This window comes from Theobroma cacao, chromosome 6 (genome assembly GCF_053813885.1).
Source record: "Theobroma cacao isolate CCN51 chromosome 6, ASM5381388v1, whole genome shotgun sequence".
In the NCBI taxonomy this organism is placed as follows: domain Eukaryota; kingdom Viridiplantae; phylum Streptophyta; class Magnoliopsida; order Malvales; family Malvaceae; genus Theobroma; species Theobroma cacao.
The window spans coordinates 6,466,015-6,538,103 of record NC_142644.1 but is presented as its reverse complement, the minus strand read 5'-3'; the positions used below and the strand labels follow the sequence as shown (position 1 = coordinate 6,538,103).

Below are 72,089 nucleotides of genomic sequence, written 5' to 3'. Positions count from 1 at the left end.
TGGAAGGATCACTTATATTCATCTAGTAACAAACAAACTTTATTTCATGAGAATGCTGTTAAATGTTGTCAAAGGTCCAAGAAGTTTTGAAAAAATAAAGACAATAGAAGGTGTGGTATACCCTACATTTGAGTTAGTGTGTGAGTCATTGGGTCTTCTTAGGGATGATCGTGAATGGATTGATGCAGTTGAACAAGCTTCAAAATGGGCAACAAGTGAATAAATACGAAAACTATTTGTTAGAATCATTATGTATTGTCAAGTTGGAGATTCATTGAAACTATGGGAACAGAGTTGGAAATTACTTAGTGAAGACATTGAATATAAATTAAAGCAAGCTTTTAGGGCTGATCGCTGTGAAATTCCACATAAAGATTTCAAGAACTATACTTTGGTAGCTATTGAGCAAATTTTCAATAGAAATTGCAGTTCACTTTCAGATTTTAACTTACCAACACCAAGAGAAGGTTCAATGTATGTTTTAGATAATAAACTAATTCCTGAAGAGTTTAAGTATGACTTACATGAACTATAGCAAGTGCATTTACAATACTTAGCAAACTCTAATTTGGAGAAATTACATATATATGAAGTTGTTAAACAATCTGTAGAAAATAATGAAGGACAGATGTTGTTTGTGTATGGACATGGTGGAACAGGAAAGATGTACTTATGGTACACAATAATTTCAGGAATTAGATCTTTAGGAAGAATTGTGCTTGGTGTTGCTTCATCTAGAATAGCATCTCTATTATTGCAAGAGGAAAGACAACACATTCTTGATTCAAGATACCACTAAATATTGAGGAGTGTTTAACATGTCAAATAAAGAAAAGTACACAACTTGCTTGCTTGATTGAGAATACCAGACTTATTGTTTGGGATGAAGCTCTTATGGTGCATAGATATTCTTTTAAGGCTTTGGACAAAAGTTTATGAGATTTACCTAATAACTATGATACTAACAGTGCTAACAAACCTTTTGGTGGAAGACAATATTGTTAAAAGGAGATTTTAGAAAAATTTTACCTGTAATAGAAGTTGGAACAAGATTATAAATAGTTAACGGATCAATAAGCCTATCTCTATTATGGAAACATTCGTGCATATATCGATTGAAAACAAACATGAGACTTTTACAGTCTAACCTTGATTAAAGGACTAGGTTAAAAATTTATACTTTTGCTCAAGGATTATTAGATATAGGAGACGAAAAAATTGAGGCCTTTTCCAATAAGGCTAAAGAAGAGCCATCATGGATAAAGTTTCCTGAAGATTTATTATTACCTTTTAGTGAAAATGTAGCAAAGACAATTGTCTTAGCAATGTATGCTAATTTTTAAGATAATTTTTCTGAAGTAGGTTATTTAAGACAAAGGTCAATCATTACTCCATATAATGAAATTGTCAATTTGATTATAGCATTGATGAAATATCAAAAGCTTCCGATCGTTCTTTGGAACATAAACTATTATACCTGGTAGAATTCTTAAACTCACTTAACATTCTTGGTATTCCAAATCATGAACTCAATTAAAGGTAAATAAAGTTGTGATGCTGTTAAGAAACATAAATTAGAATTCTAGTTTATGTAATGGAACTAGGATTTTGATTACCAAATTAAGTAGTATGTCATAGAAGGAAAAATTATGTCAAGAAAATTTTCAAATAGTATATTATTCATTTTGAGAATTGTCATGACAGTCAAACACAGGATATGGCCTTTTGTATTTCACAAGAAACAGTCAAACAAAAAAGTCAGGGACAAACTTTAGATATTGTTAGTTTATATTTACTAAAACTTGTGTTTGCACATGGTCAGTTGTATGTAGCTTTATCAAGAGTAACATCACGACAAGGGTTGAAGATTATTGTTTTGAATGACAACAAACAATAGTCAAATCATACAAAACACATAGTTTACAAAGAAATTTTTAGCAATTTCCAAACAAGTTATTGTGATTTATTCCTTTACTAAAAAAATTATTACTTTCTATTTTCTTATAGTGGTCCCAAAGCAGTGTGTTAGAGGGGGTGAATAGCACTTTGTGAATGGTACTAAACTTGACTTCTAATTGTTGGCTAGTTAAAGATCAATGATGAGAAGTTAAATGCCAGATGAAAAAATGATTTAAAGAAGAATGAAATGAAAAATAAAAAAAGGTAGACAATGCACAAAGATTTATAGTGTTTCGTCTTTTTGATCTACATCCACTACCTTGATCTTCTAATCAATAATTTTCAAACCAAATCACTATAATAAGTGAAATTTCCAAGCTTCCACCAAGCTTTTACAATGGCTTTTCACAGGCTCAGCCACAACTTTTAGCAATGGTTTTTCCCGAGATCAACCAAAACCCAAATCTAACCTTTCTAGACTAAGTTAGAACCTATAATACCAATCAAGCCAACCCAAGCTTGATTAATCCCCTTAAAGTAACTTGCACACTCTAAGTAATCAAGGAGTATAGATATAAAGAAGTACCTATGATCACTAACCTAATCTGAATGGTACAAGATGAAGTATTAAACTCTATTACAAAGATTGGAGTGAAAAATAAAAAGAGTTGAGAAAATTTTGCTATTTTTAAGCTCTTTTTGACCTTGGAAGCATCTAATTTTCTTCTTAGCTGTTGGAGAAGTTTTTTATACTTGAAAAATCAACTCTGATGGATGTTGATAGCTTCAGACCGTTGGAAACAATTTAGAGTCTATTCTAGCTGTTAGTCTGTCTTTAGTTATTCAAATTCAAATTCTCAAACAGTGTGCTTTTAGTTGACTAACTATACATCTTAATTGATTAAGTCTTCTTTGTCTTGTAATTAGATTCTCTAGCAGTGAGCTCTTAGCTGGCTAACAATACTTTTTAGTTGATTAAATCTTCTTTGTTTCGTAATTTGCTTTGCTTTATTAATTGGTTAAGTAAGATTTTAACCGATTAAGAGCTTATTGTCTTTGAAGCAGTCAATTTCACTTATGGACTTTAGTTGACTAACTCCCTTGGTTATCTGACTAAGAGGTTTCTGTTTGTGGCTCATTTGTAACTTCTTATTCTAATGAGTTTTGATGTTTGTTCTAGTGATTAATTTATTATTGACATACATTTTCATCTTGCCCACTCAAGTAGTATAGTTAGACATTAATGAGTGGGAATGTTTTGTTATCATAAAAAACTTATGGAGCCAACATCTTACTCTTTCATATTTCCTTTTGCCTGAACTAACTTCTTTTGTACTGTGTACTCATCATTGATACATTCTATTACTTGATTAAATTGTACTTTATTTCTTAGTATTTCTGCTTTTCTTTTGTTTAAACTAAATTTTTTTGTCCTATACATTTTCTCTGTTTATAATTCCTAAATCTACTTAATATTTGAGATTTCATATTACAATATTTCTACACATTGAAATGAAAAAACTTGCATGAATGAAGTCTTTTATTTTCTACAAACATTTGACATTCAATGAACCTAATTTTGTTCAATGTGCTTGGTCAGCTACAAATGAACCAACAATATCTGACTGATTTGTAACTTTTCAAACCACCAAGTTTCATAAATGTTGGTCCCGTTGGAGTGCTAGATGGGGATGAATAACACTAAAAATTTTGAGCTTAGCCCTTTCCGAGTTATAAAACTTTTGACTGATTGGAGGGTGATAGATGTAAAGTTTATGGTAGCTAAAAGACACCAAGTAAAGAAAGGTAGAGAGAAGTTGACAATGCAAGACTATTTATAGTGGTTCAGTCCCCTTGACCTACATCCACTATCCTGATCTCCGAATCAAGGATTTTCAACCTAACTTTGCTATACCAGTGGAAAAAATAGCTTCCACCAAGCTTTTACAAGGTGAGCTTCTAAACCAAGCTCTAATCCTTTACAATAAGTTTTAGAGTACTTCTCACACTCTAATTTCCTAATAAAGAAAAGAGAAAAAAGTACAACTATGACACCTTACAAATTTGGAAATATTACAACTAAGCTCAAACACTTTTATTGGATTTAGAATGAAGAACATGTGTTTTTAGTGAAGGATATTTTTTTTTTGCTCAAAATGGCTCTTTTCACTTGCAATCTCCTTTCTTTGACCATTAGAGCTTCTTTTTATACTTAAGGAGTCAGATTGTTTTGTTAGAGATAGTTTCTAGCTGTTAGAAACAACTCTGATGTTATTCTAGCCATGATTTTGTCATTTAGTGCTTAAATTCAAAAAGGGAGACAGAGTTCAATTAACTAATTATAAACAGCTCTAACCGATTACAACTTCTTTACCTTGCACTGTCTTGTTATTGTTTTCTTTGCTCTAATTGATTGTAGGAGACTTTAACCGATTAAGAGATCTTTGTCTTTAAATTTCTCTTCTTCAGCAAACTTCCTCTGACTGGTTAGGGTAGGCTTTAACCGATTACAAACTTTCTGTTTTCATTTTTTATCTACACAACAGTCTTCCTTTAATTGGTTAACTCTTCCCTTAACTGATTGAAGCTTTATTTCCTTCAACCATAATCGATTAAAAACAGCTTTAATCGACTAGAAGATCTTCGAATTTTGAACTTCTTCATATTGGCTCCCTTCAATTGTCAATTATCTTTTCAAACTTGATTTTGACGCTTGAGAGTATTGGGTTTTTGTACTCTAACCGATTAACCATACCTTTTAACCAATTAGCATGACTTTTTGTTTAGCTTCAAGCACTTCCTTAATCAGTCAAGCCTAGAGTTAATTGATTAAGGCTCTTCTACCTTGCTTTAACTCAACAATTAGGAATCCCTTAATCGAATATAGCTCTTTATTAATCAGTTACTAAACTTTTATCTTTATTAATCACCTTGCTCTTTCTTTCTCTTAACTGATTAACTTTCCATTAAATTTGGCAAGCTTCTTGTCTTGCCTTTAATTAACAACTTTGTTAGGGGTATTAAATTAAATCCTACACACTTAGATAATAAGATTAGACATTAATGAATGAGAAATGTTTTGTTATAATCAAAAACATATGGAGTCAACAATAAAGGTTAAGGTACTAAAGATGTGGCAATCCACAACACTAAATAATCCTTAAAATTTACTAAGCCTCGACTTTTTAGTTACTGATGAAAAGGTAAATTGTCAAACAACTTTTGTTTCATTATATTACAAATATTTGTATAATTATAAATTAATATTAAATTAACCATAAGTTATTCTATCAAATGATAGAAAAATGTGATGCAAGCAATGATTAGAGGTTTAGATGCATCGCACTTTGCACCAATACTGAAAGAAGGTGGTTTATACTTGATTGACAAGTTTTGAGTCATGAAACCCAAAAATAACTTCAATGTGCTGTCTTGAGAGTTAATGATTGTTCTCTCAAGGATAATAGACAGTAAAGAAATTCATAAAGATAACACTATATATCCTTTCTACCATTTTAACTTGGCAGGTTATAGAGCTATCCATGACAGGATATACTAGAAGAAAGTGTTAACAAGTACTGCTATTAAAATACTCAATGATAAAACTATATTGTATAATATATTGTCTAACTTGGATGCTCATGTTTATGTCTAGTAATGCTGTAGATGTAATTGGAGTTCTTACAATAATAACTCCAGTAACAAATGTCCACGTTAATAGTAAGAACACACTGGTCCAGAAACGTGACATATACATTCAAGACTCAAAGTAAGAAAAGCAAAGAAACAAGTACTTAAACACTTCAACCTATCTTTTGTCTGTATGCATAACTTTTATATTTTACAATAATTTTCAATAGTTATGAGACTCTGAAAGTAGTGCTGTATGGAGACTTAGAATCAACCATAGAACAATAACTTTTTTTTTGCAACAACACAAATGTCATTCTTGCATTTACAGGACTGATGATCAAAACTTATTAGCGTTAGTATAATTCTCATTACTCTTTTACTTAGTTTAAAAATCATTGTACACATAAATTGCATTGATCTTTAACTGGTCATTCATCGTAGGATCCTTATACACCTCATCTTGTTTAACAACAAGAATATACATAGTTCCAGACATTCCAAAAGTCCATTAACTTAAATCAAAGTAATGTACAAATCAACTTTGCTGTGTCTTTTTACAATCAATAACAATTGTCAATACACTATACCAATATTTAATCCTACATTTACTGTTAGATATGAAGAAAAAGCAATACAACGACACTTACAACCACTGAAGATAGAAACACATTCACAGCTAAGTTAGTAGACAAGTCTTTCAAAGGCAACAGTGGCAGATTTATTAGCTATGGATCCAAAACAAAAGTTGGTAAGATTATCTATTTATAGTACTATAACATTAATGACACTCAATATTCACATGATGTTGACAAATGAATAATAAAATAATTAACTATATAAAAATATTTCTATTCTTTTCCATGCTAGAATGTCAAATTTGAGGTCACAGTGACAATTATCATTGTCGAAGTGCCAAATGGATGGTACTATAATGCTTGCAATCAATGTGCAGTAGGTCAACGGTTTTGAGCTGGCAAAATTTAGTGCTTGAAACACAATGAGAAGACACCGATTTTTATGTAAGTAACCTAATACTTATTTGTTACTGAATTTACTAAAAACTACATATTTACAAAAAAAAGAATCTAATAGAACATTTTAAAATATTTTATAGAATGATTTTACAGTTAATGGTCCAAGATAAAATTGGTACCATTGAACTGTTAGCCTTTGGACAACAAGCTGAAAAAATGATTAGAACTACAATTGTAGAACTTGCTGCTATTAGAACATTAGACAAGATGACTTTTCCATCTCCTATGAAGGCACTAATTAACATTAAAAGAACATTAAGAGTAGGATTCATAGCAAAAGCCATTGATCACGGATACACAGTTTTTAAAATCTTTGACTGTAACATGTTAAGCAAGTTGTGGGTTCAAGTACCACAATACAAGAGTCTACAAGTTCTGCAAGTCAAGAATCAACTATCTATCTTACTCCATCATTTGGCATTGGACAATCTCAAATGGAAGTCCCACCATTTCTGACAAGTATACAAGTTTCAAAGGAACTATTTTAAAAAGAGTCACCTGGAAAAAAAAATGAAAATTGAGTAGGTAAATTATGCAAAATGGTAGTATTCTTTATTTAAATTAGTATAAAGAAACTATAAACTAACTTCACATCATAGTTGATGATGTGAAAACAGGAGGTTCAAGCATGTTGCAAAGAAAGCAATAGTTTGTAGACAACTTCACTGCAAAGAAAATAGGTAAATTTTATCATAGCTGGCGTAATTTTTTTATAGCTCCAATGTATTGCAACTGTTATGGTTAAAATATGCAAACAATGCAAGAACAATCAAATTTTGTACACCATAACTGATAGTTGTGTTACGTTAACTGTTGGAACAATATCAATTTAATATTTTGTTGTACAAAAAATGTATGACCACCTATATGGATGTTCTTTTTCTACATTCAACTTTGAGTTTGGCCTATCAGTAAACAGATTCTGAAAATTCTTCTCCATTTTCAATGACTAAAGTTGCAATGTTAAATTTATTAAGCACACAACATTATTAAAAATATACTACATCCAAACATTATAACATTCGTTTTAACATTCAATTTTCATAAACTGAACAGCCCGCAGCAACGCACGAAGTCTTCTACCTAGTTATATATTATAATGACTAATTGATAATTATCTTTGGAAATGATACAATCAAATTTAGCTTTTCTCTATAATATCTCCAATGTTCTAATGGGCTCTCCATTCCTCATCGAAACATTAATATCTTCGTCAAGTGGAGACAACATTTAATTTATTAAATGACGTAAATTTATATATAAAAGTTAATAACATATCAATCAATTTCGCAATGAGCATTCGATATAAAATTTTAATTATAATTAACGATCTTATATGTAAAGGTTTTGCATACAATTAACCTAAAAACACTCTTACATATACGCTCCTTAGTTAAAGAAATATTTTTGTTAATTAGGTATGATGTCATAGTTTTAAATTCTTTAGGTGAGTGTTATAAAATTTTCACATAAACTCAATTAAAACAAAAACTGAAATTGTCTATTTTATAAATTTCAATGCTTAGATAATAATATATGATAATTAAATGAAAATATAGTGTTTAATATAAATTATAATTATTGATTAATAATAAAATTTTATCACAACTTTAATAGAAATACTTATTTAAATAAAATACTAAAAAATTTTAAATTATTTAAATTTTTTATGTATAAATTAATTAATTTATCAACTTTGATTTTTAGGTATAATTGTTATTCAATAATTTTTTTTGTAAAAAATATCACGAACTTCATATAAAAACATTCAACTAAATCTTACTCTCTTTTTAATTTTTTTTTTCTTCGCACTTTCTTTTTTAATGATAACCTTAACAAGTGCTCTAAAAAAAGTAACTATTACTCCACTTTTGAACTTCTATCTCAAACGAACTACTTTTAATATGAATTAAGCTTTTTTATTTAAACAAATATTTGTAGGAATTTGAAAAATGTTATGCAAAGGCTGTGCTGTGGTAGCGCCTTAGTCTTCTCCTTTGAGGATTAGTGATTTTGGGTCATTTAAGTTTACTTTTCTAGTCTCCTAGTAATAATTTATGCCTTTATCTATCAATCATTGTATCTGATTTTCCTCGTGAAGTTGATAGAAAGAAAAAAGTTTTGGAAAGAAAATATATAAGGAGATGGGCCATTGTCACTTTGTAATTATTAATACATATATCCATTATTCAATCAATGAATAGATTTAGTCAATACTAATTTAGTTTTGGGTCCGAATTCATGGTATCCCTTTAATTGTCCCATCCAATCCAAAAAATACCAAGAAGGGGCAGAGTCAAAAGTGGTGCGTGGTGATGACTATTATCTTTCAATTTTTAATTTTTTTGTTATTATATATATATATATATATAATTTTATAGATAAGTATAAATATATATGGTCCTTTAATCATTCCTCATACAAAATTTTAGATTCGTCATCAATCAAGTGTAATAGCGAAAGTGAGTGACAATGCTTATAATGGAAACAAGCTTTCAAATGTGGGCTAAATCTAAGTGATGATCTGATAACGTGCAAACTAGGGTTCGATTCAAATAGGAAAGGTTCATCACTAATCACCACATATAAAAGTTTGGTCATTCTGTTATGACAACTATTATCTCCATAATCTTAAATTTTAGGCATGGTTAGTTGCCAAGTTTTGCTATACCTAGAAACCTGGTGATTGTTTTTCCCGTAGCCCATAAACATTAACTCACTCTTACTGTCAAAAGAAAAAAAAAAGAGCTCTAATTACTAATTAAAGAATTCTCACTCCCCACCCACTTGAGCCCCGCATAGTTATTAGTGGCATGCAATCACGTGTCATGAGCTCAAATGAACTAGTTAGGTTCAAAACTACTGACTTCCGTATATAATTTTAAACATAATATTTAAAGATTTTTTAAAATTATTTTTAAAAAATTTAAATAAGTTTTTATTTTTTTATTATATTCAATAAAACTCTTATATTTTTATTTTAAATCAAATAAATCTTTATAACTAATAGTTGACTAATTACCATTAGTCAAAATGTTACTTGTTATTTTATGTAATGTGACATGGACGTGGTATGCTAATATGTTATAATGGATGATAACATGGCATGTTGATGTGGCATGATGATATGGCCATGTGATATTTATACTCTCCACCTCAACATCATGTGAGCATAAAATAATAAATGACATTTTGACGAGTGACAATTAGCCAACCATTAGTAATAACGACTTATTTGACCCAAAATAAAGATATAAAAATTTAATCAAACGCAATAAAAGAATAAGGGATTATGTAAATTCTTTTGAATAATTTAAGAATTTTAATTTTTTAGTATTATGTCATAATCTTATTTCCAAATTATAAAAGTATAAGATTATTCATCTACAAGATATTACCTCTCCTTTGGCCACTCAATTCTCCATAGGTCATATTATCTACCTAATACTAGAAGAAATTAAATTCATTAGAAGACATTCAGCCACTATCTACCTAATTCTAGCAGAAATTAAATTCATTACAAGACATTGATGAGCTTAATGCGAAACATTGACAACCCACCAAGTAATCAATTCCTAATTCATTCCATTCAAAAGAATGTTACATTGTCAAAGGTTATATCAATGTTTTAAATATCAAAATTGACAAATCAAAACATGAATATACTTATATGACTAAGAAAAATAAATCAAATATCAATATCAATTTAAAAAATTAAATAAACATCACAACGTTCTAGTATGAGAACCCGACTAGTCAATGTAAATAAGGGGTCAACATCAATCTTTTTCGTCTTAATGTTATTGGGCACATAATTAGATCAATCTTTTCTAATGAGATCTTATGTTTAACTTAGGTGCATAAAAAATGATAAGTTCCAATCTATGAAAATAAATTACAATTCGGGAATAATTATGCAGGGAAGATATTAGCATGTTTACGATGCCCGTTCAAAGAATAGTATCAATTAATTATGTATTATCTTATTTTAACCTTAATTAATAATCTTTAATTTCATATTTAATTATGTTTCCCTTACTTACTATTTTTTTTTCAATTTTTCTTTTCTTTTATACCCATAACTAAATTTTAGAGACTTTCATATGTCTTCCCAACACTTTGGCAGGACTTGAATTTTTCCTCAACTCAAGAGGATTCAAGAAAACATGCTTATTTTCTTGAGAAGGCTTTGTTGCAAGATTCATTCAGTATTTTATGGTATGTGCTTTTGATTTTAAACGCTTTTCATTTTTAATTTTTATTGCTATTTTATTAATTTTTATCTACTTATTGTCTTTGAAACATTTATTTATTTCCTTAAATAAATGAGATCAGTTATGTTGGAAACTCTTCTAATTAATTCTCCGAGCACTTTACTGAAATTTAAAAATATTTTCAAACCTCAAGAATTTTCAAGAAGTATATCTTTACAATTTTCTTGAAAAATCTCATCATTGAAACAACCTAATATTGTTAAGTCTTAAAACTGAAGCAAAAGTTTCTAAGTAGTCCATTTCATATTATCATGTGTAGCCTTGTAAATCCTCCCTCGCCTTAATTTGTTGTTGTAACCACCATCATTTGGCTTTGTTCTATACACCCATTTCACCCAATAACATGCTTATGACTTGGTCTATTAGCAAGCTTCAATGTATGGTGTTTCTCAATCATCTCAATCTCATCTTCAAATGCTTGCTTATAACTAGAGGATTTTGCAACTTCCTCAAAGTTGACAAGCTTCAAAACAACAACATTGAACCTTCCATACACATCTAACGATGTTCTTGTGCCTCCCATTGGTGCATCATTAATTCCATCCTCAACTGTCAATGGTTTTGCATTAAAACATCATCTGCCTTGTCTTTCATTTCAACTAGTTCTAATATGGCCCAATTCCAAGCTGCCCCTTCATCAAATCTTATATCTCTGTAATTTACCACCTTGTTTGTGATAGGATTAAAAACCCTATTCCCTTTGACAATGTTGCTATTGTTAAATTTAATATTTGCATTAGAAATCTCTCTCCAAGTGGATTATAAGTGTGTGACACCTTGCAACCATGTGAGGTATTTGCCAGTGACCCAAAACCAACCCAACTTTAGGTAATCACACCAATGACAGCTAACAACGTGACCACAGATATCTGTAATCTTATTGAAGAGAACTTGCACCGAGATCTCCTGCCATTATGAAGTTGGCGGAGAGTGGAAAGTCGAAATACTTTTGGGTGGAAAATGGACTCTTATTAACGAAACGACCCTGCATATTGGTTCCAAGAATGGGAAAACTTAGGCAAAAATTAATGCGAGAATATCACGACACTCTTTGGGCAGGGCATCCGAGTTGGTAGCGGACCGTTGCACAACTAAAACAGGGTTACTATTGGCCTCATATGCAGTAGGATGTGATGGATTATACGAAGATGTGCCTCATTTGCTAGCAAGACAAAGTAGACAAAAAGAGACCAATGAGAATGCTCAAACCTCTACTAATGCCTACCAAACCGTGAGAAAGTATTTCTCTCAACTTCATTGTAAGACTTCCTAAAGTAGGAGATATGATAGTGATTGTGGTAAGGGTGGACCGTTTCTCCAAGTACACAATGTTCATTCTGGTTCAAAAGTTTGGCTCCACAGAAGAAACGGATTGTACAATTTTTAAACATGTGGTAAAATATTGGGGTGTTCCTAAAAGCATTATTAGCGAAAGAGATCCAAGGTTTACAAGCTTTTTCTAGAAAGAGCTTTTCAAGCTATTGGTGTTGGAACTCAACATATCTTCTAGTTATCATCCGCAAACAGATGGTCAGACAAAACACTTCAATGGGTTGTTAGAAGAATACTTGTGACATTTTGTACAAGAGAATCAAAGAATTGGCCTAACTTACGAGACGTGGCTCAACTATGTTTCAATTCACAAAAATGGAACCCTTTTTGAGGTTGTCACCATACAACCTAGACTTCCCCATACCTTGATAAAATCGTATAGTGAGAAGAGTTCTAGGGCATTCAACTTTGCTGAGGAGTGGAGACAAAATACTGAAATCGCCAGAGCCTATTTAGAGAAAGCCTTTAGTCTCATGAAAAAATAGGCAGATAAAGGTCGAAGGGAGCAATACTTTAAGGTTGGAAACCTAGTGTTGGTGAAGTTAGTACCTGAACAACTTCGATTCCTAAGGAAGAGAGATCGAAGACTAGTACGAAAATATGAAGGTCTAGTACCAACTATAGTCAAGGTAAGGAAGACTTCTTACAAGATTGATCCACCCAAGTGGATGAAGGTACACCTCGTGTTTCAAGTCAGCAACTCGAAGCTGTTCCATGTAGATCCAACAAATGCAAACAAGAGTAGAGCCACAAAAGCCTCCATCAGCACCAAGCCACCATCACAGTGTCGAGTAGAGGAGATTCTGCTAGGGTGGACGACGATAATCAGTCGACGATCGACACAAGAGTACCTAGTGAGATGGGAAGGTTTGGGGCCAAATGAGATCACTTGGGAGAAAGAAGTCGATCTTTGTACCTTCTAGCAGAAGATTGAAGAATTCTAAGCCAACCAATCAACAAGGACATCGACAGATTGAGTGGGGGAGGATGTCATGAGCCAACCTTGTATCAGACTATGATAAGGTAGAGTTGTCTAGGAAATAGAGTCTTTTATATTAGTAAAAGAAATATCCCCCTTTCAAACATTGTAATGGCTCATGGTGACATCTCTAGAAATATTTGTTAAGTCTTTAAGGGAAAAGACCCTTTAGGAAAAGAATGTCCTCATTTCAAGCATTGTAATGGCTATTGGTAGAATACTTGTAAAATCTCGTAAACTCTTTATAAGGGGTGAGCAGTCGGTAAATTGTTGGGCTACCTCACTAGTAAAGGTATGTATGTAGTGAACCATTTAGGGCTGACCCTATGGCCCGACAATGGCTTGCCTTGGTCCCTTTGTACTCTTCTCATATTAATAAAACATTTTTCTTTATATGGCTCCAGTGGTTGCATGTATGGCATTTGGTATGCCTTATTATTTTCATGTGCATTGCCTTAATCTAATTTGTGGCTAATGTTGGTGTTTATTCAAATCTAGACGAGTTATTGGCTGGCTTGAGTGGAAGCGTCCACTCAAGCATTGCACAGACTATCGCATACTTAAGCAAAGGAGCAAAGTTCGTGACACGCGGTCTAGACCCATTAATTAGTAGAAATTGTAATTGCTCTAGGACTGTTGTAGTGCTTCAATGTTGACATTATTTTGGCCATCTTTTTGGCTGAATTTGGTAAAGTGGTAAGCATTAAAGTTGTAGCTTATTCTCTTAGATTTTCAATGGTCTAAGAATCATCTCATTTAGACTTTGTAAAGAGAGTTATGGTCGAAAAGCTAAAATATGTGCAGTAGAGGTCTGCACCTCAAAATTGCTCTCCTTCCATGAAAATTCTTCCTACAATAGCAAAATTAAATCAACAACAACCTATCTTAATCACATTAACACCAAATTAAATATAAAATTAACTAAGATTAGATTGACTCACCTAAATTAACTAAATTAAAATAATTTAAATAAAATTTACTAATTTCTATGCATTACCACAAGAACTAAGCCAAATTACTATCAAAATTAAACCCAAATAACTATATATCATAGAGTTTTTACACTCCCAAACTTAAGATTTTGTTAGTCCTTGAGCAAAACATAGAAAAGAAACTAACATATGAAAATAAATTTCAGATGGTGAAAACAAAATAAATATAGTTACTACTAGAGATATAGTGCCCCAACTCAATGATTCCCCATAATTTTCTCAAAAGTATGTCTATCAATCATTAACTCAAGGAAAAATTAGGCAACATTCAAATTCTTGTTTCAATTCTAATGCAAGGACATTCTCGGATGGATTTTCGTATGTGTGTGAAATCTTTTACCAAGATTCTGGTCCTTTCTATTCCTCTTTTGGAAGAGTCTACTAACTGGTTGCTTGGGTTCATTGAATGATAACTGATCCTTTCTATTCCTCTTTCGGAAGAGTCTATTAAGTAATGCTTGCCGTCATTTTTTTATGACCGATTTCTCTTATTTTTTTGCTGTAAAAGTTCGAAAGCATGATTTAGGGTTTTTTTTCTTCTTTGTTTTAGGCTTTTTTTCTTACCTAGTTTAGCACGTAATTTTTTTTATTATGATTTTTATTTTTTATTTTTATTTTATCATTCTCTGATTTGATTTTTTTGGTTTTCTGTGGTTTAAGGTATGGTATAAAGTTTAATGTTGCAGTATTTTAGTATGTGTTGTAAGGTTTTGTTATTCTTTCTTTTCTATTATAGGCTATCTTTGTTAATTAGTTTTTCCAGTGATATTTTCTCCTTATGATAGCTTTTGATTTTCCTTTTATTTTATCATTCTCTAATTTCGTGCTTTTTGTTTTCCTATAGTTTAGGGTTTAATGTTGTAGTGTTTTAGTATGTATTGTAGAGTCTTGTTATCATTTTACTTTTTTGTTCCCTTTTTAGCCATATTAAGAAAGCAATGAAATCTTCTGTTTCATTTTGAATTTCCTATTTGGTTTTACTATTCTGTTCTTTATATTTGTTTTAGTTTCTTTGATTTTGGTATTATATATTTTTATTTTTATATTGATTGGGTTTCAAATTGTTTGATTGTTTGTTATTTAATTGTAATATTTCTTTATTGTTTCAAGTGCTCAAATTTTGTCATTCAAATTCAATTGTTTGAAATTGGATAAATTTGTTAACCTATGAGTTTACAATGTTTACAAATAACTTCTCATTTTTTATATATTTTTCCTCTTTAGGTTATTTCATTATATTCTCATTTCTTTGTTACTTTGATAGAAACTTTATTTGTATATTTTTCCTTTGAGTGTTTTGTTTGTGTAAACAAGTATGCACAATAAATTGTTAAGATGCTTATGGTTTACTTTTGTTTTTTTGAAAAATATTACTTTGTGCTTAAGATAGTAAGAATAGTTTTCTCTTTTGGTACCTAGAAGTCAACTATTGAGAGTAAGGGATATTAAATTAATATATAGGTTTTGTAAGTTTAATTTGTGTATTGTGTACATTGTACAGATATATACAAATAAAAGTATGAGGAAAAGAACAAGATATATACAAACTACTAATCATTCAAATTATAGTGATGTTTTTTCTTATAAGCTTTATGATGTTCCTCTTCTTGATTGTTCAGAATTGTCATTTACTATGAGTCATTCTTCTGTAGTAAACGATAGGAATGTTATCGACAATGTTAACTATGAAACTATTGATTATCATTTGAATAGTCAAATTTCAATCAATTGTGAGTATGTCAACAGAACATATAATTTTGATTTTGAAAAATTAAATTATGTTCCGATTGTACATAATCTGTTAGCAGAAACCATAGGAAGATGTAATTTTGATTTTAAAAGCCCATATGATGTGCCTATTATGGATCACCAATTTACAGTGGATTTTTCTTCAACCAGTGATACCGAGACATGAAATAACTTTCAAGGTATAAGTACAAATATTTGTGTGATTGGCTTAACATAAACAATTGTTTGATAGTTGTTAAAAGAATATTTAATACTGTTGGCATTTGCTAATTTATGATTTTTTTTTGTTTGTAAAACAAAAAGGTAGTCATAGATTTATTAATTATGGCATTGAATATCTTCAAAGTCACATTGAAATGTCAAACGAGTTTGAGAATAATGGACATACAATTAAGTGACCTTTAAATTTTAACAAATTTAAGTTAGCACAATTAATTCTACAATTTTTGTGATTGGTAGTTTATTGTTTTCTTTTGCGACAATGAGAAGGTACAACACAATCTTTAGCTTTAGAAGACCAAATTGTATTTTTCTTTTTTGTGTTGCTATAATGTGGCATGCAAAAAGAGTTCACACAACTCATACTGCAGGTTTTTGGACATTTACATTATGCTATCAACAAGGTACGGTTCAATTACTTTTGTTTAGATGTGCACCTGATTTTTTAGACTCTTTGTTAAATTATGCAGGAAAGTACATGGGTAGTCATTTTAGAGAAATCATTAGCATTTACAATTCTATATTTCAATTTACATCTATAAGAGGTAGGATAGATAATACTGTAAATAATACTCCAAGTCTATATATCTTTAAAATAAATGGATAAAACCATCATCAGATTGGTTCCTTACTTCCATTAGGCTACAGACCAAAATTTGCACAGTTTTATATATATGATATTGAAAATGAGGTTTCAAATAGAATGTTTGTCTTTAGACATGTAAATTCGAATAATGTGATTGATAAATCTATAGTAGAAGGTTTAATTAAAATATTTGATGAAACTAATGGAATAGTTAAAATGTTTAGAATGGCAAGAGACAGGTTTAAAGAATCGGATAATACTTTTATTCTTCTAAAATTAATTAGTTCTCGCAACGGTAGTAATAGAACTTATGTAATTCCTACTACATCAGAAGTTACTGCATTAATAGTTAGTGATATAAGACAATCAAATAGCCATCGTGATATTATTGTTGAGCATAAAACTGATAGTGTTAAACAAATAATGAGGTTCATCTCTCTTTTATAGCAATGTAGTATCCTCTGTTATTTCTTTATGGGGAGGATAAATATATGCTAGATATTAGTTATGTTTGTTCCCTAGTGAAGCAACAACCAGAAAAAAAGTAGGTCACAATGAGAGAATACTATGCTTATGTAATTCAGCAACGGTATCCTATAAAGAGCGCATTGTTGAGAGGTAGTAGATTTTTTCAACAATTTATTGCTAATTCATTTACTACAGTTGAAAAGATGAGGTTACAATTTATAAGGATAATCAAAAGAGTCTAAGGTCTGAAGTTTATAAAGGGTTAAGGGATGTTGTTTCGAAAGGTTATGTACAAGCTAATACAGTAAGGAAACAGGTCATTTCTCCTGCAACGTTTATTAAAAGTGCTTGATATTTGTTCCAAAGTTTTCAAGATGCGATGGCCATTTTCCAATATTATGGATGTCTAGATTTGTTCATCACATTTATCTGCAATGCATGACGATGAAAAATTGATGAAGCTTTATCAATTATACCTAGTCAACGAGCACAAGATAGACTTGATATTGTTTCAAAAGTGTTTAAGTTAAAACTACATTATTTTATGGAAGATTTGCTTAAAAAAACATTTTGAACCAATATATGGAGGTAAATTTCTTTTTTCTATTTTGTCTATTAAATGTTGCTTAAATTATAAATATTATTATGTTTTAATTGTGGTATATTACTAACAATTTTGTTTTGTTTTGTTTTTTATTTTCTTTGCATGTGAGGTAGTGACATATACCATTGAATTTCAAAACCATGGCCTTCCACATGTTCACATACTACTTTGGTTAGATTTTGCTACAAAGTGTAAAAATGGAAATGATGTGAACAAAATTATATTAGCTAAGATACCAATTAAAAATGATGATCCCATTGGCTATGAAGTTGTGATAAACTTCATGATTCATAGACTATGTAGCACTCTAAATCCTTTTTCTCCATGCATGGTTAAAGGTAAATGTTCTAAATATTTTTCAATGAAGGATCAATCTAAAATTGTGGTTAATAAGGATGGATATGCTCTTTATAGGAGAAGAGAAACAATGGACAAGTCATCTGTTATTGTGAAAAATGGTGTGAAATTGGACAATAGGTTTGTTGTTTCTCATAATGTAGATTTAGTTATTAAATATCATGCTCATGTTAATGTCGAATTGTGCAATAAGTCAAGGGTCATAAAGTACTTATTTAAGTATATTAACAAGGGCCCAAATAGAGCGAAGGCTATGATTCTAAATGGTAATTTAATTATTGATAGACATGAGAATGATGCAACTAGAGATTTTGATGAAGTAAGGACGTACTTAGATTGTCAGTAGTTATCAACATACGAATCATGTTGGAGAATGTTTGTATTTGATATACATCATCATCGACCATTAGTGAAAATATTAATTCTTCATTTGCCATAAAAACAGAATGTGTGTTTCATTGAGGCAGGTGATTTGTCTAAAGTGATATAAAGACTAGATGTAAGAAAAACAATGCTAACGGAGTGGTTCCAAACAAATCAAATGTGTGAAGAAGCAAGAAGACTTATTTATGCTGATTTTCCGATGGAATGGGTTTGGTCAAAGTCTGAGACAATATGGAAGAAACGAAAATGAAGTAAATCACTTAGGAGGATCACTTATATTCATCTAGTAGCAAGCAAACTTTATTTCATGAAAATGCTGTTAAATGTTGTCAAATGTCCAAGAAGTTTTGAAGAAATAAAGATAATAGAAGGTGTGTATACCCAACATTTCAAGTAGTGTGTGAGGCATTGGGTCTTTTTAGGGATGATCGTGAATGGATTGATGCAATTGAACAAGCTTCAAAATGGGCAACAAGTGAACAAATACGAGAACAATTTTTACAATCATTATGTATTGTCAAGTTGGAGATTCATTAAAATTACGAGAACAGAGTTGGAAATTACTTAGTGAAGACATTGAATATAGATTAAAGCAAGCTTTTAGGGCTGATCGCTATGAAATTTCACATAGAGATCTCAAGAACTATACATTGGTATCTATTGAGCAAATTTTCAACAAAAATTGTAGTTCGCTTTTAGATTTTAACTTACCAACACCATGAGAAGGGTCAATGTATGTTTTGGATAATAAACTAATCCATGAAGAGCTAAAATACGACTTACATGAACTACAACAAGTGCATTTATAGTACTTAGCAAACTTGAATTTGGAGAAGTTACATATATATAAAGTTGTTAAACAATTTGTAGAAAATAATGAGGGATAGATGTTGTTTGTGTATGGACATGGTGGAACAGGAAAGACGTACTTATAGACCCCAAGAATTTCAGGAATTAGATCTATAGGAAGAATTGTGCCTAATGTTGCTTCATCTGGAACAACATCTCTATTATTGCCAAGAGGAAAGACAACACATTCTAGATTCAAGATACCATTAAATATTAAAGAGTGTTTAACATGTCATATAAAAGAAAGGTACACAACTGGCTAGCTTGATTAAGAATACTAGTCTTATTGTTTGGGATAAAGCTCCTATGGTGCATAGATATTCTTTTGAGGCTTTAGACAAAAGTTAACGAGATTTACCTAATAACAATGATACTAATAGTGCTTACAAACCTTTTGGTGGAAGACAATATTGTTAGGAGGAGATTTTAGAAAAATTTTACCTATAGTGGAAGCTAGAACAAGATCAGAAATAGTTAATGGATCAATAAGCCAATCTTTATTATAGAAACATTCTTGCATATATCGATTGAAAACAAACATGAGACCTTTACAGCCTAATCTTGATTAAAAGACCAAATTAGAAATTTCTACTTTTGCTCAATGGTTATTAGATATAGGAGATAGGAAAATTGAGGCCTCTTCCTATGAGGTTAAAGAAGAGCCATCATGGATAAAGTTTCCTGAAGATTTATTATTACTTTTTAATGAAAATGTAGTAGACACTATTGTCTTAGCAGTGTATATTAATCTTCAAGATAATTTTTCAGAAGCAGGTTATTTAAGACAAAGGTCAATCATTACTCCATATAATGAAACCGTTGATTTGATTGTAGCATTGATGAAATATCAAAAGTCTCTGATCGTTCTTTGGAACATGAACTGTTATACTTGATAGAATTCTTAAACTCACTTAACTTTCTTGGTATTCCAAGTCATGGACTCAATATGAAGGTAAGTACAGTTGTGATGATGTTAAGAAACATAAACTAGAATTCTGGTTTATGAAATGGAACTAGGATTTTGATTACCAAGTTAAGTAGTATGTCATAGAAGGAAAAATTATATCAAGAAATTTTGCAAATAATATATTATTCATTTTGAGAGTTGTCATGACAGTCAAACAAAAGAAATGGCCTTTTATATTTCAAAGGAAACAGTTTCCAATTAATCTATCTTATAACATGATAATTGTCAGTTAAAATCCTACTACACAAGTATACGTATCGAATAGATAGTATATTAGCAAGCAGGGTATCGATCCTATAGGGAATTGATCTAAAATTTTACTAATTACTAAAATTAGAATAATTCAATCTTATCCAAACAATCAAAATTTATTAATTAACTAAAACTAATTAACTAAAATTAAAACCAATAAGAAAAATCGAATTAATAATAACTTGAAAAAATATCAAATCAAACAACCCTAGGATCACAATATCCCTCACATTTCATCTAAATCTTACCTCTCTTACTTAACTTATTTCAATGGTTTGAATTGTTAACATATAATCCTAAATTATTTATAAGGGTCTCCCGACTCAACTTATAAAAATATCTATTTTAACCAAAACACTATATCTCTATGTGATTTGAAATTAAAATAGACTCATTAAGTTCAGGCTCTAATCTTTCTACATATAGCCTATAGGTATATCCTTATCCTATACGCAAATCAATTAATTTGATCATATGCTATCCCAGTTTTAGTCTACTCTAAACTCCCTTTCCCAAGTTTGTTTAGGTTCCTAGATCAATTTAATTGGTGATCAAGCAATTAAAAGCATTAAGAACAAATTGGAATAAACAATTTAAATCCCATTAAAATAAGTAAGAAAGAGATTTAAAAAATTAGACTATATGTGAGTTCAATTGCAATCCTAGAAAAAGAAAATTTAGCCACTCATAATTGCAAAAACAAATAACATTATAATAAATTTAACCATTGAAAGTAACAAGAAAATTAAAAGCTAAGGAAGAACACAAAACAATTATTGCCGACTTGATCTCCAAGTTTCAACCTCAACTTCTAGTTTCTTGAATCTCCCAAAGGTTATCTGCTTAATGTTCTTAAACATATCCTATTTATATTAATAAACGTAACCTAAAGTTCCTTAAGCTGATCTAGGGTTTAATTGGGCTTAAAGGTGTAATAAGAGGCCCAAAAATCAATTATCAGTCTTTACAAATTTCTATTCCCGGTACAATACGTTCAGCCATTTTCCAATGCATTTTTCTCTATCTTCGAGTCAGAAATGGGCAAAGTAATCTTCATAAAAGTTGTAACTCTGTCTCTTATATTTCCACTGGTCCAAGAATTACATCATTTTGAATTCTTTACCCTGAGATATGGCCAAAATACTGAAGCATATGTAAGCAGATTTTGGGTCTATTTACACCTTACTTTCCAAAATTAAGTCCAATCACTTTTAATCCTACAAAAAAAAATTAAAAACTAATAAATAATGACCAAATTAAAAGGAATAACATAAAATTAAAATAACTAACTTAACAGTAACCTAATTATAAAAACAACTAAAAATAAGTAAATTATAATTGAAAATTGAGAACTTAGCTAATATTTAACAACAAAATTAGAATAAAATAATTCTATAAAATAGAATTATCACACCCCCAAACTTAAGATTTTGCTAGTCCTCGAGCAAAAGAAAATCACAAAAGAAAACTGAATCATAAAAAAAAAATCCTTAAACAAGAGATAAAAATACCAAATCATGATTTCCCAATTTTTCCTCAGAAATTAACTCTAATTCCAACTTAAGGTAACATACAACTAATCCTTAAATTCATGCATCAATTCAAGTGAAAATTTATTTTTCGAATGGACTTCCGTGTGTGTGTGTGAATGCTCTCTTGCAAAGAATATCATGCAATTCAAATCAATTTATGCCAAATCTAAGCATAGATTAGTACTAAGATTCTATAAGTTTGCTTTTCATCTCTCTCTCCACTAATGTAGATGAACACTTATTCAAGGATCAATAGTTCTTTATCAAGCTTGTAATGTAAGGCTAGGGTCAAGGTATGATAAAGGATATACTTAAGCTCAAATTCACCCTAAGCACTTAATCAATCTAAATCATATAAAGAGCTCAAAAATTTTTTATAGCAGCTTCAAACTTGAAGTAAATTTTTCTTTGTACCACACATTTTATTTCACTTTTTTTTTTCAACCGCCAAACTTTTTTTTTTTTTACCAACAGCCATCATTTTTTTTCAACTTTCTCCCTCAATTTATCTTTAAGCTCAAACCATTCTTTAGAAAGATTAACATACTTAGAGGGTGAAAGGTTCAAATTGTTGGGATTAAATCAATAGACCAAGGCTAATATAACTATCTAATTACAAAGAAAAGGTAAATTAGGCTCAAAAAGGGTGACTAAGGATAAATATAACAAGGTGGGCTCAAAAAGGCTCAAGCGATCCAAAGACGGCCTAAATCACTTCCTATCCTAAGTGTTATCTAAGATTTCGCCTCGAGAGAGAATCAAACAAATTCTAAAATTCTTGACTTCACTATACTTTTTATTCAACATAAACTTTCTCTAAATCACACAAAAATTCTAAGTAAAAGAGTATAATGCTCAAATTATTGGAAGTCACATTCTAAAATAAAGCTAACACAAGAATATCACAAAATTTAATTCATAACTATATGCTTCCCAAAAGCTAAGAATCAAAAAATAATTAAAATATCATCCTAGGATTAGGACAATCATGAATGAGGTACAACTATCTCAAATTTTTTTTTTTGAAAACACAACAAAACATGCAAATATAAATAAAAACAAGCAAAATACTAAAAATAAACTAACAAAATTCTAAACTACTCCCTCAAACTTGAAATGAACATTGCCCGCAATGTGATAAACGAAAATAAAAGAAAAGGGACAAGAACACTCTTCTCACGCTGAATTGGTAGTCTACAAGTCCTCCGCATCATCACCACCAAAATCATCTTCAGAGTTAGAATCCGTGGGTAACGAAGGAAAAGTAGACATATCCATCCCAACGTGTGTATCATAGGCTCGCATCATCTGTTCAATTGCCCGATTCTACCTTTCCTGATGATCTAAACGATGATCAATGCATTCCATCCATTGAGCAACACTACGTGTAGGCGCTGCCTGTGGAGGTGGGAAAGCGGTGTGGGAAGAACTACCAGCAACCGGTGTAGATTCCTCTAATCTTTTAAGAATGCTCATGGTGATAAGAAGTTTTGGTTGTTGAAGCTCTTCTTTATCACTCCATTGCACACTAGCTCGCGCACATAAGGCAATGATGAGGGAAGGAAAACCGATACCATCTCGTTTAGTGCGACCCGTATGTAGAATGGCATGAGAGATAACCTTACCAACATCAATGGATTTGTGTGACAATGGCATAAATAAGCACTGCACTATCCCTCGTGACATCACTAATATGAGTGGAAGGGAGTAACCGTGCTGTTACAAAATGTAACCAAACTTTCAACTCCTTTTTCATAGCACTCAATTTGAATGAAACTGGCTCACCATGCGATGTCTTCCATTGGGCTCCTTCAATGTACAACGTCGATATAATCTTATTGGAATCCTGATGATCACCCAAGTACTGCCCATATTCATCATTTTCAATGTTTGGCGTTCCAAAAAATTCGTGGATAGCTCAGCTATGAAAAGGAACACGTTTACCACGAACAAACGCCACACCATCAACATGCTCAACCGCATTCGCATAAAACTCTCGTACTACAGGAACCACTGCCACATCAGGTTGGTTACAAAATTGATCCCAATAGCTGTCGCTAATCATGTCATTAATCTCTTTGTAAGGCAGAATGGGGATCTCTATTCCTTATTTGGGAATTGGCACTTTGTTGATCAAGGATGTATGATATTACGCAGAGGCTTCGGCAGATATGAACTTCGATCTATCAAAAGATCCACTAGAACTTGGTTTGGATCGTTTCGGTGCCATTCCTACAAAAGAAATTTAATTATCAAAACAAATTCAGAGGAAAACTATGCAAGTAGTATTATGTCAACAAGTATGAAAATCTGAAAAACTTATAAGCATGAGTTTAATTAGTGCCTGTCCAATGCAACAAATCAAATTCAAGATTTCCATTGACAATCTTACTTCTTAAGATGCACATAAAGTCCCTATGCCTCACAACATTAAGACAGCCTTCTCATAATCCTAATCTTCACAATACCATAATCCAAAAAAATTTGAAAATTATATCTATGTCAATGTACTCATCCAACATTATAAATATGGCATGTGTTGCATCACAAGTCCAAAATTTAATTATACTGGCTCAACCAAGCATAAGAATGTAAACAAACCCATCATATACTTTCAACAATCAAGCATTTATCAAATAATTTTGCAGCAACCAAAAATCTATGAATTTATTATATGGGTATCACAAAAATGGCAGCAAACGTCAAAATTGTTTTCAATTCAAGCGTTAATAAGGAAAAAGTGTGAGAAACCCTTTAACCAACATGCACAATAGACTCATTCAAGAAGCAAAAATTATATGATTCACAACCTCCTTTTCTCTCTACATAAAAAAAAGGGAAAAAAAATATTTGTAGGAGAGAAGGTGGAATGGTTACCTTAAGAGTGCAACAAGTGCAGGAAAAAAAATCAAAGTAAAAATCAAAATGCAGACTTATGGACTGAAAAAAGAAAAAAAGTGAAGCAAGAGAGTTGCAGAAGAAGAATGGGGGAGATTGTGTTTGGCCGCAAGAGACAAAGAAAGTGATAGAAGAAGAAAGTAAAAAAGGTTTTAAAAAAAATTTTGGGTCTGGGCCCCGACCCAGTGAGGGCCGCGATCTTCAACTATACTATCCCGAAGCATCACGCTTCGAGTTTGAGCGCCATGGCACTCAACCTCTCTGCCAAATTTTTTGATTTGTTCAGCGTCGCTGCCCTCAAGGTGAAGGCCACGACGTTGAAACTTTCTGTTTGTTGGGTCTTTATTCCATCGTTCAGCGTCGCGACCCTCAATTTAAGGGCCGCGACACTGAAACTCTCTGTTTCAGCTGCCATCCCGTGCATAATCCAAGGTCGTAGCTCTAACCTTTTTTTTTCTTTTTTTTTTGTAGTTTTTTTTATATTATTTTTTGATTTGTTTTTTCAATTACCTGCAAAAAGGGAAAAGAATAGATTAAAAAATAATAATAATAATAATAATCATAAGAAAGTAAAAAAATGAAATAAAATAAAATCGAGTAAGGTTAAGAAGCTTGGATTGCCTCCCAAGAAGCACTTCATTTATAGTCTTCAGCTGGACTAACTTAGACTTAGGTCGTATCAAGCAAGCGAATTGAGGATTATTGACGATTAATTTCACCTCCCCAATAATGCTTTAATCTTGTCCATTGACTTTAAATTTTCGACCATCTATCCCTCTGACTTCGATCGCTTCATGTGGGAATACCTCATTGACAATAAAAGGACCAGACCACCTTGATTTGAGCTTTCTTGGAAATAATTTCAAGCAAGAATTATAGAGCAACACTGTTTGTCCTGGCTTAAAGCTTCTTGCCAATATCTTCTTATCATGCCATTGCTTCGTTTTCTCTTTGTAGAGTTTGGCATTTTCATAAGCTTGAAGGCGAAATTCATCAAGTTCATTTAATTGCAACAACCTTTGCTCACCTGCTGCTTGTAGATCAAAATTTAACTTCTTCACAACCCAATAAGCATTGTGTTCAAGTTCCACCGGTAAGCGTCAGGCTTTGCCAAAGACCAACTTATATGGAGACATACCAATCGGGGTCTTGTAAGCAATCCTATATGCCTACAGTGCATCATTCAATCTCTTTGACCAATCTTTTCTTATGGGATACACAGTTTTCTCCAAAATCCTCTTGATTTCGCGATTCGATACTTCCGCTTGGCCACTAGTTTGAGGATGGTGCGCAGTGGCAATCTTGTGTTTAACTTCATATTTTGCCAGAAGGGCATCAAAATATTTTTTGCAAAAGTGACTTCCCTCATCACTAATGATTGCCTTTGGAGTGCCGAATCGAGTGAAAATATTCTGCTTGATAAAATTCATTACCACCTTCGAATCATTATGTAAAGCCCGACCTTATAAAATACTATTCATGACATACATGTGATGATAGCATGATTGCATGCTAGGAGAGTCTCGAAAAATTTACAAAAGTCGGTATTGTACCTAGAGGTACAACAAAGTTTATTTAATCCTCGAACTAGATCAAATAGGAATTTTAAGGTGAGATTAAGAGTTTCACAGTTCATGGATGACTTAAAATGGTAATTTGGAGTTTGAGGATCAATTTGGAGTCAAATCGAAATTTTCACTAACTAGGGGTAAAATGGTCATTTGCCACTTGGGGACAAAATGAGAATTTTAGAAAAGATTTTTTTGACCTCATTTGACTTATTAGAGTATAATTTGACTTATTGAAGTATGATTTGAGGTTTAGAAGTGAAAAATTTTAATTTCGGTATAATTTGGAGTATAGGGGTAAAATGGTAATTTTGCCACCTCATGGGCAAAATTGTAATTTTCCACCACCAGGATATTTTTTCCAGCACATGGTCTTCCTTTGTCTTCATCTTTGACCCTTGACTAAACATGTGGTGGAGATAAAATGTTTAAATTTTTAAAATTTTAAAAACGGGCCAATGACATGATGCCATGTGTCATGCCTTTATTAATTTATTATTTTCCTTTTTAAAAGGCACAAAATCAGCCCATCTTCCACCCCATGGCCGGCCAAACCAGCAAGAAGAGAGAGAAAATAAAAACAAAACCCTAGAGAGAGAAAATCAAAGAAAAAGTGTGAATTTTAAAGAAAATTAAGTGAAAAAGGTGAGTTTTTTCTATTAAGCTTGAGTTTTCTTGTTCCCAAGCATTTCTCTTTATTTTTCATGATTAAATTACATGTTTTCATGATGAATTCAATTCTGAAAAAATGGGTTAGGAGAGAGAAAGTTGTTGGATTTATTTGATTTTAATTTATGTTAGTGTTTTTAGTTAGTTTAGCATATTTAGAAACAAAACAACAAGAAAAGAATTTATTTTCTCCCCCAACCATTAATGGCTGAATTTACCATGTAGTGAGTGAGGATGAGTTTGATTTTATTCTAGGAGAATTGGTTAAGGAATGATGAATTATGAGCCTAGAAAAATAATGGAAATTTTCGGAGCAAAAATACGAATTTTTACCCACTAGGGGTATTTTCGTAATTTGCTGTTGGGACTGATAATTTGCACCACACTGAGGGACATTAAGTTAATTTGGGTGCAATTAAGGTATAGAAACTGAAAAGAATTAAATTGGAGTTTGAACGGACCCGTTAGGAATTTAATCGGGTGATAAGACGAATTAGGCCAATACCGAGTTTAGATAGTTACCAGTGCATTTTTGCATTCCATATCATGCATTGGTAGTCTAAATTAGTTTAATTTTGATTTAATACCAACTTGGTGAAACTCTCGATTTTGTACTGTGTCAAGGTGGTGAGTCCTCCGATAAAGGCAAGGAAATTGCATCCGAGGACCAGTAGACAGAGTGCTTCGAAAGTCTGCATTCTAGACATTGTGAGTAAACTTACTGTCATTTTAATTATCTAGGGTGGTTTTTAGATCCTTTCATGAATTCTATGGAAAAAAGGAATTTAAAAAGATAAATTTTCATGTTTTATGAATAAATGTGTTTCAATGAAATTAAATTATAAATTGTTTTGAAATTAATAGTGATTTTGAAAAATAGAGTACACGGAGACTGTTAATTGTGGCAATTTGATTGTTTAAATTAACTGGCTTATGATAAATCGAGCATGATTGGCTAGTTGGCAATTGTATTGAAATACGAATTGTTTGGTTACCTTGAAAAACTACGAATTACAAAATTGCCATATCATGTTATTGAGTTTTATTATATGGTGGATTATATATTAATTAATCACTGCAGTAGGGGGTTTCTGTGGACCAGCCTTTTAGAGGGGCACGGTAAACCCCATTATATTCTTACCTCGAACGGAGAGGCGCGTAGGGTATCTCCTGGGGTAAAGTTTAGGGTTCACTTCACGCTAAACCACCACATGAGGGGGAACTCAGCCAACGCCAAGGAACGGCTATGTTTTCAAAACAAAAACATGATTTATGTGAAATGTGAATTTTAATAGCCTTAGCGGTCTCGGTAAGATGCCTCGGCCAAGGTGTCCCCGAGAATGGATTTATGGCACAAGCCTAGATTTTTATGAGATTCATAAGCCTTTTTACGTATTTTGAACGAGATGTGTTCTAATTGTATAACCCAGTTTATGATGATTTACTTTATTGTCTCCATGTAGTCAACTCTAGATGTTTATGATGATGTTTGTTTACTCATTGAGATTTTATAATCTCACCACCCTCCTTTCCACCCATTTCAGGTTCAGTATAGACTGTAGATAGTTGATCTCATCGAGGACTACAGTGGGATCTGCATTTTCCAAACCGTAGGTTCACAGTCCTCTTTACTTTTGTTTATTCGGGGGCACTCTTGTTATTGTAAATTAAATTAAATATTTTGGCTTACTGTATTTAAGTATGTATAAATTTATTTAACTTTTACGTTATAAAAATTATTCACGTATAACTCTATAAATATTGTTTTATAAGAAAATAGAATATTTTACTTAATATTTCTTTTATTTTCTTATTATATTCAAATAACCATAATTTCGTTTTAAATGAAGATTTTAGACTTTTAAACTCATTTTGAATATGAATTGTGTGTTTTGTACTTGTATATTACGTTTTAGCCAGTTTTAAAATTTTTGAGAAAAATGACCAAAATACCCTTGTGAGACGAAAAATTAATATTTTATTTGTTTAAAGTTGGAAACAGCTTAAAATATTTTAGAACAAGATATTTGACAATGGTTGCTCACAAGGGAACAGAGAAACTGATAGTAAAGCCTTGCGGGGTTTCGGGTTGACATTCCGGGCAATAAGTGTTTACCGGGACACCGCGGCGGTTGTCACGGGCTCGAGGGGAGTACCGGGTCGTGACAATTCGATTGGTATCAGAGCGTTTGGTTTTAAAGATAAAAGTTAGTTTTAAAGTTGTTTTAAAAATTTACAATATCAGTGTAGCCCCGGATTAAGTTAAGTTAGGTTAGGTTGAATAGAATGCATGCATCTGCATATAGAGCCTAAGGTTACCTAAACTTGCTCGTATTTTTTATAGATTACAATGCCTCCTCGACGCGGACGCCCACCTCTCACTAGATCGGTTGGGAGGGGAAGAGGTCGTTCCCAACGTCATCAGCCAGATACAGTAGAGGAGGAATCAGCTGCATCTACCATTCGGGCAGCACCTGCTGCTGAGCAGGCCGATAGTCCTCCACATCCTCCATCTCCTCAGCCACCTACTGGTATTCCCGCCATGCCTACTGAGGCAGCACAGGCATTGGCAGCTTTCTTTGCAGCAATAGCTGGTCAAGCTCAGACTGGTCAAGTTCCACCTGTAGTGCCTCCAACTACTCCTTTAGTTCCACCACCAATACAGGATGTATCCATTTCCAAGAAGCTGAAGGAGGCTAGGCAATTAGGTTGTGTATCTTTCACTGGTGAGTTGGATGCCACTGTGGCAAAGGACTGGATTAATCAGGTGTCCGAGACTCTTTCTGATATGGGATTAGATGATGACATGAAGCTGATGGTGGCTACGAGATTATTAGAGAAGAGGGCTCGTACTTGGTGGAATTCGGTGAAGTCCCGTTCCGCTACTCCTCAGACATGGTCCGATTTTCTCAGAGAATTCGATGGTCAGTATTTCACTTATTTCCATCAAAAAGAAAAGAAGAGAGAATTTCTGAGTTTGAAACAGGGAAATCTAACTGTAGAGGAATACGAGACTCGTTTTAACGAGTTGATGTTATATGTGCCGGATCTGGTGAAATCTGAGCAGGATCAGGCCAGCTATTTCGAGGAAGGGCTCCGTAATGAGATCAGAGAGCGAATGACAGTGATTGGTAGGGAGCCACATAAGGAGGTGGTACAGATGGCTTTACGGGCTGAGAAGCTCGCGACTGAGAATAGAAGGATTCAGACTGAGTTTGCAAAAAGGAGGAATCCTGGTATGTCTTCTAGTCAGCCAGTAAAAAGAGGCAAGGACTCAGCGACTTCAGGGAGCACTACTTCTGTTTCCGTGACATCTCCTCGACCTCCATTTCCACCATCACAGCAAAGACCTTCGAGGTTTAGCAGATCTGCTATGACTGGTTCTGGGAAGAGTCTCGGAGGTTCTGACAGATGCAAAAATTGTGGGAATTATCATAGTGGGCTATGTAGAGGGCCAACAAGATGTTTCCAATGTGGACAGACGGGTCACATTAGGAGTAATTGCCCACAGTTAGGACGAGCCACTGTAGCTGCATCATCTCCACCAGCTCGCACTGATATACAGAGGAGAGATTCTTCTGGGTTACCACCGAGACAAGGAGTAGCCATACGGTCTGGTGTGGAGAGTAATACCCCGTCACATCCACCTTCGAGACCACAGACTCGTACCGCGACAAGAGTTTTTGCTGTGACAGAAGATGAGGCACGAGTCCGACCTGGAGCAGTGACAGGTACTAGGTCTTTATTTGATAAAGATGCTTATGTTTTGATAGATTCTGGCTCAGATAGATCTTATGTGAGTACGACATTTGCATCAATTACTGATAGAAACCTGTCACCATTAGAGGAAGAAATTGTAGTGCATACCCCTCTAGGAGAACAGTTGATTAGAAATACTTGTTATAGAGACTGTGGGGTAAGGGTAGGTGAGGAAGAATTTAGGGGTGACTTAATTCCTCTAGAGATCTTGGATTTTGATTTAATATTAGGTATGGACTGGTTAACTGCACATCGGGCGAACGTGGATTGTTTCCGAAAAGAAGTTGTTCTTCGAAATTCGGAGGGAGCAGAAATTGTGTTTGTAGGGGAACGTCGAGTATTACCATCTTGTGTAATCTCGGCCATCAAAGCTTCAAAATTAGTGCAAAAAGGGTATACGACTTATTTGGCATACGTGATCGATACTTCAAAGGGGGAACCTAAGTTAGAGGATGTCCCAATAGTAAGTGAGTTTCCTGATGTATTTCCTGATGATTTACCGGGAATACCTCCTAATCGAGAGCTTGAGTTCCCTATTGATTTACTTCCGGGTACCGCACCTATTTCTATTCCTCCATATAGAATGGCTCCAGTAGAGTTGAAGGAACTGAAAGCCCAGTTGCAAGATTTGGTGGATAAAGGTTTCATTCGCCCTAGCATTTCTCCTTGGGGAGCACCAGTCCTATTTGTAAAGAAGAAAGATGGCACTCTTCGATTATGTATTGATTACCGTCAGCTGAACCGAGTGACCATCAAGAATAAATACCCTTTACCCCGGATAGATGATCTTTTTGATCAATTACGAGGTGCTATGGTATTCTCTAAGATTGATTTGAGATCTGGGTACTATCAATTGAGGATTAAGGAGCAGGATGTACCTAAGACTGCCTTCAGGACGCGTTATGGGCATTATGAGTTTCTGGTGATGCCGTTTGGTTTGACTAATGCCCCGACAGTTTTTATGGATCTTATGAACAGGGTGTTCCATCCATACTTGGATAAGTTTGTGATAGTATTCATCGATGACATCCTGGTTTATTCGAAGAATGATGATGAACATGCTGCCCATTTGCGCATTGTGTTGCAAACTTTGCGCGAGAGACAACTCTATGCCAAGTTCTCTAAATGTGAATTCTGGTTGAAGGAAGTGGTTTTCTTGGGACATGTGGTGTCCGGAGCTGGAATTTATGTCGATCCCAAGAAGATTGAGGCAATCTTGCAATGGGAGCAACCGAGAACGGTAACTGAGATTCGTAGTTTCCTTGGCTTAGCCGGTTATTACCGAAGATTTATTCAGGGATTTTCTTTGATAGCAGCTCCTCTGACTCGTTTGACTCGTAAAGGAGTTAAGTATGAGTGGGATGATGTTTGTGAGAATCGATTTCAGGAGCTAAAGAACCGGTTAACCTCCGCTCCCGTTTTAACACTTCCTGTTAGTGGAAAAGAATTTGTGGTATACAGCGATGCATCTAAGTTGGGATTAGGGTGTGTGTTGATGCAGGATGAGAAAGTAATAGCTTATGCTTCCCGACAGTTGAAGAAGCACGAGACGAATTACCCTACTCATGACTTAGAGTTAGCAGCAGTAGTATTCGCATTGAAGATTTGGAGACATTATTTATATGGTGAGCGTTGTCGGATTTTTTCTGATCATAAAAGTTTGAAGTATTTGCTCACCCAGAAAGAGCTTAACTTGAGACAGAGACGATGGTTGGAGTTGATTAAGGATTATGACTTAGTGATTGATTATCATCCGGGAAAAGCAAATGTTGTAGCAGATGCTTTAAGTCGTAAATCCTCATCGTCGTTAGCAACACTTCGGAGTTCTTATTTTTCGATGTTACTTGAGATGAAATCTCTAGGGATCCAGTTGAATAATGGTGAGGATGGAACCCTACTTGCTAGTTTCGTCGTGAGACCTTCATTGTTGAATCAGATCAGAGAATTGCAGAAATCTGATGATTGGTTGAAACAGGAAGTTTAAAAGCTGCAAGATGGAAAAGCTAGTGAGTTTAGACTCAGCGATGATGGTACTTTGATGCTTAGAGACCGAATTTGTGTCCCTAAGGATGATCAATTGAGACGAGCTATTTTGGAGGAAGCTCATTCTTCCGCCTACGCTTTACATCCCGGAAGCACCAAGATGTATCGGACTATTAAAGAAAGTTATTGGTGGCCGGGTATGAAACGAGACATAGCAGAGTTTGTAGCGAAATGTCTCACATGCCAACAGATCAAGGCGGAGCATCAAAAACCGTCAGGTACTCTTCAACCTTTATCGATTCCTGAATGGAAGTGGGAGCATGTGACTATGGACTTTGTATTGGGTTTGCCGCGGACACAAAGTGGGAAGGATGCTATTTGGGTGATTGTGGATAGATTGACTAAGTCCGCCCATTTCTTGGCTATCCATAGCACGTATTCTATTGAGAGGCTGGCAAGACTTTATATAGATGAGATTGTGAGATTACACGGAGTCCCAGTTTTTATTGTGTCAGATCGAGACCCTCGATTTACTTCTCGATTTTGGCCGAAATTTCAGGAAGCTCTTGGAACTAAATTGAGATTTAGTACTGCCTTTCATCCACAGACAGATGGTCAATCTGAGAGAACTATTCAGACCTTGGAGGATATGTTACGGGCTTGTGTCATTGACTTTATCGGGAGTTGGGACAGACACTTGCCATTGGTGGAGTTTGCTTATAATAACAGTTTTCAGTCTAGTATTGGGATGGCACCATACGAGGCTTTGTATGGAAGGAAATGCCGAACTCCGCTCTGTTGGGATGGAGTAGGTGAGAGGAAATTGGTGAATGTGGAATTGATTGATTTGACAAACGATAAGGTCAAAGTTATCCGAGAGCGATTAAAGACAGCTCAAGATAGGCAGAAGAATTATTTGGATAAACGAAGGAAAGATTTGGAGTTTGAAGTCGACGATAAAGTTTTTCTTAAGGTTTCTCCTTGGAAAGGTAATAATTTGAAATTTCCAAGTATTAAATCTTATTTGATTATACTATTGTGATAATTTGTGGTATTTATTGGATGATGAAAGGTGTGATTCGATTCGCGAAGAGGGGAAAGCTCAATCCAACATACATTGGACCTTTTCGTATCATTGAAAGGATTGGGCCAGTGGCTTATAGACTTGAATTACCCCCAGAGTTAGATCGAATTCATAATGTCTTCCATGTCTCGATGTTGAAAAAGTATGTTCCTGATCCCTCTCACATTTTAGAGACACCTCCCATTGAGTTGCATGAGGATTTGAAGTTCGAGGTGCAGCCTGTACGTATTCTAGATCGAAAGGATCGAGTGCTAAGGAACAAGAGCATTCCAATGGTGAAAGTATTGTGGAAGAATGCTCGAATGGAGGAGATGACGTGGGAAGTCGAGAGCCAGATGAGAAACCAATATCCACATCTTTTATTCGAATCAGGTAAGTGAAATTTTGAGGTCAAAATTTTATTTTAAGGGGGGTAGTGCTGTAAAGCCCGACCTTATAAAATACTATTCATGACATACATGTGATGATAGCATGATTGCATGCTAGGAGAGTCTCGAAAAATTTACAAAAGTCGGTATTGTACCTAGAGGTACAACAAAGTTTATTTAATCCTCGAACTAGATCAAATAGGAATTTTAAGGTGAGATTAAGAGTTTCACAGTTCATGGATGACTTAAAATGGTAATTTGGAGTTTGAGGATCAATTTGGAGTCAAATCGAAATTTTCACTAACTAGGGGTAAAATGGTCATTTGCCACCTGGGGACAAAATGGGAATTTTAGAAAAGATTTTTTTGACCCCATTTGACTTATTAGAGTATAATTTGACTTATTGAAGTATGATTTGAGGTTTAGAAGTGAAAAATTTTAATTTCGGTATAATTTGGAGTATAGGGGTAAAATGGTAATTTTGCCACCTCAAGGGCAAAATTGTAATTTTCCACCACCAGGATATTTTTTCCAGCACATGGTCTTCCTTTGTCTTCATCTTTGACCCTTGACTAAACATGTGGTGGAGATAAAATGTTTAAATTTTTAAAATTTTAAAAACGGGCCAATGACATGATGCCATGTGTCATGCCTTTATTAATTTATTATTTTCCTTTTTAAAAGGCACAAAATCAGCCCATCTTCCACCCCATGGCCGGCCAAACCAGCAAGAAGAGAGAGAAAATAAAAACAAAACCCTAGAGAGAGAAAATCAAAGAAAAAGTGTGAATTTTCAAGGAAATTAAGTGAAAAAGGTGAGTTTTTTCTATTAAGCTTGAGTTTTCTTATTCCCAAGCATTTCTCTTTATTTTTCATGATTAAATTACATGTTTTCATGATGAATTCAATTCTGAAAAAATGGGTTAGGAGAGAGAAAGTTGTTGGATTTATTTGATTTTAATTTATGTTAGTGTTTTTAGTTAGTTTAGCATATTTAGAAACAAAACAACAAGAAAAGAATTTATTTTCTCCCCCAACCATTAATGGCTGAATTTACCATGTAGTGAGTGAGGATGAGTTTGATTTTATTCTAGGAGAATTGGTTAAGGAATGATGAATTATGAGCCTAGAAAAATAATGGAAATTTTCGGAGCAAAAATATGAATTTTTACCCACTAGGGGTATTTTCGTAATTTGCTGTTGGGACTGATAATTTGCACCACACTGAGGGACATTAAGTTAATTTGGGTGCAATTAAGGTATAGAAACTGAAAAGAATTAAATTGGAGTTTAAACGGACCCGTTAGGAATTTAATCGGGTGATAAGACGAATTAGGCCAATACCGGGTTTAGATAGTTACCAGTGCATTTTTGCATTCCATATCATGCATTGGTAGTCTAAATTAGTTTAATTTTGATTTAGTACCAACTTGGAGAAACTCTCGATTTTGTACTGTGTCAAGGTGGTGAGTCCTCCAATAAAGGCAAGGAAATTGCATCCGATGACCAGTAGACAGAGTGCTTCGAAAGTCTGCATTCTAGACATTGTGAGTAAACTTACTGTCATTTTAATTATCTAGGGTGGTTTTTAGATCCTTTCATGAATTCTATGGAAAAAAGGAATTTAAAAAGATAAATTTTCATGTTTTATGAATAAATGTGTTTCAATGAAATTAAATTATAAATTGTTTTGAAATTAATAGTGATTTTGAAAAATAGAGTACACGGAGACTGTTAATTGTGGCAATTTGATTGTTTAAATTAACTGGCTTATGATAAATCGAGCATGATTGGCTAGTTGGCAATTGTATTGAAATACGAATTGTTTGGTTACCTTGAAAAACTACGAATTACAAAATTGCCATATCATGTTATTGAGTTTTATTATATGGTGGATTATATATTAATTAATCACTGCAGTAGGGGGTTTCTGTGGACCAGCCTTTTAGAGGGGCACGGTAAACCCCATTATATTCTTACCTCGAACGGAGAGGCGCGTAGGGTATCTCCTGGGGTAAAGTTTAGGGTTCACTTCACGCTAAACCACCACATGAGGGGGAACTCAGCCAACGCCAAGGAACGGCTATGTTTTCAAAACAAAAACATGATTTATGTGAAATGTGAATTTTAATAGCCTTAGCGGTCTCGGTAAGATGCCTCGGCCAAGGTGTCCCCGAGAATGGATTTATGGCACAAGCCTAGATTTTTATGAGATTCATAAGCCTTTTTACGTATTTTGAACGAGATGTGTTCTAATTGTATAACCCAGTTTATGATGATTTACTTTATTGTCTCCATGTAGTCAACTCTAGATGTTTATGATGATGTTTGTTTACTCATTGAGATTTTATAATCTCACCACCCTCCTTTCCACCCATTTCAGGTTCAGTATAGACTGTAGATAGTTGATCTCATCGAGGACTACAGTGGGATCTGCATTTTCCAAACCGTAGGTTCACAGTCCTCTTTACTTTTGTTTATTCGGGGGCACTCTTGTTATTGTAAATTAAATTAAATATTTTGGCTTACTGTATTTAAGTATGTATAAATTTATTTAACTTTTACGTTATAAAAATTATTCACGTATAACTCTATAAATATTGTTTTATAAGAAAATAGAATATTTTACTTAATATTTCTTTTATTTTCTTATTATATTCAAATAACCATAATTTCGTTTTAAATGAAGATTTTAGACTTTTAAACTCATTTTGAATATGAATTGTGTGTTTTGTACTTGTATATTACGTTTTAGCCAGTTTTAAAATTTTTGAGAAAAATGACCAAAATACCCTTGTGAGACGAAAAATTAATATTTTATTTGTTTAAAGTTGGAAACAGCTTAAAATATTTTAGAACAAGATATTTGACAATGGTTGCTCACAAGGGAACAGAGAAACTGATAGTAAAGCCTTGCGGGGTTTCGGGTTGACATTCCGGGCAATAAGTGTTTACCGGGACACCGCGGCGGTTGTCACGGGCTCGAGGGGAGTACCGGGTCGTGACACATTATGAGAAAAGGCTGCCACTTCAACCCACTTGGAGACATAATCCACAGCAAGCAAAATGTATTTGTTGTTATATGAAGATATAAATGGACCCATGAAGTCAATAACCCATACATCAAAAATTTCCATCTCCATTATGTTGTTGAGAGGCATCCCATGTCTCCTTGAGATTTTCCCACTCCTTGGCATCTGTCACAATGCAAAACAAAATTGTGAGCATCCTTAAATAATGTAGGCCAATACAAACCTGATTGGAGAACTTTAGCAGTAGTTCTAGTTCCTTCAAAGTGTCTTCCATAATCTGAAGAATGGCAATGGTGAGGCACACTTTGAATCTCTTCTTCCGAGACACATTTTCTGAACATCTGGTCTTTACACTGTTTGAACAAGTAAGGCTCATCCTAAAAATAAAATTTAACATCATGTAAAAATTTATTTTTCTGATGAAAATTTAAATCAGGGGGAATAATATTGCTTACCAAATAGTTTACAAAATCAGCATACAAAGGAAGTGATTTCTTACCAACTTGAAGGATTTGTTCATCAGGAAAAGTCTCTTTGATTAAGGTTGAATACTTACCTTGAGCTTCAATCTCTAATCTCGAGAGGTGGTTTGCAACTTGATTTTCTATTCCTTTTCTATCACGAATCTCAAGATCAAATTCTTTAAGTAAGAGAATCCACCTTATCAATCTTGGCTTAGCATCCTTTTTGGCAATCAAATACTTGATAGCTGAGTGATCAATGTACACTATCACCTTTGTCCCCATGAGATAGGAGCGAAATTTGTTAAAAGCAAAAACCACAGCCAAAAGCTCCTTTTCTGTCGTGGTATAATTTTTTTGAGCTTCATTCAAAGTTTTGCTAGCATAATAGATGGAATGGAAGATTTTATCCTTCCTTCGTCCCAAAACGACTCCCACCGCATAATCACTAGCATCACACATTAGCTCAAAAGGAAAAGTCCAATCGGGACTAATTATGATAGGTGCAGATATTAATCTTTTCTTCAATTCATCAAAAGCAACAAGACATTCATTATCAAACTTAAATGGCACATCTTTCTCCAATAAATTGCAAAGTGGTTTAGAATACTTTGAAAAGTCCTTAATAAATCTTCTATAAAAATCAGCATGACCAAGAAAACTTTTAATACCTTTGACATTTATTGGAGGTGGTAATTTCTCGATTGCTACAATTTTTGCTTTATCTACCTCAATGCCATTACTAGAGATCTTATGCCCAACAACAATACATTCTCGCACCATGAAGTGACATTTCTCCCAATTGAGCACCAAATTTGTCTCTTTGCACCTCTTGAGTACCCTAGCAAGATTTAAAAGACAATCATCAAAATTATTTCCAAAGACTGAGAAATCATCCATAAATACCTCCAAGCATTTTTCCACCATGTCTGTGAATATGGCCATCATGCATCGCTAAAAGGTGGCAGGTGCATTACATAATCCAAATGACATTCTTCTAAAAGCAAAGGTGCCATAAGGACATGTAAATGTTGTTAAGCCCAGCCCTAAATTATCTACCGTGTTACACATGAGACTGATAGAGTGATTGTATATTTGAAAAGCCCCGAAAGAATATTAAAAAGTCGGTACTGTGCTTAGAAGTATAAGTAAATCGATTCATACCTCAAACTAATTAAAATAGGAATTTTAAGGTGAAATTAAAAGTTTCACAGTCTAGGGATGACTCAAAATGGTAATTCGGAGTTCGATGATCAATTTGGAGTCAAACTGGAATTTTCACTATCCAGGGGTAAAATGGTCATTTGTCACTTGGGGACAAAATAGAAATTTTTAAAAAAGATTTTTTTGGCCCCATTTGACTTATTGGAGTATCATTTGAGTATTAGAGTATGATTGGAGGTTTAGAAGTGAAAAGTTTTAATTTTCGGTATAATTTAGAGTATAAAGGCGAAATGGTAATTTTGCCACTCGGGGCCAAATCGGTAAATTTTCACCCCCTACACTTATCAAGACTAAGGGATTTTATTCATCATGGAAATGGATAAACATGAGAAATGTGTGGTGGAGAATTAAAGAATTAAAAGACAAATATTTAAAATTTGAACCAATAAGGAAATGCCATGTGTCATGCTTTTATTATTTTATTATTTCTTTATAAAAAGGCATAAAAATCAGCCCATTTCTCCCATAGTGATCAACCAAACCAGAAAATAAGAGAAACCAAGGAAGAACAAACCCTAGGTGGAAAAAATCAAAGAGAAAGTGTTGGAATTCAAGGATTTGATCAAGCAAAGGTAAAATTTCTTTGATTTTGCTAGTGATTTACCTTACCCATGCATTTTCCCTTAATTTCCATTGTTAAATTACATGTTTTCATGATGAATTCATGGCTGGTTGGAATGGGTATGGAGAGAGAATGATGTTAGATTGATTTGATTCTAAGTTATGTTAGTGTTTTTAGTTAGTTAAGCATGTTTAGAAACAAAACAACAAGAAAAGAATCCCTTTTCCCCATGAACCTTCAATGGTCGAACCCTATGTGAAGTGTAGAAGTAATGAATTGATTTTGTGATCAAGTGAATTGGTTGAAGAATTGATGAAATGATGATTTATGGTGAGAAAATGGAATGAAAAAATTTTTAGTGATAGTGCACCACAATGGCCTAAATTTTCAAAAAGAATTGTGAGGGTTGTTAGGCTGAATTTTAGATTATTGGAATTGTATTTAGTGAATTGAAATATTAGAAATGAAATGGAGCAATTTGGAGCCAAATCGGACACAATTGTCATTTAATCAGGTAATAGGCCGAATTAAGTCAACACCGCATTTAAGCGGTAGTCGGATAAGTTGCATATCATATCATGCATATACACCGAGCCTGAATTGATTTTATAATAGTCAAGCATTGATGTGGTGAATTATGTATTGTACATTGTGGATAGGTGGTGAGTAAATTACACTGGTAAAAGTACAGAGATTGTGCTTGGAGATTGGGATTAGGAGTACATTGACTCTTAGAACTGTGAGTAAACTTATTATCGTCTTAATTATCTAGAGTAGTTTTATTCAATTGTGTGATTTTATAGAAAATGGGTTTAAATGGTAAATTGCTATGTTTTAGGAGAAATTGTGATTTTATAAAATGATTTTATAAATTTTCTGAAAAATTGAATACTGGTTTTGAAAATAGAGTAATTGGAGACTATCTGTTTGTGTTATAAATTGTGTTTTAAATTATATGGCTTATAGCAATACGTGAGCATGAATGGCAAAGTCGGTATTTGTATCAAAATTATATATACTATGTATTCAGCCTTGAGAGGCTAGACTGCGATAAATTGCCATGTCATGCAGATAAGGATTTTATAAATCAGGTGGTAGATAAAATAATCCATAGTCACTGCAATGGTGGGGGTTTCCGTGAACTGCCTATGAGAGGGGCACGGTAACTCAGTTATATATTTACCTCCCGGGGGAGATGTTGGATGAAGTATCTCCTGAGGTAAAGATTTGAGTGCACTTCACGTGGACCACCGCGTGAGAGTGAGACTCAGCCAACGCCAAGGAACGGTTGTGTGTCAGATGCGAAAACATGTTTATGGGTATGGGACTTTAACAGCCTTGGCGGTCTCAGTGGGATACCTTGACGAAGGTACCCGCGAGAATGATTTTGGCAGGAGCCAAGTTTTGTGAGATATATAAGCCATATTAATTAATTGAGTAAACTGAATATTCATGTTATGAAACATATATTGGAAAAGAATATTTTAATTTATCTCCATTTACTCGCCTTTAAATAGTTTAGATGGTGTCTATTTACTCACTAGGATTTTATAATCTCACCACCCTCCTTTCCTCACATTTCAGGCTCAGGGAATTTCATAGTTAGCTGACTTTGACAAGGACCTTTCATTTGGACTTGAATAGGCAAAAGCTGTAGGTTTTCAGCTTTTAATACATTTTGGTTAGTTGGGGGCCCACGTGTCACTGTAAAAGTAATTTTATACTTCAGTTATCTGATTTAAAGTATGTATGAACATATTTAGCTTTTACACCATGTTTTTGGCAAGTTTCGGTATTTAAAAAAAAATAACGAAAATGCCCCTGTGAGCTAGAAAATAATATTTTATTATTTTGATTTTGGAAATGACTTATGATTTCTTGAAATACGAGATTTAATAACTGTCGCTCACCGGGGAGATGCGGAAGCTGATGTAAGCCTTGCGGGGTTTCGATCGGCATTCGAGGTAATGAGTGTCTATCGGGATGTCGCAGCTGTTGTCATGGGCCCGATGAGAGTTACGGATCGTGACAAATGTAGTCTTTTCTTGATCTTCAGGAGCAATAGCAATTTGGTTATAACCAGAATAACCATCTAGAAAATAATAGTATTCCTTACTAGCCAAGCGATCCAACATTTGATCAATGAAAGGAAAAGGAAAATGATCTTTCCTTGTAGCCTTATTGAGCTTGCAGTAGTCCATGCACACTCTCCATCCAGTCACAGTTCTTGTTGGAATGTGCTCATTATTGTCATTGGCCACCACAATCATTCCTCCTTTCTTAGGCACACATTGAACTAGACTTACCTATGAGCTATCAAAGATAGGATAAATTATTCTGGCATTCAACCACTTAATGATTTCATTCTTGACCACTTCCTTCATGATAGGGTTCAATCTTCTTTGTTGTTCAATTGTGGCTATGTGATTTTCTTCAAGAAGAATTTTATGCATGCAAATAGAAGGGCTAATTCCCTTAATATCAGCTATGGTCCATCCTATTACTTTCTTGAATTCTTTAAGTGTTCTCAACAACTTCTTCTCTTTCATGTTAGTAAGAGCAGCAGAAATAATAACCGGAAGAGTAGAAGATTTTCCAAGAAAAGCATATCTCAAGTGTGCAGGCAGAGGTTTGAGTTTCAAAGTAGTTGGCTCCTCAATAGAAGGCTTAGAAGTTGGCATCAAAGAAGCTGAAATATCTAAAGACTCAAATTGATGATTAGTTTTAAATTTGGAGTGATCATTCAACAAGTTTGAATATTCAATGAACTCATCATCATCCTTATCAAAGTTAGCAAATAAACATGCTTAAAGAGGATCATTGGGAATTTCTTCTAAGAAAATATCATGAGTCAAGTTATTCACTACACTCACAGAAAAACAGTCTTCAGATGTCATAGGCAATTTTAAAGCTTTGAAAATATTAAATGTTACCTTTTGGTCTTGAAATCTCAAAGTGAGCTCACTTTTTTCAACATCAATCAAAGCTCTAGCAGTTGCTAAGAATGGCCTCCCAAGAATGATTGGAATTTGCTTATCTTCTTCCATGTCAAGAATTACAAATCAACTAAGAAAATAAATTTATCTACCTTAACAAGAACATTTTCAATAATTCCCCTTAGGTACACATAAGAACGATCAGCCAATTGCAAAGTAACAGAAGTGGGTTTGCATTCCCCTAAACCAAGTTTTTAAAAAATTGACCAAGGCATTAAATTGATAATTGCACTTAAATCACTCAAAGCTTTAGCAAAAAATAAATTACCAATAGTGCAAGGAATTGTGAAACTACCTGGATCTTTGAGCTTTGGTGGCAGTTTGTTTCGGAGAATTGCACTACATTCTTTTGTAAGGGAGACAGTTTCAAACTCACCTAACTTTCTTTTTTTGGAGAGGATGTCTTTCAAGAACTTGACATAACTGGGCATTTGTTCCAAAGCTTCAGCAAAAGGGATATTTATGTGTAATTTCTTGAAGACATCAATGAACTTCTGAAATTGCTTTTCAAGCTTTTGCTTTTGGAGCCTTTGGGGAAAAGGTGGTGGAGGATGGATGACTTGAGAAACTCCTTGATTTTCAACCTTAACCTCCTATTTCTGTTCAACTTCACTCTCTTTCTCACAAATTCTTTCATTATCAACATGTTCATTCTCAAGTTCAACTACTTTTTCATTCACCCCTTCAATCTCTTTTCCATTCCTTAAGGTGATTGCTTGGCATTGTTCCTTACCTTTAGGATTGATTTGTGTGTCACTAGGTAAGGAACCTTGAGGTCTACTATTGATGAAATTTGCAAGCTGTCCCACTTGGGTTTCAAGATTTCTCAAGGATGCTCCACAACTTTGAATTATCGCAACATTCTTGGATATATACTGCAAGAGAAGTTCTTCCACTTTGGGTTTCTTTTCAAGAACTGGTAGTCTAATTTGTTGTTGAAATCCTAGAGGCATGTTGGGTTTTGGATTGGAAGGCCTTGCATTGTTATTCCATGAAAAATTGGGATGGTTTCTCCAACAAGGATTATAAGTATTGGAATATGGGTTGTTCTGCTGTCTGTTAAAGTTCCCCACAAACTGGACTGATTCAGAATTGTATGGACATTGATCATTTGAATGGCCATCCCCACACAACTCACAAATTGGATTTTGAATTGCATGAACTCCTAGTGTGTCAATCTTCTTGGACAGTGCAGCCACTTGCGCGGCTAAGTTGCTCATTTCATCAATTTCATAGGCTCCAACAGCTTTTCTTGAACTCGACCTTTCTGAAGGCCATTGATAATTATTTGAAGCCATCTCTTCCAACAAATTATAAGCATCTGCCGCATTCTTACTCATCAATGCCCCACCAGCAGCAGCATCAATTGTGGCTTTAATTCACCCAATCAGCCCATTGTAGAATGTCTGAACTTGCAGCCAATCAGGAAGCCCATGATGTGGGAATCTTCGCAGTAGTTCTTTAAACCTCTCCCAAGCTTCATACAAGGACTCACCATCAAATTGTGTGAATGAGGTGATATCGTTCCTCAATGTTGCAGTCTTTGCAAGCGGAAAGAACTTTGCGAGAAACTTTTGAGCCAATTCCTCCCATGTAATGATAGACCCATTCGGCAATGAATTAAGCTAGCTTTTTGCTTTATCCCTCATAGAGAATGGAAACAGTCTCAATCTAATAGCATCATCAGTTACTCCATTGTATTTTAAAGAATCGCAAATCTCTAGGAAATTTACTAAATGAGCATTAGGATCATCACTAGGTAACCCACCAAACTGAACTGAAGACTGAATCATCTGAATATAGGCTGGTTTAATTTCAAAATTATTCGCATTGATGGAAGGTCTCCTAATGCTTTGGTGCAAACCTTGCAATAGAGGAACTGCATAATCTCACAATGCTCTATTTGCTTCGGGAACCACATTAATGGCATTATTACCATTATTAATGTTATCCTCGGCCATTGTCTGATTTAAAGCTGCAACTTGTAAATTCTCCCTTCGACGTCTTTTGAAAGTTCTTTCTATCTCAGGATCAAAAGGAACAAGATTCAAGTTCTCTCTTCTTTGCATACAATGACCAAAGATATCTGCAAGAAAACAAAAGCTAAAATTAAAACAAGAAAAATAAAATTTGAAGTAAGACTAAATTGCTTGGTATTAGTATTAGTAATAAATCTAGAATTAATTCCCCGGCAATGGCGCCAAAAACTTTTTAGTTAAAATCCTACTACGCAAGTATACGTATCAAATAGATAGTATATTAGCAAGCATGGTATCGATCCCACAAGGAATTGATCTAAAACTTTACTAATTATTAAAATTAGAACAATTCAATCTTATCCAAACAATCAAAATTTATTAATTAACTAAAACTAATTAACTAAAATTAAAACCAACAAGAAAAATAGAAGTAATAATAACTTGAGAAAATATCAAATCAAACAAGCCTAGGATCACAATATCCCTCACACTTCATTTAAATCTTATCTCTCTTACTTAACTTATTTCAATGGGTTGAATTGCTAACCTAGAGTCCTAAATTATTTATAAGGGTCTCCCGACTCAACCTAAAAATATCTATTTTAACCAAAACACTATATCCCTATGTGATTTGAAATTAAAACAGACTCATTAAGTTCAAGTTCTAATCTGGCTACATACGGCCTATAGGTATATCACTATCCTATACGCAAATCAATTAATTTGATCATATGCTATCCCAATTTTAGTCTACTCTAAACTCCTTTTCTCAAGTTTGTTTAGGTTCCTAGATCAATTTAATTGGTGATCAAGCAATTAAAAGCATTAAGAACATATTGGAATAAACAATTCAAATCCCATTAAAATAACTAAGAAAGAGATTTAAAAATTTAAACTACATGTGAGTTCAATTGCAATCTTAGAAAAAGAAAATTTAGCCACTCATAATTGCAAAAACAAATAACATTATAATAAATTTAACCATTGAAAGTAACAAGAAAATTAAAAGCTAAGGAAGAACACAAAACAATTATTGCCGACTTGATCTCCAAGTTTCAACCTCAACTTCTAGTTTCTTGAATCTCCCAAAGGTTCTCTGCTTAATGTTCTTAAACATATCCTATTTATATTAATAAACTTAACCTAAAGTTCCTTAAGCTGATCTAGGGTTTAATTGGGCTTAAAGGTGTAATAAGAGGCCCAAAAATCAATTATCATTCTTTACAAATTTTCATTCCCAGTACAATACATTCAGCCATTTTCCAATGCGATTTTCTCTATCTTCAAATCAGAACTGGGCAAAGTGATCTTCATGAAAGTTGTAACTCTGTCTCTCAGATTTCCACTGGTCCAAGAATCGCATCATTTGGAATTCCGTAGCTCAAGATATGGCCAAAATACTGAAGCATATATGCAAGCAGATTCTAGGTCTGTCTACACCTTACTTTCCAAAATTAAACCCAATCACTTTTAATCATACAAAAAAATATAAAAACTAATAAATAATAACCAAATTAAAAAGAATAACATAAATTAAAATAACTAACTTAAACGTAACCTAATTATAAAAACAACTAAAAATAAGTAAATTATAATTGAAAATTGAGAACTTAGCTAATATTTAATAACAAAATTGGAATAAAATAATTCTATAAAATAGAATTATCAACAATAAATAAAAGTCAGGAATAAACTTTAGATATTGTTAGTTTATATTTACCAAAACCGGTGTTTACACATGGTCAATTGTATGTAGCTTTATCAAGAGTAACATTACAACAAGGGTTGAAGATTATTGTTTTGAATGACAACAAACAATAGTCAAATCATACAAAAAACATAGTTTACTGAGAAATTTTTGGCAATTTCCAAACAGGTTATTGTGATTTTTTCCTTTGCTAGAAAAATCATTACTTCGTATTTTTTTTACTCTTTCTTATTTCCTTTTGGCCGAACTAACTTCTTTTATATTGTGCACTCATCATCGATACATTCTATTACTTGATTAAACTGTACTCTATTTCTTAGTATTTCTAATTTGCTTTTGTTTAAACTGAATTCTTTTGTCTTATACATTTTCGTTGTTTATAATTCCTAAATCTACTTAATATTTGAGATTTTAAATTACAATATTTCTACACATTGAAATGAAAAAATTTGCATGAATGAAGTCTTTTATTTTCTACAAACATTTGACATTCAATGAACCTAATTTTATTCAATGTGCTTGGTCAGCTACAAATGAAACAACAGTATCTAACTAATTTGCAACTCTTCAAACCACCAAATTTCATAAATGTTGGTCCCGTTGCAGTGTTAGATGGGGATGAATAGCACTAAAAATTTTAAACTTAGCCCTTTTTGACTTATAGAACTTTTGACTGATTAGAGGGAGATGGATATAAAGCTTATGGTAGCTAAAAGACACCAAGTAAAAAAAGGTAGAAGGAAGTGGACAATGCAAGACTATTTATAGTGGTTCGGTCCCCTTGACCTACATCCACTACCTTGATCTCCCAATCAAAGATTTTCAACTCAACATCACTAAACCAATGGAATTAACAGCTTCCATCAAGCTTTTACAAGGTGAGCTTTAACCCAAGCTCTAATCCTCTACAATAAGTTTTAGAGTGCTTCCCATACTCTAATTTCTCAAGAAAGAGAAGAGAAAGAAGTACAATTATGACACTTTACAAATCTGAAAATGTTACAACTAACCTCAAACACTTTTTCTGTATTTAGAATGAAGAACTCAAGTGTTTATGTTTATTTTCAGAATATAACACTTTTTATCTCTTTTGATTTTTTGCACTTATTTTATTTGTTTTGGTGTGTCAAAATGGTTGATAGCAAGTCCTTTACATAGGCTTGCAAGTGTCTCTTCTTCAAGGACACAACCCATTCATCAAGGCACCTCTTTATCTTAAAGATATCTTTGCATTTTGCAAGACACAATCCTTAGATAAAGGTATTGTTTCAATAATTATCTTATAAAAGAACAACCATTCAATCCATAAAACAAAATTTTTGATCTATAACATGAAAAAATAACTTTTGATATCCAAGCTTTTGAGTTATAATATTTTTCCAATTGTCTCATAATTTTTGGATTTAGAGATATTTTTCCAACATGTCACTTTTCAAGAAATATAACTAGTCACATGAAAAACTTACTTATAATCCAATAGTCACACTATGCCACTTTATGTGACATAAACTTTGAGTTAATATAGCTTTTCATTATGTGATAACTTTTTATTCTGAAAATACACCAATAGTTGGTTCCTAAAGATAATACAAAGTATTGAGAAAAATAAAACTAAACTTATTTTCTTTTCTATTATTTAAAGATATACCTTTTTTACATGCTTTTTCGTATCCATTTTTAGGATAGAACATATACTCATTGACATTTGTACACTCATAAACAGCCTCGTTGATAGATACAAAAGAAAAAAGTACAAAGTAGTAAAACAGAATCAATAAATCTCTATAATCCGTCCCTTCTTTTCTGTTTGATCACTGTAGATTCACAGGTTTGTGACCCTTTTGCAAAGGATTAAGCCAATGGAACACGTTTGCGGTACTCTGCGAGTGCCCAGAGTGGGTAAATGTTCCTATATGCTGCATAGTGTAACATGCAGTTCTTCATGAAGACTCCAGTAATTTCCTGTCAGGAATGAGATTCAATCGTTAGATAAAGTACAGGTGCAGGAAAGTAATAGTATAATGTATTAATAAGTTAATTATATATTCTAAATGCTTGAAACTAGCATCTTAAAATGACTACTTGGATTCTATAAAGTAAGTCTACTAAAGACGCTAGGATAGGCAGTTTCCTCTTTCCTATTAGTATCATTTTCAAGTAAGCTACAGTAAGGATGAGCACCTGTTGCGGAAAGTCACCATCCTCCAATTGAGAATTGATTATCAGCTTTGCAGCACGGTGAAGAGGCGTCGGGTCCCTTTCCGCCTGTTACAAAGAAAAATTCAATGTGAAATAACCATGGGAAGAACGATAATGACAGTTACAATGGGCACTACTTGAACAACAGACTTTTAGACTCACCTGTCCAGCATGAATCAAACCCATCATGGCCCATGCAGTATGCACCAAGTTTGATCTGCCTTCTTCTAGAGGTACATATCTCTGTATCACCAACCACAAGGTATTACTAGTTGAATCAAGGCTGAGATTAGAGAAAATGTTTATCATATGTCAAAAATGAAACAGGACGGATAATATATGGCATAAAAGATCTACCTTGTCAGGGCATGATTTGTAGCTCTCTCCCCAGCCACCATTCTCTCGCTGGGTTCTGAGTAGAAATTCAACACCTTTGCGCACAGCTAGACAATTGGTGTATGTCTTGCCAGCTGCTGCTAGCCCTCCAAGTGCAAACCATGAACCATATGTGAAGCAAACTCCCCAGTTTCCATACCTATTGAAGTGTTCTTATAATTAATCTCTGATGCTTTGAAGAGCAATCATAACACTATAACATACTTCATGAATTTGAAGAGAACATACCATGAACCATCAGGCATTTGTATATTTTCAAGGTAGCGTACAGCATTTGTGATAAAGTTGTCGATTTCCTTCTTTCTGTGCCCAGGATACAGCTTCTTGAACAAAAACAAGGCATGGATTGCAGATGCAGTGCACTCAACATATTCATGCTCAACGACTATGTCAGCGAAAAATTCTGTGGGATTAAGCATCTGAGGAGGAAAACCGTAGAAAGAGATATCATTAATATATGAAAATTAAGAAGGAATATGGCAGAGTTTAATAATCTATAACAAATTTCCTGGCAAAACAGATGCATTTCAATGCTTAAGCACATACTTCCAACCAGTCTTGAGCTCCAGCTGGCTCCCATGCAGCCAATCCACCATTTTTGCTCTGTACGGAGTGAAGCAATGAGGCTTATTTAAATTGACGGCTGAAAATAAGTGAAAACTATCTTTGAAAACCCAAGGCGAGTAAATTCTTACCTGCAAAGAGAGCAGAACATTGACAGCATTGTATAATTGCTGAGGTTCCATTTTCTCACCCACGATTTCTGGTGGCAGCATGGACATTAGCAGGCAGCACTGCAAAACAGAGGAATATCTATTAAGGCAAGATGATATGAAAGGATAGATGCATCCCTCAATTTCTTTAAAGCATTTGACTAAGACTAAAAGAACCAGTTACCTTCAAGCCTTCTGCAGTGCAATCAGAAACTTGCCATCCGTGATCTTGATCAGAGAAAGTCCAAGATCCCTTGGAAATATGGCGGTACATTTTCTTAAAGTCACCAGATGGATTATCCTTGACCTGCACAATTTTAATCAGAAGATAACAATTATTTCTGCTAATACTTAATGAACAAAAAAATAAAAGGAAATGGCTTCATGATGAATGACAGTATATTAAACCTGAGATTTCTTGATGAAGTCATGTCCTCTCTTGAGAACAGGTCCAATTTCGTCAGTGAGGTTACTAGCAAGCAAAGCTTGAATAGCAAAACCAGTATCCCACTCTTGGCTTCCGAAACTCTGCAGACCAGTATCACGTGTTCATCAGCACTTGGAAGGAAATTTAAAGGAAAATCAAAGCTTGCAAGAAAAATCAAAGCTTGCAAGACCTTTCATTTTTATTGACTCGATCAGCATTAAATCAAACCAGGGTGTGATCCTTGTGGGGAACATTTCGAAACTAGAATCCTAATGCATTGGCTGATGTGAGGGTTTGGGTTCTTAAGGGTATTAGGATCAGGTAAACCTTGAGATATCCCTGACCGTATCATCATACTAAATAAATAAATAAATAAGAATATTTTGGAGAATGCTTGTGAACAAACCTGCATCTTCATTCCATCTTCAGCAACCCAAAGATAATCTGGGATTCGAGCAAGATGCTTCTTAAAATAATCACTATTTGGTTCTTCAGCCCAGCAAGCAAGCATGCATAACACCTATTTCATCCAATGATACCAGATCATTAGCAACCAAATAGCCACATTTGCATTGAACGCACGACCTCAATATTCCTATTTACTTGAATTAACTATGATAGTAAAATTACCTTCTCCACACAACCAATGGTGATGTATCTACTATTCTCATCTTCGTAATGGATGTGTTTTATTGTTACTTGAAGAGCCTTCTCTCTGACCAACTTGTTCAAGGGCCAACGAGTAAGCAGAGGCTCGGTACATATATAAAGACTGTCCCACATGAGATCCTGAATCAGAGGATGTGGATAGTAGATATCCTCCTGTAATAACAAATTAATTATTAATTCGTTTATCAATGTTTTAAGAGCATAATTGTGGTGTTATTCAAATGCCTCTGCAGTTTGCACATGACAAAGATAAAACTTACCGGTGCACATAAATGGCGTACTTTCCTCCAATTAATTTCATTGTAAGGCTGAAGGTAGAGTTCTTCTCTCAATTGTTCAATGAGAGGTGTGATTGGCCCGACGAACCTTTTGCCATATAGATATGACATAGGCATGTACACCATACGACAGTAGCACCACATTTTAGCTGCGCATTTGAAAGGGAAAAAGAAAAAACTCTTAGATTAATATCAAAATGAACAAAAAAGGATTGAGGACAGCATTATACCAAAACCAAACCTCCGTTAGCAACAGAGGATTTCATAACAAGTGTCCTATTCAAAACTAATCAGATCTACTATTGCCCTCTATCGGTATGCAGTGATGTTGCTGACACCATATATTTGTACAACAATGCAATGAAAAGAAGTCATGCAAACCTGGATGCATAGGAAGGAAAGAAGGAAGGATCCAGAACTCTGGGGGCATTGGGTTACTTCCAGACCAGTCAAAAACACCAAGTATCTGCAGCAAAAGAACATTGTATAATTAGAAAACGTTTGTCCTTCATTCACTTTACTCTCTACAGTTTATTGTTTTTTTCTTCCCTAATGTGGGTGGCTTAAAATTTTAAAAGTGAACTTGTAACGCATGGGAATCATACCGAAAGCCAAGTCTTTCCCCAAGAGGGCATGTGAGTCACACTGCCATGATCAAGAATCCACTTGCGGGCTCTTGCACAAGCATTGTCCTGTCCGCCATCGGGTTCTACCCCAAGAATACGCATGCAAATGTAGCTAAGAGCCGTACAGAACATGGTGCTGTGACCCTCTATATGCAATCCCCAGCCGCCATCTTCATTCTGCATTACAAAAAAGCCGTCACCAAGCTTGACCTAAATCCTTCAATTCAATTTTATATAATTAACACATTATAGAGTGTGTACCTGATGGTAGTATATATAACGAAGGATTTCTCTGCGATGCTCTTCAGGGAATACAGTGTTAAGGTGTCCAGTGATGTATGTACTGAAAACCTGCAATTTTGAGTTGTTAACAATAATGGTGATTAGCATTTGCATTTAGATAGAGTGGATAGGCAAGTCAGGAATACTGCGGAACTCATTGTACTACGACTAGCACAGTCAATTATTATGAACTAGCTAGTTTGCTACAGAATTATTGTTTCGATTCTGCTACACCCTCTGTCTGCTGCTCTTTGTATGTTAACACACTGGGTTGCTGTTCTGTTATGTTGTGCAGTTTCTTTGCTTGTGTTTGTTAAGCCATTCTAAATTTATATCGTAATTGCTACAGAAGAAGAGAGTAGAATTTCTTTTTGCCAGTATAAGATTAATATATGCCCACCACATTTCCCACCTGGTTCGGTTTAGAGTGCCTTTCTCTTATTATTATTATGATGACTAATTTTCCTATACTGTAGGAGGCACACTCGCCAACTAGGTAGGCCAACTGTTGACCCCATGGGGGCCTGATATAGTCAAAAGTTGCATCATCTTGTGACTTAAGTATGAAAGCTGAAGGATGCTCCCCAGTCTCGCAATCAGAATTTCAAATTTGAAGAAATGAAAATAAAAATTATAAAACTTATAAAAAAAAAGATAAATATTTAAAATAAAATAATAAAATTATAAATTTTTAAAATTTTGGGAGGAGGGGGCTTGTAGGGCTCCCCTCCCTCGTGCTTACCAAGGGTGGAAGGAAAAACAATGGACCAGCATTTTCTGCCGGCCAATGACCGTCACTAGCCTGCAAAGCTGAGAAGAAATGGACAGCCCTCCTCAGTGCTGCAGTGGCCTTCTCATACGAGATCTGCTCGCCCTCCTCAATTTTCACTGCTGGGATAGTTTGCTTGAAATTCTGTTCCCTCAGAAACTGCAAATTTTAAGTCAAATTAAGAAATTAGGCCAACAAATCCATTCACGCTATAAATACTCATCGTATGCGCGACCAACCCAAATTATTTATATTACCAGTACAATAAATTTCTTGTAAAGTGATCTGCCTACCTTATCTGAAGGGTTATTGTATCTGACAAATTTGTTGTCAGCACCTAATAAAATTTTATGCTAGGGAGTGTAGTCATAAATCATCCAAAAGGAATGGGTCCGACACTGCGGATGTAGCTTTAGGCTGGCAGTCTATGATTTGATAAGGTTAAGGATGTGAGGAGCCATAGTAAGAAGTGAAAAGATGGAAGGCAGCCGAAGAGATGGAATATAAACAGAAAATCCATAAGAACAAAGCCGTGTCCCTTCCTTGATAGAAGTGTAGGCTGCCCAAACTTTTCCAAGTCGTTGCTATTTCCTCCTTTGTTCCGCCTTCGCCACTTTTGCTGTTTTCCTCTTTTCCCACACGAAAAACATTCCACCTACCCCGCCCTCTTTTATATATATATTTTTTATTCTTGGATTTTCCCCTAGATATTAAAAGTCAAAAGTTTGTCTTTCTTTAAGGATTACCCGATTTTGAAATCAACTTTTTTTCTGTTCAACGTAAATTAATTCTATTTATTTCCGCCTATAATTCTACCCATCTATAACTTGTATTTTAATTGCAAAAAAATCATATGACATTTGTATCGGTAGGAAAACAAGGTAAACTAGGGCAGCCCGGCATGCAAGACCCAGTCATTTTCTTTTCTTTTTCTTGTACTAATTGATTTGGAAATAACGTAGTTTGGCACAGCCTAAATGCGTTTACGTCTTCCCCTTCAGCCAACATTCACAGTTATGCACATCTCTATCAAAACATGACCTTTGTACTTGTTTTTAGCCCCTGGATTTCGTCTCTATACATGCAGCAAGGGTCTTCGCCATGCATGCCATATGTTTTAGTCAACGAAATCGGCATCTTTGTTTTGTTTATGCCAAATGAGTAATCATAATATTATCTTTTTCCATTTTACGTTTAAACTTTGGACTAGGGTTATATTTATCTGCACATTTAGAAAAAGAAAATAGGAATTGACATTGTAAAAGAGAGGCAATTTCTCCTTTTCCATCTTTTGGGTCAAATAGTAGTTTGGGGAAAAAGAAAAGTCATCAGAAGTAACCTACTTTGACAATAGAATAATTCCCTACAACCCCATCCAGAGAAATCACATAAAACTTAGTGCAAATAGAATAAGAGCCAGATTTTACTAAAAACCAGTTTGAATGAAAGAAGAAACAATCCGTACTTGAGTAGCTAAGAGGTATCTAGTAGTAGTCAGAAGAGAAGCTTCCAATAATTAGGCGCAATAATCCCAATTAGTGAGAAGATGGCTCTGTTGGATTGTCGATGGAGATCCACAAGAAAAAGTGTAACTATCTATTCATTCAAATATAACTTATACTAGGCAGAGGAAGGAAGCAATTAATAATTTCTCGCAGGATTCTGGGTTCAGAACTCCAAAGGGAAGACAAAAAAGAAAACTGTGTATTAATACCTGCATACGCCAAAGGAGATCGCCACTAGGCTTGACTTGGTAACGGTCTTTGTAGAAATTTTGGCGAGCCTCTTCAACCTCGGCTCGCTCTTCAGGGGTGCCAGCATCAGGGTCGAATTCCCAGGTTTGCCTGCCCACGTAGTTGTTTGTGCTGTACAAGTACGGGCCATCTACACCCTCTGCAATCTTAAGCTTCCACATTCTTCTAAAACTTGGCTTATACAATCAAACTAGCACCTGTTGCATGGAGATGCGTATAACATATTCTAGTCAGGAAAACATCAAAAACTACAAACTTTACTTGAATGAAACAAGAGCTTAAAAGGGGAACACAGATTTGAAGAAAATAAGTTGGAAACGGCAAGTTTTCCCAAAGAAACGATTGGAAGTTGTCTTGTAATATCTAAGAAACAACTAAAAAAACCATTGGAATCTAATCATTGAAAGGATTATACAGCTGAGACGTTTTCCATAACAGCAATTTCGTTTAAGGTGTCAACAAAACCATTTAGGAGACAAAGATGGAAAAATATACAAGGAGAAAGCAGCTGCAAACAAGTGGTATTAGATTTTGGACTCAACCTGATTAGATAGTATGTGCTGCACTACTTTCCAAAAGATCAAGGGAATATTAGCAGAAATTTTATCGACCTCTCAATACTCAAAAAGATTTGGGAAAAGGAAAACAGAAGAGTTTATTGTTTCCTGGATCTGGAACTCAAAGGCAGGAAACCAGGCGTTTTGATTTTTGGGTGCCAAGGGAACAATGGTTTATATAGAGTTAAGAGTAAGATGGCAGCCCACTATGGCTTACTTATATTCCCTTTTCCCTCTGTTTTCGTGGTTGAAGTCAGTGTGTTACAAAGACTAATAAAACAAAAAATGGAATACCAACGCAAGAACCGGCAAAAGAAAAGATTGTCTTTGGCACTTTCACAGGAAATTCAAGTGGGTGGTAATGTGCTTAATGACTTTAATTAATTTGGGTGCGCTACCATATGGGTGCTGCTCTAAACAAAAAGGCTACCTTGGCCCTTTACTACTACATTTAACCAGATTAATTGTTTTCTTTTCCTTTGGTTTTTCTCACCAACAAAATGAAATGCATGATGGTTTTGAGGAAACAAATTAATGCAATCGGTTAAATCTGCATGATGTATATGTTCTTTAAGTCAGGCATAATAATAATAATATATTAGTGCTGACTGATTCATTTTGTTTTGCTATTTATCTTTGAACAAGAACTTAAGGGTTGGATCTCTTACGTTGTTTGTTAGATACAATAAAAATATTTCCTTCATTACTAGTAAATTAATTACTTTTTCATCATAATAACCTCCCACGTATCCAAAAGAACACCATTAATTAATTACGTCCTAACCTTTTCTAATTACCCTATTTGGCTCATAAAAAATTTTAAACAAAGGAAAATATTAAGGGAAAAGGGAAAATTGTTTTCCTTAATAAAAAAAAAAAGGAATCAATGGGTAGAAGCACATAACTGAATACTTGCGAACTAATAAAATTTATTTTGTTCCATTAAAAAATAATTAAACACCTATCTTAATTTAATAACCTCAATTTCATAGGTTGAAATTGAAATTTATGTGTATGATAATTATATGATAATAAAGTAGACCAAGTTACGAAAGGACATTTTTAATTTATATAATTAATAGACAATAGTTAGTGGGGTAGTCCAAAGTAAGAGTCTAACGTCTCCAGCTAATATGAAAGCCACAAAGCTTTCTAAGCCGCGGAAACATGGCTTTAACTGACAAAGTCATCCCTCACTTTTTTTCACTTCAGCCAACACATGAGAAAATGGCAACTCATGATTTTATTTTATTTTTAGTTAACTTTTTTCTCAAACCAAATTAATAGAGTATAAAAATTTGACTTAATAATCATTTTAGGATTCAACATTTATTACTTTTTATTTTATTTTGTTGATTTAATTATTTATTGAACTAACGAATGTAAATCTATGTCTGCGAAAGTTACTCTCACATGCATGGTAACTTTAATTCCATAAAATGTAATTATTAACTTTTTTTTTATCAATTTTTCTCATATATATAAAATAAAAAACGTTCCATATTTAATACAAGAGAAAAAAATGTTAAATCAGTAAATAAAAAATTTTGATAAATTAGATTTTGGAACGAGTGTTTATCCTAAAATCTATATTGAAAATTTTGAGCTATTTATATTTAATTTACTTTGTTATATATATATATATATATATATAATCGAATGAATCAGAGGGAGAAAAGTAACTTGTGGAAAAACAAAGTGAAAAAGGCAAGTTAGTCTAAGATGGCAGGCCATGGTGATCAGTGAGAAAAGACCCCACATGCCCACAAATAGCTCTCCCAATATTGGTAATTATGTGGATGATTTGCGATGCATCAAACTATACGTTAAGTTGACTCCTGTTATATGCCTGCTAAAAAGTCGTGTTCATGGCAATTAAATCAAAGAAATAACTAAAAGATCTTGGTTATTATTCTTTCCAGTGATCAAAAGTGGTTCCCATGTATATGTAAAATGTTGATAATATATAGTATTAGGTCCACTTCAAACAGGAAATAAATAAAATAAAAATCAATATATCAATTAATTGAATTGTTGTTAATATTCTTTCGTTGCACTTGACCAGAATTCAACTAGATTCACACATTTTTTCTGTGAAATCTACCCTATAATGATGATAAATAGAATTTTAGCCACTTGGAATTGTTTTTCCTAGAAAACAAAATGTGGAAAAAATAGCGTCTTCAACCACTCTATTAGCTTGCAGTATAGCAAATTATTTTCAGATCAATAATCAATATCCATTGCAGTTGGCCATTTATAGGTTGATTAGCTTCTTATATTACCTAAAACTTACAAATATTTACAATGACTATGATTATGTTTTTTATGATCATTAATTGATTTCTCTATGATAGTAATGTCGTCTTTATTATCATATTGATATTATATCTTATAATTGAAATAAATGCTGTCAAGATAAAGCACATCTTTGAAGACCAGAAAAAGGGGTGCTCCATTTTTGCAAAACGTGTATTTCATGCTAACTTTTGTCTTTCTGTCCGCGAAAAGAAAATTATTTTTTAAGAAAAATAAATAAAAATTCACATAATGCTTGACCGGGCTCCTATCTTTATACAACACTCTGATGGTAGGTTTGATTCATAGAATGTAATAGAGGAGAATAAAATGATTATTTTATAGGAATAAAATAGAGTATGAATAATTATTATTTAGTTTGTTTATAAAATGAAATATGATAGAAATTATTATTATGATTTATCTTAATGTTTGGTTGGTAAAAATAGTATTAGAATAATAAAGAGATTTTTGTGAAAAGTAGAATAATAAAGAGATAAGTGATGAAAAAACAAAAATAAACCTTTATTATAATAATTTGACTTTTAATTTAAAATATTTATTTTTTATTTATTAAAATATTAATAAATTTTTATTTAAAAATTACCGCAATCCAAATAATCTTCAAAAATGTGTAAATATTTACCTTGATTAAAGTTTGTATTATTAAGTATACTTGTATTATTGCAATCTATCTTCTTTTTTTTTTTCAAATTTGAACTATTTAGCATCTATCTAATATATAATTAAATCACTATTACATAGAAATAATTAGTCAAAATTATAACCATGCAAGTCCTTGAATCTTTCTTCCCTTCTCTAGTCATGACGCGATATTGGAGCTTATAGTTCTTGGATCTACATACTCATGTTTGTCATTTCATATGACATAATATTGATAAATACAACTGAGTAATGTCTGAATGTTTTCATACAGGGCGCCATATGTTTGAATTGGCAAAAGTCATGAAAATTTGATGGAAGTATTCAAAGGTTAGTGCATAATTATATGCATTATAAAACAACACACATAAACACACCATTTTAGCCTTGTTCCTATCCTTGCTTATGTAAAGTGCTTGGCTCGTTCAAGTTTGCCCTATCAACGGTGAACATATATTATTATATTCAATATTAGGATATAAATATTTTAATTGCTCTAACGATTTCAGAGCCGGTGATCAGGTAATTTTTTTTTTCATTTTGGGTTTATGATAATTGAGAATATTGATTAGTTTAACTTGTGATGTGATGATAGACTTGAAAGGGAAAGTAAGCATGGAATAATAATTATAATAAAGGAATTCTTTGGTGGGGAGGGGCCCTTTACTCTTTCAAATGCGATACCAAATGGACTCTATCAAAGTTGGCATGTGAAGTTGGAAGTTAATTAATCTGAAAACAAGAAGAAAACATCTACAAATCAGCATCATACCCTATGATTTTTTAAGTCAACCTATTTCTTGTGAAACTTGGTTTAAGCCAATTTAGCCGTAGCTTTATTAATTTGACTAACTCCTGCACGGTAGCACAAGTTAATTATTTACCCAACAAGAAAAAGTGAGTTGGTGTTTTCAGATTTGGACACATGGCACAAGCATTATCAGTGGGAAAACAATGGCTTTAGTTATATGGGACTCTACCTACATTTCGGAGACCTTTGAATAAGGTTAATTTTATTTTTCAAAAATCCTGTGGGCTGTTTGAAGTCAATATGCTGACTAATTTGTCCATGACTTTCTTTAAAATGTTGTCTAGCTTAGTTTTTTTATTGCAAATATTAATTTAAAGTCCTAAAATGCTTGTCACACATTCTATTTTGACATTTTCACTTCTACCATATATATATATATATATATATATATATATATTAAACTTTTATTTTAATGCTACAATCTAAAGCCATCCGATAGTACACTTGACAGAAGCATGACAGGAACATTTACCCATTTCCTTAACTCGATGCATTTATTTCAATTACATAGTAACTACTTTTATAATTAACGTTGTTTTCATAGAACAGGATTAATTGTTTTACACTTTGCTGCAGGCAAACTATATATGGCACGTCATATTGCTTTTTGGTATGTTATAATTTGATATATTTTCATGATTACTTGAATTTCTTCAGAGAAATCATGGAAAACTTGAAAGTCAAATTAAAATTATTGAAATAGCACTTTATTCAAAACCAAGAAGAACTAACTTACATACTAAGCAATATATATATAGAATTTCTTGATGACCAGATAGTGATTTAGTGATATATCTTATTTCTAAAGAAGTTTTGAATTGAATCTTGAAAAAATGACAAAGTTTTGAATTCAAATTTTGATAAATGATAGACGTAGGTAAAGAAATTAATTGAAAGGAACAACCTTCTTAAATATGTAACACATCCAATTATGTTAAAAAATTGGGAAATGCATGATTTGAATTCTATGACTATTGCTAGTTGCAAGCTAGAAGATAAATTCCAATACTCCAATTTTGTTTCAATAAAACTTTGACTTAAATTCAAAAAGGTAAGAAATAAGTTACTCCTCAAAAAAATTCATAACATTACAAATAAATTTAGATGTTGACTTCAAAAAAATACAGATGATCAATAAACTAAAAAGGTCGTGATCTTCATCCGAAGAACAAAGACATATATAGAGACTCCTTGATTTGTCTGAATTGGCTGCTGTCAAGCTGAAATCAATCTGATTCATTGGAAAGGGAGAGATGACTTATCTTAAAAGGAGATAATGGGTACTTGATAAATTCACCAAGTATCAAGCTAGGTTGTAATTACAGACCATTGTAAGGGGAAGACAAAGCTTAGATTGCCCAAAGATGTCTATTGTTGAAGCCATTTCAAAGCTTAGATTGCCTAAAAATGTCTATTGTTGAAGCCATTTCGTGTACTTAATTTGGTTAATTTGGCGTTATATGCTCTCATACTTCATTCCCATTCTCAAACAGCTCCTTTCGGTTATTGATCATTGACTATTTAGTTTCACACTTCGACTTTTTATTTTTTCCTCTTTCCTTTTCTTATTTTCAAACATTGAAAATCTTCTACAAAAGAAATGTTGGGATGAGCTCTGCAACTAATTGGGATTGGTTAAGGCTTGATTCCAATCATACAACAATATCATTCATGTTGAATGATTAGAGATTTTCTTTCATTAATAAGACATCAATTATAATGAGTTATAAGTCTAATTGGATGAAGTCCATGGGATTAATATGCCCTGCAAAGAAACTGTAATGGGTTGCAGTTATGAGATTTCTATGCATCAAAACATAATCTCAAAATGTTCCTGATCAATGTATCATTGAGACTGGACATTAATGATGCTTAGAGACTGGTATATTCTATGTTCCTTACTTTGAAAGTAAACAATCGATCTCATAGATTGAAGTATAGAGATGCTTGGAACTAGTATATAGGTGCTTGCTTAAGAGAGCAAGTTCACTGAACATTACCCGCCATAAGAAATGCATTTGATAATACACTCCAGCGTCTATGCAACACTTATCATGTGTCAGTTGTGTAAATACTCCCTAGACTTGAGACACCTGATTGTCTTATGTGTGCAGTGCTATGCTTTGATTTCATCCCTAAAGGTGCCTAACCAAGGATGCCAAAACAGGATATTTTTTGGTATAGTATGAAGCATATGAAGGCAAATAAGTGGTTAAGATAGGAATCATCACCTCAAGTGTTTTAGAAGACATATCCAATTAATTCTTAGTTAACATTAGCTTATTGAAGTCCTTGGCCAAGGCGACATGGAGATTAGGAAAAAGGTTTCATAACTTTCTATAAAGCTAATGCTATAATTGCAGGAATAAATATGGAGGTCAATAAAAGTAGACACTGTACCAAGCTCTTATCATCTCCGGGATATATGATGAGGGAATGAATTACACTGATAGACTGTACACTGAAAGATTATCAAAGAACCCTTTGACTCTCCCAATAATTGGGTGGCCATGATGCATTGCTAGATGCCAATCTTGATCTATGGAATTAATTATAAATTAATTGATTGAAATTTATATTAATCAGTTAAGTCATTAATCAATTCCATTGCCAACATGTTGGGAACCTAATGAGTCACACACAATGATTGCATTTGAATTAAATTGGGATAGTAATGATTTAAGTTAGACTTAAATCACATGCTAGATAATTAACTTTTATAAACTTAATTAAAAGAGTTTAATTAAGTTTTAGACATAATTATAAATAATTATCATTATAAGGCATTGATTGCAAAATATAAAGGAAATTAATTTTGATTTTAATTTTCAAGGACTTAATTAAAAGAGCTTAATTAAGTAATGGGTCCAATATTATAATGTGTTATAATATTGAGGGCTTAATTAAAAAATTGAAGTTATTTTAACCTAACTATATAAGTCACCTTTTAACTATTTTCAATATGAGAGTTTTTCACAATTGAAGAAAACGTAGTTTTTGTCAGAAAAGAAAAACGTTTTCTTTCTTTTCCACCATTCCCTTTGTGTGAAAGAGAAAATTTCTTATGAAGCAATTTTCGAGAGAGGTTCAACTAAGATTGTAAAAAAGAAGAAAATGACAATTGTTATCTTCTTTGCTAGCATGAAGTATAGTTAAAAATTTCCTCATTTGTTGAAGGTTCAAGTGCAATAGTGTGTTCTACCATTAGAGGCCAAGCACTTGATTGGCTAGGGTTTTTGCTCCTTGCGGCGTTTATAGGATTGTTTCGAGAAGTGCTATTATGATTACGAAATTACTTGGCAAGGTAACTTTCTAAATAATAACTTATTTTGTACTTTTATGTGTTAAATATCACCAAGGTGATCCATGGCTGGAGGCATGTTTTTGTTGTTTAGTTATAAAGTTTTAATTTTCTTTTTGCTGCGTATTTTGAGCATGCTGTCCATAGGCAAACCCATTAAGAAAACTCGAGGAACAACCAAAAAAAAAATAAAAAGCCTAAAAGTCGATTTCCTACCCAATATTAGATATTTTTGTCGAACCTTTTCATTCCTAAAATAAAACTTAAGATCCTATATATATTGATTTTAACGTGTTAAATTTCTTTGAAGGGATTTAAGTATACAATATATGACCTTCATTGCAAGAAAATTGTTACATAATATTGACTGAACAAAAACAATAGCTACAGTCGAAAAATTTTGGGTAAAACTTATAAAACGGATGGTCAAAAGCATTATTTGCTTGGATTGTCAAAGATTGATTATTTGTTTAAGTAGGTTAGCTCCTGATAAGCAAAGTTACTATATATGGAGGATCCACAAAATGTTATTAAAGAATGCTATTTTTCTTTTCTAGGGAAAGAGAGTTTTGTTGATTGTGGAGTACTTGAGTATAAAAGAAATACACATGACAAAAGCACAAATTAAATCTTGCAATCGCAAGGAAGCAAACCAAAAGAGCTTTTAATAAAAGTTGAAATTTGAGTGAAAATGCTGTGTATATGGTATCACATTGTATTGTATTTATAGTACAAAAAGGATTTTTGATTCGATAAGTTTACAATTTTAAATACAAAGAATACAAGTAGGGTAAACTTCTGAGTTCAATTGGGAGATAAAGTTTCTCTAGTCTGCAACTTTGAATGTGTAAATATTTCCCTCCCAATGTCAGCTTGTGTATTCCCTCCAAAATGATGATTTGAATGTGTTAAGACAATAGTGGCGCTTGTGCTTGCTATTTAAACTATGTTGCATTGGGTGCTTGCTTTTTAATTCTGCTTCATCAAGATCAAACTTGTTTTCACCTACAACTTGTCCAAAATAATGGTTACATTGGCTTTTGCCTAGTTCACATGACATGTGTCATCCCAAACTTAATGCATGTGTTTTTGGTACGTGTTTGCTGATGTTCAAATCATAATGAAACAGAAAAAAAGGAGATAAAACCATATCAGAGTTGAAGATATCATGTACTGCTCTAAAAGAGAGAAGAAAAACAGAGAGCAAAAAGAGGAATTTTTTATGATAACCACGATGCTTTTCATTCAACAAGAACCAAAATAATTATACAAGCTATACAAGATTAACACCTGTTAACATAAAGGGACAAGTGTTATTAACAAAACCATGCACAAAGTCACTTCATGAACACCTCATAAACATTAGTATAACACTCTTAATAACCAATACAATGAAGCAAAGTACATAATAAAACAAAATTATAAAGTTAATGCATGCTGAGTCAATGCATTCTTTAACTCTAACACTCCTCCTTAAAGCTTGCATTGACAACACTCAGTTTGGCTTTTAAATCTTCAAACTTGGATATAAGGTAGAGTCTTTGTCAAAATATCTGCTAGCTGATTCACAGAGGATCAATATTCAAGAACAATCTCACCATTATTCTCAGCTTCCCTGATGGCATAGAACTTTACCTTTATGTGCTTATTCTTCCCATGAAACATAGGATTCTTGGTGATAGCAATCGAAGACTTACTATCAATCAAGATGCTTGTTGGAGTCATTTGTACAAAGATTAAGTCCTTTAAAACTTTTCTCAGCCAAACATCTTGGTTTGTTGCAGCATTGGCAGACATGTACTCTGTTTCTGCAAATGACTGTAAAGCCATTGCTTGCTTATGTGAATTATAGGAAAAAACTCCATTACCTAAGGAGAAAATATCCAAATGTAACTTTGGAGTCTTTAACACTCCCTGCCGAGTTAATATCTGAATATCCAACCAAGCTGATCTCCTTCATTCTTTTAAAATACAAACCATGATTAATGCTACCCTTTAAGTATCTAAAAATACATTTAGCAGTTGTAAAGTGAACATTAGAAGGCTCTCTCATAAATCTGAACAGTAAACTTAAAAAGTACATCAACTCAAGTCAAGTAGAGCAAATGTAAAGTAAGTTTCCAATAAGACTTCTATAACTGATAGCATCTTTGAGCTTAGAACCAAAATTTGTAGTCCTTTTTTGATTCACAACTAGTGCTGTTGATATAGAATTACAACCACTCATATGAAACTTGCTCAAAATGTTTCTGATATAATTTTCTTGAGACACAAAAACACCTTTGTTAATTTGGCATATTTGCATTCCAAGAAAATAGTTCGTCAAGCCTAGGTCTGACATTTTGAATTTTTTCTTTATCTTAGATTTGAATCTGTTAATTGCTTAATGTCACAACCAATGATTAACAAATCATCAACATATAGAGAGATAATTACCTGAGCTTGATCCTTATGATTAAGCACATATAGCTTAGCTTCATTGGAACTCTTTTCAAATCCTAGATTCACTAAATAAGAATCAATTTTACTGTTCCAAGTGTGAGGAGCTTGTCTCAAGCCATACAAAGCCTTATATAGCTTATAGACTTTATCAGAATTAGATTCAATCTTGAGCCCTTCAAGTTACTCAACGTAAACCTTATTCGGTAATGTACCATTCAAAAATGTTTATTTCACATCAAAATGATATACTTTCCACCCAAATGCAGCTGAAAGAGCTAATAACAACCTAATGGTTTCATATCTGGCCACAAAAGCATAGGTGCGTAGAAAATCAATACCTAGTAATTGAGAGTACCCTTTGGTAACAAGTTGTGCCTTATATTTGTTCAAGGTACCATTATAGTTAAACTTTTTTCTAAAAATCCATTTAACTCCAATTACGTGTGATTCTCAAGTTCATCAACTAGTGATCAAGTATTATTTTGATTAATCATATTAATTTCTTCTCGCATTGCAGTTCTCCACTTCTCAGATTTTGCTACTGCTTGATAACTATCTGGTTCAATTATAACCATCAAGTTTCTATGATAAATATCATCAAGACTCCTTGTACCCCTGACTACAAAGTGCTCATCATCATCATCAATATTGACATACTGATCTGCTGTATTTGCATCAGTTTTAATAGATTATTGAAACTCAATTCTGAATGGAAAGATCTGTTTTTTTTTTATTCACTTTCATTCCAGCTCCACTTAGATTCTTCATCAAAAATAACATTTCTGAATACAATAACTTTATTTGACTTTATTGATTTTACAAGAAAAACTTTGTATCCCTTAGACTGCTCACTGTAGCCAACAAAAACTCCTGTTTTAGATCTATGATCAAGCTTATCTTTGTATTTATCAAGTATTTGATGATAGCACAAACTTCCAAATATCTTGAGATGATCGATTAAAGGCTTTCTGCTATACCAAGATTCATAAGAAGTCAGACTTGTCAAAGCCTTTGTTGGCAATTTGTTTAACAGATAAACAATTGTGTTACATGCTTCTGCCTAGAATTTCTTTGGAAGATTTTTCTCAAACAAAAGATATCTTCCCATGTCAACTATAGATATGTTTTTCGTCTCACTAACCCCATTCTGTTGAGGTGAATAAGGAAAATTTCAAACTGTGAAGAAATTTATTCCCCACCATTGTTTGACCTCAAGCACTTCAGCTTTGAACCAGATTCTTTTTTAGCTTTAGCCTTGAAATTAACAAACATCTCCAAAACATTTGACTTGGATTTAAGAAAATTAATCCATGTGTATCTGCTATAGTCATCAAGAAATACTATAAAATATCTGCTACCAAACAAAGATTATTGAGTCATAGGTCCTACTACATTAGAATGAACCAATTCAAGTTTGTTTCTTGCGCTCTTAGAACTGACAGATGGAAAAGGTTTTTTGCTTTGTTTACCAAGCTTACAAACTCCACAAACTGAAGTTGATTGATTGATTTTAGGTAGCTTTTCTACTAGATTTTGAGATTGCAGCAAGTTCATATAGTTATAACTATAATGACCTAGTCTTTTATGCTGAAGTGATGATGCATCAACATTGCTACTACTAGCTTGCATACATACTTCAGTAAATTGACATGAAAACATCTATTTTTCATTTGAACATTCATCAAGAATTCACCTGAGGGATCATATATGGTACATACACCATTTTTAAATACAAGCACATAGTTATTTTCCATAATCTGACCTACACTAAACAGATTCTATGCTATATTAGGTGTTAACAGTACACCATGAACATACTCCTGACTTAAGGATGTGTTGATCCCAACTATACCTCGCCCCACAACATCAAGATAAACACCATTTCCTATTTCTACTTTTGATCTATAATGAGTATCCAGATCAATAAATAAAAAAGGATTAGGTGATACATGATTAAAACTACCACTATCAAGAAGCTACTACTCATCATCTATTGACTTGCATCTGGTAGCCATGAATAACTATTCTTTTGAAACCTCAACATTTTCAACAACATAAGAAACATCTTCTTTTGCTTTAGGTTTGTTTTTACAAACTTTTTCCACATGACCTAACTGCTTGTATGCATTGCACCTAACACCAAGCCTGTACCAGCAATTTGACTCATAATGACTTTTCTTCTTGCAATGGGGACAAACTAGAAATTTGGTTCTCTTATTTTGTACTTTTCTTCCTTGTAAGTTACCTTTTTGTTGATCCTTTGCATTACTCACATTCTTCTTTGCTGAAGTATCAATATGAGTCTTTTTTTTCATTTGAATAGAAAAGGCTAAATCAGCTTTCTCAATCTTTCTGGCGGCTTTCCTCTAATCTTTTGGTGACTGACATGATTCAAACCTTAAATTTCACTAAAACCTCCTCAATGGTCAAGAAAGCTAAAAAGGAAATGTGATTAGTTGAAGCTAGTGGTTGGATTAATAGAATTCAATGTTGATGGCGTTGGTCATGGATATCTTAGTCCTTCTGGAATTGGTGGAGCTCTTCAAGATTAGGAAAGTAGTGTCAAAATCCCGTTTTCCAAACCACTGGGTATTTATGATTCTAATATGACAAAGGTTTTTGCTATTAAAAAAGCCTTCGCTATTTTTACTGCATCTCATTAGAATTCTTCTCACACTCTCATTATTAAATCAAACTTTGCTAATGCTGTTAAGTGGATCAACCACATTTCTTCTTCTCCCTAGTGCTTGAAAGGCATTCTTAGACATATTAATTTCTTAAGGAATTATACTAAAAACTGATCAGTCATCCAGATTCCTAGTGAAGCCAATTATCTTGCAGATCGCTTGACCAAGCTTATGGTTGATCGTACTTCTAATCACATTCAAGTTTTTGGTTAATTTTTGTGCTTTCTGGTTCTTTTTCTTGTGCTTTTCTCCTTATTCTGTTTATGGTTATGTTTTTTGTTGTATGTTCTTGCTTTGTGTTCTTCTTGCTCTAAGCTTGTCTCTTCTGTTTAATGTCCCTTTTGCTTGAGTTTAGAGTTGTTCCTTTTCTTTTTAGACTCTCCCATCCTTTTTTAATGAAATCATGTATCAGTAAACATAGAGAAAAGCCCTAAGAACATTTGGGAATATTTCATCACTTTTGTATTCACACTTGAAATGTACAGTAAAAAATGTTTATATATAGAAAATTGAATAATCAAGTTAACTGACTAGTGCTACCTATTATCCTACTCAATAAATACAAAATGAAATAATAGCCAAATGTTATAAAGATATTTACTTATTTGACTTTATTTTGCTATTCTAACAAAGCAACTCGTGATATATATCTTGTGCATTTCTAGAACCTTCTCTAGAGCTTTTTTTGCTAATGTGCTGCACATTAAGCATGACCTTTCTAATACTCTCCCTCAATAGGAGCTTAGTGAACCATGAATATTTACCATGCTCATATTGGTTAGTAGATTAGAAAACTATTTAGGCTGTAGAGCCTTAGTAAACATATTTGCAATCTACATGCAAGTGTGAATGTACTAGGAGACTATTAACTTTGCTGCTACTTTATCTCTTATGAAATGGTATTCCATTTCAATATGCTTCGTTCTTTCATGGTATATGGGATTTTTACAGCTATGAAGAGCTGACTAATTGTCACAATATAGCATAACTACTTATGAATGTTAAATCCCAAGGTTTGTAAGTAAATATAGCAACCATAGCACTTCACAATAGATGGTTGCCATGGATTTATACTTTGCTTTTGTTGAACTTCGCACTACCACAACTTGTTTCTTTGATTTTGAGCTAATCAAAGAATTCACAAGAAAATACTAAACCCTGTAACAAACCTTTTTGTGTTTGGACTGTTGGTCTCATTTGAGTGCTAAAAAGGGGGGTGAATAGCACTAAAAATCTTAAGAATCAGCCTTTTTGAGTAATAAAGCTTTTAACCAATTAGAAGAAAATAGATATAAAACTTGTGGTAGCTAAAAGACACCAAGTAAGGAAGGGTAAAGAGAAGTGGACAATGCAAGGCTATTTATAGTGATTCGGTCCTCTTGACCTACATCCACTACCTTAAACTCCCAATTAAAGATTTTCAACCCAACTTCACTATACTAGTGGAATTAACAGCTTGCACAAAACTTTTACAAGGTGAGCTTTTAACCCAAGCTCTAATCTTTGACAACGATCTTTAGGGTGTTTCCCATACTCTAATTTCCTAAGAAATAAAAGAAAAAAAAGTACAATTATGACATTTTACAGATTTGAAAATATTGCAGCTAAGCTCAAACACTTTTTTTGGATTTAGAATGAAGAACAAGTGTTTTTGGTGAAAGATGTTTGATTTTTTGCTCAAAATGGCTCTTCTCTCATCAAATCTACTTTCTTTGACTGTTGGGGCTTCCTTTTATACTTGAGGAGTCGAATTTTTCTATTGGAGATAGTTTCTAGCTGTTAGAAACAACTTTGATGCACTTCTAACTGTTATTTTGTCTTCTAATATTTAAATTCAAAAGGGAGACAGACTTCGGCTAACCGATTATAGGCAGCTTTAACTAATCACGGCTTATCTACCTTGTATTGTCTTGCTGCTGAGTTCTCTTCTCTAACCGATTACAGAAGGCTTTAACCAATTATAAACTTTCTGTTTTCATTCTTTTCAACATAACAATCTTCTTCTAATTGGTTAGCTCTTCCCTTAACTAATTGAAGCTATACTTCCTTCAACTATAACCAATTAAAATCAACTTTAATCAACAAGAAATTATTCGAATTTTGAACTTCCCCATTTTTGCTCCATTAAATAGTCAACTATATTTTCAAACTTGTTTTTAGCACTTAAATATACTAAGACCTTATGCTCTAACAAATTAACCAGACTTTTTAACCGATTAGCATATTTCTATTTTGCTTCAGCTTATCACACAACCATGCCTTAATTGATTAAGGTCCCTTGTTAATATGTTACTAAGGTTCTGTTTTTGTTCACTACTTGCTATTTCCTTATTTGATTGATTTACTCCGTATTAAGTTTAACAAGCTTCTTGACTTGCCTTTAATGGACAACTTTGTTAGGGGCATTAAATTAAATCTTGCACACTTAAGTAACAAGATTAGATATTAATGAATGATGAATGCTTTGTTATCATAAAAAACATATGGAGTCAACATGGACAACCCCCCTAATCATTATCTGCATAGGCTATCAAAACAAATTTTGAATGGGAAGACATTAGAATACCACTTCCTGGAGTGCCTTTTAGATACTTAGGCACCCTATAGGTTGCATGAAAATGAGATTTTTCAGGCTTGTCCATGTACTGTGAAAGTACTTGAACAGCATATGTGATGTCTGGTTTAGTAAAGGTTAGGTAAATTAATTTACCTATTAGTTGCTTATAACTTGTAGCATCTTCCAATCTATCTTCCTTATCTGCCTTACGTAGTTTATGGTTGTAGTCTATAAGTGTGGACACAAGCCTAACACCTAGTAAACCCTGCTCTTCCAATAAATCCAATGTGTACTTTCGTTGATAGATTGTAATACCAATATCTAACCATGCAACTTCCAAACCAAGAATATATTTCAAACATCCTAAATCCTTCAACTTAAACTTGGAACTAAGATATTTTTTGACATCATTTGTAGCATTCATACAAGAACTCCCTATCACCATATCATCAACATATACAAGAAATCCCACAAAATCATTATTTTTAGTTGTGTAAGTGAACAAAGAATAGTCTGATTCTGATGGGTGAAAACCATAAAGGAGTAATGCCTCAGTGAACTTACAATTCCATTATTGTGATGCTTGCCTGAGCCCATAGAGTGATTTGTGTAGCCTACAAACAAGCTTTGTATTAGCAGGATACTACCTTTTAATTTGATGCCCTCGAGGCAAATCCGTGTAGACTATCTCATCAAGGTCACCATTCAAAAAAGCATTGTTTATTTCGAGTTGTGACAAATGCCAATGTTTTATTGTTGCCACTACCAAGAAAACTCTAATAGTAGATTGTTTAGTCACTAGACTAAACATTTCTTGGTTCAAAACCTCCTTGTTGACTGTAGCCTTTAGCTACCATGCGAGCTTTGTATCTTTTCACACTGCCATCAACATTTATTTTCACTTTATATACCCATTTGCATCTAATAGAATGTGAATATGAAGGTAATGGTACCACACTCCATGTGCCATTATCTTCTAAGGCATCTAGTTCTATTTCACAGCATCCTTCTAATGATCAAACTGAATTGCTTGATGATGGGTTTTTGGCTCATCAACATGGGACAAAGAAACAGTAAAAACTTCGAGAGAATTGGATAAGAGATTAGTGGATAAAAAATTTGCAATTGGATATTTAGTAACAAGGTTTGATGATGCAAATGGTATATCATAATGATATGCCTCCAAGTATTTTGGTGATGTTCGTATTCTATCACTCCTCCGTAGTGAAGATGCTATTTGTTTATCAATGGAAACAGAAGAGTTATCATGAGATGAACAAGATGTATCAGAAGAAGAAGAAACAAATGGTGAAGCTATATTTGTGTTAGAAATAGATACACTTTTGAGGAAATTATGGGAGAGCATTGAGTTGGTGCACTTTATCTCTAGTAGTTGTTTTATTTTTTGTTTTTCGTAAGTTATTTCTTTAATATATTTTGCTCGAGAACTAGTAAAATCTTAAGTTTAGGTTGTGATAGCTCTATGATATAGAGTTATTTTGACTTAATTTTGATAATAATTTAACTTGTTTTTTGTGGTAATGCATAAAAATTAATAGATTTTATTTAATTATTTTAAGTTAGTTAATTAAGTGAGCCAATTTAATCTTAATTAATCTTGTGTTAAATTGATGGTTATGTGCCTAAATATGAATTTAAAAACAAAAAACTTAAGACAGACAGAATGAATTGTCCTAACAGATGAGGTGCATGGAATAAAAGTTAGAGCAATTACAAATATTAAATATGAATTAAACCTTTTTGTCATTGAAGAAGTGTCACTACCATTGCTAACCGGTAAGCTTAATGTACCAGTAACCTGAAGACGATTATAATGAACCGCTGCTTTAGGTAAGTCATAATTGACAGCCCTAGGTTTTGACTCAATCTAGATCACGTACCCCAGACACACCATAAATAGGAGTATTTTTTCAATTTCTTTTTGAAACGGCTGTAAAAAAGTACAGTTGACGAAACCTATAAAAGATGGTTAGGTGGTACGATCGTAAGGAGGAAGAAAACAACAACATTTCTTTCGTACATTGAAGATATCTTGTGTAGGAAATTGTCAGCCCAAACCTCAGCAAGGATACGCCTAGGTTCTGTCATCGATTAGGCTATTGCACATGACTTTAAAGCAGGGGCAGTGCCTGCATGATTGGTGTCATTTCATGCACGATTAATATACTTTTGGTTTTTAAACAACAGCATTGATCTTCTTGTTTTATATATTTTCAACTTTGTTGGCTTTTTTCTAAT

At 33.4% G+C, this 72,089-nt stretch overlaps 1 protein-coding gene, 1 non-coding gene and 1 pseudogene across 2 annotated transcripts; 1 reads left to right on the top strand and 2 right to left on the bottom strand.

Moving 5' to 3' along the window:
* Positions 1-42,525: 42,525 nt before the first annotated feature.
* On the bottom strand, positions 42,526-43,934 carry LOC148762027 (uncharacterized; annotated as a pseudogene).
* Positions 43,935-44,142: 208 nt separating this feature from the next.
* On the top strand, positions 44,143-44,250 carry LOC148762026 (small nucleolar RNA R71). The gene has a single exon (XR_016027294.1). It is a non-coding gene; the product is annotated as a small nucleolar RNA R71 (small nucleolar RNA).
* A 3,747-nt stretch (positions 44,251-47,997) lies between these two features.
* On the bottom strand, positions 47,998-55,263 carry LOC18595542 (beta-amyrin synthase). Its single transcript, XM_018123931.2, has 18 exons — positions 55,057-55,263; positions 54,475-54,711; positions 52,734-52,919; positions 51,971-52,060; positions 51,689-51,886; positions 51,465-51,549; positions 51,066-51,232; positions 50,767-50,958; positions 50,543-50,656; positions 50,118-50,237; positions 49,894-50,016; positions 49,692-49,790; positions 49,543-49,599; positions 49,225-49,415; positions 48,958-49,135; positions 48,763-48,843; positions 48,583-48,666; positions 47,998-48,363 (listed from the first exon to the last, which is right to left on the bottom strand). The coding sequence occupies exons 2-18, from the start codon at positions 54,673-54,675 to the stop codon at positions 48,253-48,255; spliced, it is 2,277 nt and encodes a 758-aa protein (XP_017979420.2). The 5' UTR covers positions 54,676-54,711; positions 55,057-55,263; the 3' UTR covers positions 47,998-48,252.
* Between the last annotated feature and the right edge of the window lie 16,826 nt (positions 55,264-72,089).

Bases quoted from the DNA above. Each gene is read 5' to 3' on its own strand.
- LOC18595542 (XM_018123931.2), bottom strand. From the start codon at position 54,675: ATGTGGAAGCTTAAGATTGCAGAGGGTGTAGATGGCCCGTACTTGTAC. The intron at 51,550-51,688 runs GTATGATTCCCA...CTTTTGCTGCAG, and splicing joins GGGGAAAGACTTGGCTTTCG to ATACTTGGTGTTTTTGACTG. The intron at 49,416-49,542 runs GTATGTGCTTAA...TTTCCTCCTCAG, and splicing joins GAGCTCAAGACTGGTTGGAA to ATGCTTAATCCCACAGAATT.